At 37.8% G+C, this 72089-nt stretch overlaps 1 long non-coding RNA gene across 1 annotated transcript; it reads right to left on the minus strand.

Moving 5' to 3' along the window:
• Window positions 1-18969: 18969 nt before the first annotated feature.
• On the minus strand, window positions 18970-21274 carry LOC108964906 (uncharacterized). The gene is made up of 2 exons (XR_001993016.3): window positions 21061-21274; window positions 18970-19166 (listed from the first exon to the last, which is right to left on the minus strand). It is a non-coding gene; the product is annotated as an uncharacterized LOC108964906 (long non-coding RNA).
• Window positions 21275-72089: the final 50815 nt, after the last annotated feature.

The raw sequence follows: 72089 nt of genomic DNA on the forward strand, positions 1-72089 counted from the left end.
TCATGGGGAAAGAGGTAAATGTCTGTGAGAAAAAGAAAAAAGAAAAAAAGTGCCTGAGAAAGTGCTTGAGCCAATTTCTGAGAAATGTTTTGCCTTTTTGCCTTTTGGTGACCTGACATAGAAACATCTTTAATTATTTGTTTGATGTGCTGGCACTTTTCTGTCATTTCATTGCTACATGGTAATATAAAAAATTACTTTGAGGAAATAGATAGAGTAAGAAGTTTTCTGAATCTTTTAGCTGAAAGGGAGGTTGAGGAAAAACTGGGGGAGGTGTTCTAATATTCTTGCAGAAATAATTGGTATAGCAAGGAAGTGTAGGAGGGTGAGTTCTTCCACATTTCAATATCATGCAGCCTCAGGAGTACTTAACTGTACCATGCATTATACTTTAGGTATGCTTAATTGCAAAGAGCTAAAAATAGTATATTGGAAATACCAAATTTATAGCAACATTTGCAAGAATATCTCCTTGAAAAGGGACACACTCACTTTACATCTGGATGCCACTACTTCTCTTCAATAACAAACCTATTAAAAATAGAATAAGGGCTAATAACAGCACAGTAAGGTCAAATCAAATTCAAAATAAAAATATCAGAGTAAACTGTGACAAGATTGTAGTGTACAAATTACTGATGACTAACAATTAAAAGATCTGTCATAGACTTGTTATGTCTGTGGTACAAACTTTAGGAGAGACATAGTAGTACTTTTTTGGTTTTGAATATAAAGACATATTAGTGCCTACTTGGAAAATGCAAACACATGTTGACCAGGTAAAGGAATTCTGCTCCTTTTTTTTTTTAATTAGTGGGAAGAAGATAAGATTACTGCTTTTTAGAGATTATTTGCTTCATTGATTTTTTTCTAGTCACAATAAATCTGCTTATAACTGAAAATAACTCTCATAACAGATAACTGCATATTTTCATGGTATCTTGCTGGAAGAATAATTAACTTTTTTAGAAATGCCATTGTGAATCTATCTATAGAGAACAAAATACATTGTAAAAGTTTTCCTTAAAATACTATAGGTACTTAAACATCTGATTATTATTAGCAGCATGGAGTAGAAATATTTTGTTTTAAAGAGTTTCCTTGTCTCTTTAGTATTTCTTCTTGTAGTTGTCCTTCAGTGAATGATGTGTATTTTGTGTCCTACATTTTATAGGATTTTTCTCTTTGATACACATTTTTACATTTACAGCTATGTGAACTGTGTTTGTACCACTTGCAGAAAAACTGTTGTCTGCAAGCTGTGTTGAAATATAAGAAAAATAAAGGCTTCTGTACAGTCTTGGGATTCAAAGGCAACAGGGATGGAGATAATATTGAAGGAGTTAGATGGGGAAAGGCAAGGCTGCTGTGAAAATCTTTCTGTTTTACAATTTATCAGGGGTTAAAGGGCCTAAGAGAGCTGGACAGGACTATGATCAAATGAATATATATCCTGCTACTTCCTGGCTTTTCAGTCAAAAGCATATAGGAGTTACCTCTCTGTGAAAATTTACTGCATTTGACTATGAGAAACAGGGGGAGGAGGGGCTGTGGTTTCTTTGTATACCTGCAGGAGGTCAATGTAAGCAGCAGTGATGAAATTCTCTCCTTGAATTTTCAGGGCTGTTTACAGCTCATGTGGTACAGCACCACAGCATGTGTGGCTGAGAATATGACACGAGACCTCTCTGATGTTCTGGGGTGATATAAAAACGTGTTCAAATGTTTTATATTGCCTAGGCACCAGAAGAGTTCTTGATTTGAGACTATAAATCAAATGCTCTTCCATACTCTAAGCATGTCATTGGCATTCCCTGGAGAGTCAGTTGTGGCTGCTTGGTTTCAGGTTGGAAGAGGCAGTAATATTTTGGGGGACAGTGTGATTACTTCTGCCCTATCCAAAGGGCACAGAGCACGGGCCTGCAAGACTCTGGTGTGTTTTGTGACACATGTTCCCTGCCAGAGGAGAGGTGATTAAACTTGGTCTTGATACATTATTGCTGAGTGGCAGGATAGGATAAAACACTATTTTCTCATTGCTAGGTGTCATGGCCAACACAGGCCAGTGTAAAGCTGTAGATGCAATCACCACCAGAAAAATGTTAAATGGCTGAATTTGTTGAAATATGATGTTTCTTATTGTCATTTCTTATTGTTCATTCTTATTGTATGTTTTGTCTGTTTTTATCTGGATTTATATTTCTTTCAAGTGAGTGAGGGAGCTAAACAATATTGTCATCCTATATAATGTTTGCATTGCCATGAGGTGGGAAAGCACAAGGGTTAAATATCAAATGAGCTGCTTGAAGCTCTAATTTGAAATCCCATCAGGGTCACTTGTTTACTAGCACTAATAGTTAACTAGTGCACAGCCTTTAAATTACTGCTTTTTACAGAGGTGCTGTTCACACCACTGTGCTTAAGGACCTGTCAGCATTTCCAGTGGAAATCTCTGTTAACAAAGGCTTATGGCTTTGTCATGAATATTTGCTTTGAAACTTGGCAAAAGTCATCTCAGGTTAGAACCAGATCATTTCCTTTATTGGAGACTGCTTGGCTGGGGTGGGGAATAAATTAGTTTTCAAATTATTTTGAACTCCAGAAGAGCTGCCTGTAATGTTTCCTACTACCATACTTTACTGTATTGAAAATAATGCAAGTGTGGAGGATTCTGGGACACTGGGATAAGGAAAGTGTAAAACAATTAAAAAATCAACATATAAGTTGTTTTGTTGTAGCTCTGCAGTGAATTCTGTGGTGGCAACAAGGCACATTGACAAATTTTTCTAGCTTTTGCAAAATATTGTTGAAGTTTTGGCTGTTAGAATTTTGGTGCTTTGGTACTTCAGTTTACTTCCTTATATTGGCCTTTCTAATCTCATTTATTTAACCTAGCAACTGTGGGGACTTGGGTTTGATTCTCACCTGTCCATCAATATTTCTGTAGCCCCAGACCTGTAATCTAGACAAACTTGGGTCTCATTGTCCCATCAGAAATGGTTTCCCTCAGCTGCCTATCCATCCCTAGGGTCTGGTCAGATGCTGAGGATGTGAGAGCTATTCCAAGACCTCAGCTTTAGTGCTATAAATGACACCCAGAATTCTCTGACTGAAGCACTGTTATTTTTGGGGAATTTCCTCTTGCTTTTCAGAAAATAGCTGATTTCTTATGCTTTTCTTTGCTGCTGAGCTATATTCAAGGAATACTTTATTTCTCCAAAACACAACTCAGAGCTTTTAATAGTGGATTGTTTTATGAAGGAATGATTTTCATTTTATTGTTGATACACTGGGGGATATTGTTTCCTTTAGTTTTGCTTTTCTTTTTTAATTTTCCTTGAACAATAAATGTACCTAAACTCCAAAGTTTTAAACTTTGTTAAATTTTGTTGACTTTTTTCAGTTGGAGTTACCTGAATACTTCATGAATCAAATTAGGGTCTTCCTTGATGCCATGTGTTATATTGCACTAAAACTGGGCAGATAGCATCTTCAAACTTTCAAAGGTCTTTTGTTTTTTCTTTTTCTCTCTTTTTCTTTTTCTTTTTCTTTTTCTTTTTCTTTTTCTTTTTCTTTTTCTTTTTCTTTTTCTTTTTCTTTTTCTTTTTCTTTTCCTTTTTCTTTTTCTTTTTCTTTCTGTACCGATTTTATATTTTCAGAACTCACTTTGTGCTCAAGCACACATAAAAAGATTACTGTTCTGGAGATTTCAATGCACATTTTTGAGAAATCTGTAAATCTGCATTTTGAGAAATAGTTCAGTATGCTGCAGTTCCATATGGTTATCTTCAGCTCCATAGTTTGAGATGCAATTTTTTTTTTGCTGGAACAGATTCAGGTTTTGAGGTACAATATTTCCACAGCACTATTATTCATGCTTTCTTGTTCACAGCTACACTGTGTCTCATTCAGCAGCCTTATGTCTCTTGCTGTCTGCTTGTAGGTGTCAGCCAGGAAAAAAGATGCGCATGCTAACAGATTTTTTTTTCCTGGAGGAAAATATACAAGCATAAATTTCACCAAATAGTCTTTTATTTATGGAGGGGGAGCATCTATTGCAAGTAAATATAATTTTATCTCTGTATTTTGCAAAGGACTGAAAGAAGTTAATGGAATAAATATGCATGCAAATTCACTAAATAATCACTCAAAAATATGAGTGAAACATCAGTGTGAAAAGAAGGTCTAAATTAAAGTAAATATGACAGCTTTGAAATGAGTTTTGACGTCTGATAGGAATAGATATGTCAGCTGGGGAAAGGCAAGGTCATATTCAAAACTAGGGAGTAAAAAAGTCTGAACGAACAGGCCTATGGCCTTGCATATGCTGGGGATTTTTGACATTAGAAACCTTACAGGGGTAGGAAGATAAAAAGATAATTTCAAGTGTTATTTATTATTTTTTATGTACTAAGATATGCAAGAAATAGAAAGTAAGTTGGAAAAGCACAATTATTCCTCCATGTTATGCATTCGTTAAACCGAACAGGAATGCTTATAGCAAACCAAGCTGATTGTTGATCAGATGTAGATTATTAAAGCTGTAAAGAAGAATAAAAATGAACTGTAGGATGCTGCCATGGAGGGTTAAAAGGAGGTGCAGGACCAATCTAAGGTAAAGATGCTCTGAAGCATCAGGGTTATTGGTGAAGAACCTCATTGTTCACCAATATCATAATCTACAATTTGGGGAATATTATTTTAACCCCTTGCCTTCACCATGCACATCTGTGGAGAATTCTTTCACTGGGCTTCTGAACACATCATGCACACTCCTATTGCCCCCAATGTGAGTGCAAAGCTAACAATGTTGATTCATTGTTGTGCTGATAGTGCTCAATTCAGAACAAAAAATTACCCTGGAAAACCAGTAAATTTATTTTCCTTGGAAATCTTTGTACCACAGGCAGATGTTAATTATTTCCTATACGATTTCTGTCATTTGGGTGAAGAATCCATGTGTGCCTTCCATGACCCCAAGCAGTTGTTAGCTGCAACAGAGAAACAGGACTTCAGAGGGAGTTGCTAACCTTCACTGACTGGCCTGTCAACCCAAGAATGATACAGAGCACCTTCAAAAGGTCCCCTAAGTAATGAGCACTAAGGAGGGTTATAATGGGCCCATCATTAGCTCCAGCTAATATTTTGACCTAATGCCCACATATACTACAGGTGTCATGCAGGGCCACCGAAGGATTAATCTGCAGGATACTTTGTGGCTATATGATGACAACACATTTCTTCAGCACATTTCTTGACTTGTAAACCTTTATATGTGTATTTTATAAAATGCAAGTAAATGATGACCTCTTGAATGTGTTTTTTAATTCTTTCCTCAACCTCAGTCACCTACAGTGACCAACAAAACCAAGTAAATAGCCATATAAATGTGAGAAAATAAATGGCAAGATGTTAAAGGCTTACCCTCTAACAAGGATGTAACAGAATATAAATACAGCAACTAGAAAACGCACCCTTTCTCCTGTTTTGTGTTCTTCCTTTAAAATGCTTTTTTGTTTGTTTGTTTTGACTTTGTTTGTGTGTGTTTTGGGCTTTTTGTGTGTGTTTTGGGCTTTTTCTCCCCAAATCCTGTTACTACTAACAATTTTGAAGAGGATGAGACTTGTGAGCACCACTTCTGCAAGTATTTTTGTGGGTGTCCTGCACACTTATTCCCTGCCTTCCATCGAGAGTTTATTTCATGATAAATAACTTCTATTGCACCTTTCTTTAATGTGTTTGGTTTTTATTCCACTAAACTTATTCACTTGCTCCTTCAAAATGTTGGACATTCTTGCCTTCTCACTTGATAGTTAAGGATCCTACTCATTGTGTTTGCTAAGGATCTACCTTCCCAGAAGTTACAGCTCTGCTTCCTTTTGTTTTGGTAGCCTCTTTACATCATTTCCTAAGGAATAGCAGTCACTTTGAGAGGTGAACTGAGCGAAATTTATATCATTTATGTTCTGAACCAGATTTAGGCTCAAATTCATCTGTTTGCCTGCATTCCTATCAACATGGCAAAGACAGTTACATTTTAAGACATTTTTATATTTTGCTAACCTGTGCAGCTGAGCTGCTGAGTGAATTTCATGTGCCTGTAATTTGAAAGTCAAATTGTAGAATACATATATTAAAAAGACAATTCATACAGTTTTTGCCCAATACTACCAAAGAGACATTGACACTTTAGGATCAGCTCACTTAGTAATTGAATATTAAATATAAGAAAATACAATATTTGACTGATAAGTACTTTTAAATTCCTTGCACAAATACATTCCCCCCACCCTGCCATTCACAGCTCTGTGGTTTTTTATTCTTGAACCACTCATATCAAAAATGCTTGCATCCAAAATGTTGGGTGTTGTCTAATCTTACAAAGATGAAGGAACAAAGATTTTGCATTCATGCTAAAACATCAGTTAATTAAAACATAAAAGTCTAATGAGATGGTAAAAAACACAAGTTATTTAAAAATTACATTAATTGAGTTAACATTTCAACTTAGCTTGATAAAGCTTATTCTCAGATTCACTGAAATACAGACTGCAGGCTATATATTTGTGTGTGTGCTCACACAGATTATTTTTTCTTTACATTATATAACTGTAGATGAATATAAGTTGTTTTTTTCTTTGGGCAGGAACTTGTTAAGAGACACCAGAGACTTCAGAAGGAAATGTTAATATGTTGGTTTAAAATTGAAGAACTAAATCTTACTGTATGACTATCTTTATAATAATTAAAGCTAAGTACGCACATTTGATGCTGAAATACTGCTAGAAATGGATTTTACATCACTATGCCAATTTAGACAACTTATTAAAGGCGCTATTATTTTGGGAAATTGGATAATGTTAAACTCTAAAAGGCCATTGCAAATAATTTCATTCATTGAGAAACAGCACTTAACAGAAAAGAGAAGAGAAAAGAAAGTATTTTGGATGACATTTAACTTGACTTCATTTGGGCAAGAGACCTTGAAATTCTCATATGGGCTTACTGAATACAAATCAATGTTTTGTTTGGGTTTTATTTATTTTTTTCTTCCTTTCTCAATGGGTTATTTTCAGGGACATTCAAGCAATCTCAGCACAGTCTTTTTTTTTTCTTTAAAGAAAAAAAGTGAAAACTTTTGTTGAGACAAAGATATTCAGTCCTTAAAATGATAGAGTCTGGTCAATCCATGTTTGTTGTTTCTTTCTCTATTGCTACTAAAAATAAATCCTTCAGGAGAACATTTCTTTAGCTCACTTTTTCATTATTTCCAGAGGCAAAAGCTGGCAAGGCAATTTATAATTCAATTTTTGCTAAATCCACAACACCTAATATATATGTCAGGCATTTCAACGGCAGGGTACTTTGGGGATAGGTGATAAATTGTGCTGATTATAAGTGCAAGCTGTTCTTCTAAAATATCATATCCAAAAGAAGGCAGGTATTATTAGGAAAATGAAATGTATCTTTAGAATGTCCAGAAACATAAGAGATAATCACTTCACGTGAATATATTTTCCCTTGAGTTTTGCAGCTCAATGTTAAGGTTTTACCATGGTTTTGATAGCTCTCATCTGAATGGAGGGACCATCATAAGCTGGTAGTCTTTCAGCAGCCACATAGCTCTTAGGCCTGCCATAATTCATTTCTCCCAAAAAAGAGCTTTACAATGAAACCTGAAACATGGTCATAATAATTTTCTGATTATGTTGGGGAATGTGAAAAGTCTAAATATTATTCTGTAGTATAATCTGTCCTGATCTGTTAAACAACTTTTCAATATTTCCATGTATTTTCCTGTGGGGTACACATGGTTAATTGTTCATCAATACTGCTGAGCAAAACCAAAAACATTCTTCATAATAATCTTGGTTGTTAAAATAATCTGAAAACGAGGAAAAGGGTACTATGTCCTGGGAACTTTCCTGTCAGTTTCTGCTTTTCTAAACCAAAAATCTCTAGGTGCTGCAAAGATGGGATCAACGTATCAGCTACAAACAGAACAAAAAAACAGGCAAATGTAAATGGGTGGAGACTGATGGAAACCTTTTTAATTTTATGTTCTGGTTATGGTCTGAATCTAGCTTGGCTGATTTTGACTTAGCTGCTCAGCAGATGCTCCTTGTTTGTCGTGCCAACCATAATTTGTATCCTGATCAGACTCTCTGAGGAACAGACTGAATTTGTGACTTTTTGTTTTTAATCAATTTAGTACTCATCCTTTACTATCATCCTGGTTTAGGCATATTTCCTTGTTTCTAACTTTTCACGAAATTGTTTTCTTGCTTTAAAGGCAGGCACTCTTATTATTTTTTATAAAACAGGAAAAATTCACTTTAAAGGAAAGAAAATAAAATTACAAATTTCATATGCATTTAAGAATAAATAAAGGCTTAGAGTAGAAAAAGACAGCTTGAAAAGCTCCCGCTCTTTCAAGTTTCTATTTGGCTGCTACTTTTATTTCTCAGTTTCTTTCAAATTGTGCCCTAAATATTCTCTAGAGGTTCTCCTCATTTTGTATAGTATCAGCAACCTTTTGTGGAATAAAGTGCTTCAATCCTCCTTGCCCTCAAACTCTCAGTTTTTGTATCATCTAAACTCATTTAATGAAGAAGATGAACAAAACTGGAAAACAAATGATTACTCATGAACCAGGCCAGCTTAGTGTGCACACTTGTCTGAAAGACTGATGAGATAATACCTGCAAAAGAATGGTCTGCTCTGACAGGAAAAGGAGAACCAATGTATCCAGAACACCCAATAGCTCATCTGGCAGTAAACGAGAGGTCAAAATGTCACTCTCCCCGTCCTGCCCCTTGTGGTGTTAGAAATCTACGAAAGTCCTAATATCTGCTCAGCAGTATTATAGGCATTCCTTCGGCATGGATGGGAAATTAAAAGTAGATGGAATTATGGATAGAAAAGATATATTCTCAAAGGAAAAATGAAAAAACTTTGGTGAAAGATTGAAGAATGCACTGCAAGGAAGTCAGCGAGAAACAGAGACTCTTTAACAAGAGGCAGGGAGAGATGCTTCAAGAAATTTGAAAAAATAGCAAAGAATAAAATGAGGAAGAAAGTGTTTCCCCTCTTATTTTAGTTTTTCCCTTTGAGATTCAAAAGTAATTCCTTAAAAAGGGGGATGAGAGAACTGTAGTTGAGAATTGCTTGTTCATGATTGATGATAGGAGGCAGGCACGGTTTCTGTTTGGCTACTTTTCTTGGGCAGAGAAGGACACTGTGTTATAATACCCTTCTAGATAAAGACATGCTGAAATTTGTAAGGCTGTTAGTTGAACCTAATCTCGCACTGGTAAAAGCTGTTACTACAGCAAGTCAGATTGAATCAGCTATTAATAATGCAAAGATGTCATTACTTCCCAAAAGATTCTTAACACAGCTTGTAGGAGAGAATAATATTTTTCATGTTATTAGAAGCAGACGTAGAAGGGGACACTGTCTACTGTATGAGTAGTAAGGTTCTTGATTTTTTTTCTGAAGAGAGTTTTAAAGGGCAAGGAAAAGACACAGACTAGAGAAGCTAAATAATTCATTTTTGTTCTCATAATTTTCCATTAGATAAACTAAAATTTCGGCTTCCATTAATACAAAATTCCTATTATGGATACATCCTTGGTTTTGAAGAGCATGGTAGAGAAGAAGGTGTTTTTTTCAGAGGCAATGTTTATTTTTGAACATGTTTTTCTATGCCCTGATGACACATGGAAGGACTTGTTAGAGTCCTTATGACTTTATTGGGACAGAATTGAGGCTGGCCTGTAAATATCCTCAAGCATAGTAAAAGCATGAAGTGTAAGAAGCATAGTTCTCAGCCTTCTGGAATAAGAACAGACCTTTGGTGTAAATGCAGTTCTTGGGGTTTTTTTTAGTGGTTTTTGTAGGTTTTTTCTTTTTTTTTTTTTTTTTTTTTTTGGTGGAGATGGACTCATTAATTAGTTGGTGGATTCTGGGGACTCTTAATCCTGTCTTCTATTCTTGTGTTCGAATTTCTACACAAAAATTTAGAATTTGAATCACTGATGTAGTATTTCCAAAACCTCTCCTGCTGAGAGGGCTGAAGAAGACAGGAAAGTTGTATGCCCTTGTGATTTTCAGGGACCTTGAATACAGGAAAAGCATATATTTTGATATTGAAATACAGATAACTATTTTCAAAAGAAATACAAATACCTGTCCTCTTGAATATTATACTTGTTCAGTGGACTGCTAAAATTGTTACTAATTGAGATTATGTGAGATTTAGAAAGACAACTTCAGATTTCACACAGGGGCCAGCCTTCAGCCAATCCCCTAATTACTAGAGTCTGCTTCTATAGACTCCCTAAAATAAGAAGAATTGAATAAAGGTATTTTCCTCTCTTTTTCATAGCAATCTAAGGAGTTTAGTTTGACTTTCAAAGGATTTTGCAGAAGCATCCTGTTGGGTGCATGTGCTCTTAAAGAGGTGGTAGGTAATACAGTGTAAGGAAGCAATGGGTGAAGATGACAAGACCAGGATCTGAGCAGTGTGATAGGAATGCCAAGGTGCCACTAAAGTAATCCATTGGCCTTTGCATAATTTTCTGGCAGAGAAGAATGGACACAGAGTCTGGATTGACCTTGTGTTCTCTAAATCTGGGCAGATGTAAATCTCATCTCAAAAATTGAGACGAGATTTTAATGAAAGAAAGCTTCCTTCGGGTGAAGTCATAGGCCTGAAAATATATGGTAGGATCAAAAAAGTACAATTAAGGTTTACTTAAATTACTTCAAAGTAAATGTGATTTGTTTTTTAATTAGTTCAAAGGCTTCTGTGAGAGATATTCCTTCTGACTTTCCTATTACAAATAAAAGTTGAAGAAAAACCAGGAGTTGTATCCATTTGAACATGGAAAAACAGGAACTTCCATACAATATGTTGTCCCTGTTTTGTTGCTAAAAACAGGTATTTAGGGTTGAGACTTTTGCATGAAAAATTTCAGAGTCTGCTTTCATTAAGAGGGTGAAAAGAGGGAAAGATACCAAGACCGTAAGTAATTTTATAATGCCGAGGAAATGCTAGCAAAGTTAAAATAAATAGAGACCTTGGGCAAATGGAAATCAAACTACTCTCAAATGGATTCTGGCTCAGTGGATCTAGCTGACACTTTGATGTGTTTAAATCCTTGCAGATGCTATGTAAGAACTGAACCCAGGCCAACTGCACCCCCTGCCCTCGTGAATGCAGAGGCCCTGGTATCTCAATGGCAAGAAAACCAGCTCTTGCAAGAAGGAAATTTGTAGATATAACATGAGCAGCAGCTGTCACTAAAAGTCAAATGACTACTTTTAGATGTTGGTGAAGGTTATCAGAAGGCAAATACAGCACATTAGATTACACAACCCACCTTCAGGATTTTGCTGTGTTTTCCTGTTCAAAACAAAATCCATGTTGGGAAAGAAGTAAAAAGGTAATGAACATAGTATTTATTTTACTGTACTTCAACAGTAATTTCATAATCAGAGGTATCTTTAAAATGATAAAATTTAAAATTTCCCATTCCTACAGTTAATTTCCTAAAACTGCACATCCATAACAGTACTCTTGCATTAAGCAACAAAACAAATAGTTTGTTTATCAAGGTATTTACAAGATACCAGTAACAATAAAGTTTGTGCTCTGAACAATTTTTTTTGCTGTGAACTGGACACAAAAAAGTCAGGAAACATGAGGAAACCCTAAGACAGTATAATTCTAGCACTTGGTTTTAATTAAAAACTTTTTCTAGACCTTAAGCCACATGTTACTTGTATATATTATCAGGATACAGGAAAGAAGAGAAATTTCACTGAGGCTTGTTAACCCAATATTCAAGACAGTTCAGTCAAGAAAAGGAGACCAAACAATAAATGGGGAAGGCTGTGAAATGCAGGTGAAATTCTTTCAGTGAAATCAGAATGATGGCACTTTGTAGCATGGGATTCTGAAAAGTGACTAGGGGCTCTGTAGAGAGAAATTAATTCTTTTTGTTTTCATGACATATTCTCAATAATGTCTAAAACATGTGAAACAGCCACTTATTAGATCTCAGAAGTGATCAACTTCAATTTTTCTTGAAGAAATAAAGGTAACTCTTTCCCAATTGAAGGCCCTGAGTAACATGAGCTTTTTAGCTTTTTGTTTCTATGCAGTCAGTGAAGTTCAGTGTTAGTATCCCAAGCTGAATTTTCTGATTGGAAAGAAAGGAAAAAAAGATTTTAAAATTCTGTGATTCATTCAGAGTATCACAGAACTGTGACTTATTCTATAAATATTCCAGTGTACAATGCAGGATTGTAGCCAAATAAAGTACTCTCTGACTGATTTCAAAGTACATAGGAAGGTGGATCAGCTGAAAAAAAATTGTTATCTGAAAAAGGATTGTGCTGCTTGTGAAATAGCTTTAGCAATGAAATATGTGCTAGAACAAGAAAGGAAAACCACCAGATGACAAAATGGGATGGATAAAGTGCATGACACAACAAAACAAAAAGCTTTCTTTAAAACTCCATTGTCATAACATATTCCTCCACTGGGTCCATGAACAAAACACTTCCCAGGAAGTGCAGTGCAAGAGCAGGAGGTCGATGAAAGTTATAGATGGGGAAGCAAATGCAGCTGAGAGGTTCAGAACGGGGTATATAGCACAGAGCTGTGAGCCAGAGCAGCTCTGAACACTGTGCTGAGCACAGGACAAGAAAGTGCACAGGAACAAGCATATTCTGGGACTGTGCCGAGCTGTGTACAGCTGAAGTGCTCTTACAGACAAGCTACTTTAAGAAAAAAAATGATGTCACTCTTTTTACATTGCAAAAATGTAGGCTAGCATACCCTCCTGATGGGGAGTGCAGATACAGTGATAGGGCCAGGAGAGCTATGCTCGAGGTTAACTGAATGCCTAACATGTGTGTCCAAGTGGGAGGAAACTGTGGTGAGACAAGAAATGAGAGAAATAATTCATTTAGTGTCTGGCTTGATGGCTGTGAATTTCTTTAAAGACGATTTCTTTATATTGTGTAGGTTCATGGGCTTTTGTGTCTTTCTTTATTGCTGCTGGAAAAAAGTACATCTCCTTGCTAGGACTAAATTATGATCACTTCAGTTTTGTGACTATTAATCAAGAGAAGGCATTTGCAAGCCTTTCCCAGCCACATATCCTTTGAGGGTTTTGAAAGCTATAGAATGCAGTTTGTTATCTGTCACTGCGGGGCCGTGCCAAGTTCCATGATGCAGTGAAAGCACAGTCATACGCTGCAGCTGACACTTTCCCACTGACCTCAGCTCATTGCACTGCATAAACAGAAGCTATTACAAGCCAATATGGTTCTTGGAGTGGGGCTATGCTGAAAGGAGTGCAAGAAAGCTTTCCACGTTTCTGCAAGGTTCAAAGCAAACAATGTGCTTTTCCTGTCACATCAGCAGACGAGGCTGTCATATCCTCAGTTCACCTCATAAATAATAGGCATAGAGGACAGTTGTATATGGCTGCAGCTCAAAAGGGTTCTAATCTGACAGCAGACACTGCCTTTCCTTGACATGCTCACCTTTAGCCATGCTTAATGGTTGGTGGGTTTCAATTTAATACTGCCTGCTTGGTGAATCGACACCCAGGCTTGTAGGCAAAGCCTTGCAAGGAGAAGCCACTGGGCAAAGGACAAGGAAAAAAAAATTGAGGCAAACCCTGGGAGCACTATGACAGCTTCTGTGAGAAGACAAAAATTTGAGAGCAGGTCACCAGGTTGGGGACCTGCCACATACCTGTCCTGGTTTGGTGGCAGATGTCAGGGAAGGGGATTGAAAGGAATCGACTGTGGCCTCCGGGAAGCCACCACCAATCAGGAGGTGGTGCTGGGCAGAGGGGTTATTTTGTTTCCTGCCCCATCCCCGGAGGTAAATGTGAAGGATTGGAGAAATAAAGCAGGGATTTATTGGGAGGGAGCAGATTTACTAGGAACTGGTGGGCAGGGAAGCATTAACCTTCTGCTCCCTCTCTGAGCTGATCTACTGGTGGTGGGGCGCACAGCTCCTGTCCCTGCCTGTCTTTCTCTCGGGGTCCTCAAAACAGGCCATGAGGCCATGGCACCCTGGATGGGGGCATTTCATTTCCTCCCTTTCCCCCGTCATCTGCCAACGTAAACAACTGCCTACTTTCACCTAAACTGAAAACCAGATCTGCCTCTAATCACGTTGGGTGACTGTTGACATGTGTAGAGTTTGATATTTTGATAATATTATATGTCTGTGATAATACTTCATTACAGTTATGTCCTTGGCTATAATTCTTTCAACACAGTCACTTTTGTCCTGCCCTTTTGAGTTACAGGAAAGCATTGCAAGGCCACATTTTGCTCTGATGGTCACATTACAATTCAGATGATTTAGAATCAATCAGCATTTGATATACCTTTGAGAAAGAGCAAGCAATGCATTTATTTCTCTTGTTTTTTTTCTTCTAAAGGAAATTGTGCATGTGTTTGGGAGAAAGGGGAGAAGACTTTTTCCCCCTGGTCAGACTTGTAATCCGAAACCATTACTGGTGTGTTGTCATATAATATTATACTCCTCCATTTTACAGACTCTTTACAGTTTGTTCCTGATTGCTTGCCTGCACAGAGGAGATAATTAAATTATAACTTGAAAATTAGCATGTTGATCAGCAGCTTATACAATGAATCTGTGGGGGTTTGTTCTTTTCGTATAGAAAGAAGTGTATGTTAGATTGTGCTTTTAGATCAATCTCTACTAAGTAATATGTCTTGTGATTTGAACAGCAGAAACTTGTTCCTAGGTTTGGAGTGAATAAGGTAAACCATTGATTACCACTTCTTTCACAGATGGTAAATTCTCTACGTATGTTTTATCAATAGTCTGAAATCCCACAAATGTTCTAGTAGAGATAATATAATATTTAAGCATCTGCCAAAATGAAAGCTTAGGCATTGTTTGAAAACAAATTTAGTGACTTTTAAAGTCTTGAAGAATATATCTGATACTTCCTTGAAGTAAAATTTTCCTTTGGATTCATAAAGGAAAACATTTCCATTAGAAAAACATGAAATGCATTGTGTTGCTATTAACCAGTTTTTATTAACCATATAAAGTAAGATTAAATTGGCTCCAGAAGTCAATCTGCCACTTGAAAATAGTTACACTATTTTTGAGACTAAATAATGGTATTTGCAAAGTTGCTCTATGTTTTCTATAAATTTGTTCTGAAGGTCATGGGGGCAGACTGCTAAATGCCTTTGTTTTGTTTCCTGAAACCAGCAAATTAGACCAATAAAAATATATTTCTGCAAGGAAGGTAGGAATCTAGTGCTTTTTAAGTAGATTCTATGCCCAGACTAAAAGGCCATTTTTTGCAGTTGGATACAATTTCTATAAAGTTTTCAGGAAGAAGTGCCCGACATATCTTTAGCACACAGAATGTTGAAGAGATTTTTATTTTGAGTCTGCTAAAGCACACACCTGGTGCATCTTCCTGCCTGTAATCCTGAGCATATAAGATTCTGGCCAGTGTGAATATGCCTCTTTTCCTGTTCCTGATAATGGAAGATGGAGATGAACAAACCTATGCAGGAGCAACTGGGAATATGCTGACTTAATCCTTAATGAGAATTGTAAGAGTGTTTTTCTTGTGCAATCCTTTTAGACTGTCATCAATATTCAAGACAACAATATAATCCTGTTAGAGGTAGTCAAGATTATGGCCTTTCTTGGTTCATTTAGGTTCATACAGACCTTTGGCCTGAAGGCAGGGTTATTTTGATCCCTCCAGATGGCACAGTGTCTGCCAACCTGCAGAACATGCAAGTTCAAGAATCTCCTTGTGCATGACTTTTGACTCTTCATCATGCAAAGAGGATGACTCCATATAATAATTTCGTTACTCACTTTTCCAGCAGAAAGGTGGGAGCTGTTCCCTGACCACAGGCAAGTGTGTCTCTGGTTCAGGTCTGCATCTGGGGTCCCACTGTGGTTGATATGAAGGTATTAATCTCAGATCTAGAGGAGATCTGAAGATGCATGCCCAAATATTACCCACAACTCCACAATATCTCTACAAGTCCTCTGTAAGCTCCTAAATTCAAGTGAGAGGTGTGACTCCTCCCTTACAGCATTTACAATTTTCACTGTGAGAAAGTACCTGTAGGTTTGAGATAAGACTGAAGGCCTCTTATTTCTTATAATAACCTGATCTGTTTCCCCTTTTTATTTTAATTTCTAGTTGTTTTTTTGTGTAGTAGGAAAGAGTTATAAAGACAGGCACTGACTCTGCAGATGTAGGAGCAAGAATGAATATTTTGGACATGGAAGACATGAGGACTGAGAGTGAAACATGAGAAAAACTACTGTTATACTTCCTGCTGGCCTAGTTGTGTTTAACCAGAGGGGAAAAGAATTGGTATAAGAAGCAGTCAGGAACTAGCTCCAGCTGCTGTCTGTCTTTCCCATGAGTACCCAAAACTCCTGAGCTTTTTGTGAAAGTCTACCTCACATTTTTATTTTGTCCAGCCTGAATGATTTTTTCCCAGCAGATATTAAAACCAGCCTTTTGCTTGCAAGAAGTTTTGCTTTGATGAATCATTATAGACCAAAAAACGTTCCAAATCAGCTGCTAGATAAGAAAAGAGTAAAGCAGTATTCAGAGAATATAACTGACAGAATAACAACCTGGTTGATTACAAGGTTAGGTGCTGGTGTTTCACTCAATAAGCTAAATATTCACAATCTCTTTTTGACTTAGGTGTCCAACCTATAGATGTATCTTTTCTTCCTCAATGAACTTTTCATCCTTTTACTGACATTAGTTCTTCTTTTTATTCAATTAGCCCAGAAAGAAAGCTTCTAGCAGGGCGAGTCAGCTGTTGTCTGCTGAAAAGAGACATACAAATCTTGTCACATAGCTTTTATTTCCATGGTCAGGAACCCTCAGGCCTGTTATTAAGGCAACTTAGGCTTGTGTGGAAATTTGCTGTCTCCTGCACACTCTGAAATAGGATTACATGATGGAGAAGATCAATTTACTGAGAACATTTAAGCTCAGAATATTAAGCTTTTTGTGCAATCACATCTCCTCTCTAGCTGTGTGGCAGAAAAGCTAGCCACAAGATCCTTGACAAATTGGATATTACCACATCTAACTGTGTATATTTAAGCTTATCAAACTGAATCGTTGCATTGTGACTGTGCTCTTACACAGACAAGGACTCCATTTAATAAATGCAGTGCCATTTAATAGTAATTAATCACCCAACTAAAATGTCACATTAAGGTCAGAGAGACCAGGAGACAAAAAAGAAGAGAACATTAAATTCAGCTGACAAACATAGGAAAAGAGAATACAGAGCCAAAGAAAGTTCTGGGACATTGGCACTGGTAAAACATTTAATCCAAACTTCTTTACTTTCCGTTCAGTTCAGAAATAATCACATTCACTTGGTTCAAAGCAAGGTCATTTTTGTAACTTTTAAATGAAATTTCCTCATAGCGTGTACAGTGACAGCCCATTGCAAGCTTGGAATTGTTGGTGCATTTTACAGATGTTGTGTTCTCAGTATTTGCTGTTTCCTCCCTCCCTGTTTCTCTCTTTTTTTCTTTGCTATTATGACATTCTTCATTTGTGTGGAATTTTCCTTAATATGTCCTGAATGCGAGCACTCTAGAAAGTCTCGAGTTTTTGGAGCTTAGAATGCAGAATTTGATTTCACAATGCTACTGTGTAATGCTTTAGCTTTTGTCTTGGTTTAATCATCCAACAGCAACAAAACCAAAAAGAAGTCATTCAGCTAAATAAGAGGGTGATTTGTGTTCCATGTTTCTATAAACAGAAACTCTACATAGGAAGCTGTTTCAGAGGAAGTATATTTGCCATCGGCAGAAGCAAATATATATGGAATTCCTTATTCTAAAGGTTGGATATTGCAGAAAAGGAGAAACTTTATTGTTAATTCCACTTCTTCACAATTGTGTTAATCAATTTCAATGTAAGTGTACGAACAGGTTTATACATGCGGCCATATGAGTACATGCTTGCATGATTTCTCAGTGTCTTTTTTCTTTTCCTTTCTTTTATAGAATTTAGAAGCAAGCAATCACTATCCACTTTTAAAACAAGTATTTTCAGAGGCTAAATATACTGGTTTCTGTCCATGAAGAAATGAACTTGTAAAATACAGTCAAGGATAAAAATATGTTATTGTCAGCGGACGTTACAAAATTCAGACAAATGGCTTCTAAATAGACTTGTTTTTCAAAGCATCTATCATTTCTCCTTCCTGTTCCAGAGTTCTCAGTTTGATGTCCAAGGATTTTTGTATTAGCATTGTGAAAAAGAGTAATTCTTCAAAAATTACTCTACATTTGGCAAGATCTGTCTTTATAACTTCTGCGTCAGTCCAAAGAATTTTGGCCTTTCCAAAGGTTAAATATTATCTTTCAAAATTGTGTAATTCTTGCTTTGTCAGGAAATGTCTCCATTTTCTAGAAAAACCTTTTATTTCCTTACCTTTAAAGTCAAAAATTCACATATGAATGCTCAAACTCATGACATTGAAATATTTATCACTAATTTCTCATCCTTAGGTGCATGGTAAATATTAACTTGGTACTGGTCCTAGCTCTGGCACATCTGGAGAGACATTTTCCTGTGTGAAGTGGAATCATAGCTTGCGGGGCTGGTTATCATGCATGAATGCACATTTTAGTTTTTAATGAAGGTTTTGATGATGCAAAATTCCAGACTTCTGATGGTAACATCTGAATTACCTTTGCAGGCTTTGTAGATGAAAAATTACCATTTTCTATCAGTTGTCTACATTTGTGCTGATTTCTGGAAGAACAGAGTTCACTCTATTTCCACAGAGCTTCTGGGACAATCCTATAGACATGACTCCATTTCTGACACAGCCCTGACAGTTCTTCAAGAAAAGCATGTTTGACAGTATAGGTTGAAATATTATCTCATTTATTTCATAAGCCAGTGGTTTCCAAACTGTGGTCTGCATTCCAGCCTAGTGGGTTGTCTTTAGTAGAGCTTGGCTGGTCTGTGGTCTGCAGCAGATCCTGTGGTTGGCTGGGCTTCCATTAGGAGGAAAATTTTCTGGCTAGTAGCACAGCCTCTTCCAAAATGTGTGATCCATAGCTCCTGGAACACAACAGGGTCCTACATTCGAATTTTGATATCATAGGCAGATTTTTTGTTCCAAACCTAGTTTGTGCTGTGTTTGAACGAATGAACAGTTGGCCACACAGCAATTGGTAGCTGTAGTAGTAGGTGATTTGCCTTTTTAAGGCTATTTTCAGCAGCTAGAGGAAAGCCAGTCATTTTTGTAAGTACAATACACAACCTATGGCAGAGGTAGTTTTGGAAATTTTTAACTAAAGTAGAGCATTCAGCAACATTTCCTACTTCCTGTTCTGGTTTCGGTTGTTTTCTTTTCTTTCCTTGGCATCCCTATAATGGCACTCCACCTCCACTTGTGTCTTGCATTCATCCTTTCATACACTCTGGCTTTGGCCCTTCTCCTTTTCTTTGACTTCAGCTCTGGTTTCTGCCTTCAGATCCCTTCTCACCCTCCTTCCTGCCTTTTCTCAACTTTGCAACTCCTATAAACTTGCTGCATTTCCAAATATGCCTTATCCTAGCTGTGCAGGCCACTACTTTTACTCCGTTGCCTCTCTGCCTGGAGTGCACTGAGAGTGGAAGGGCTTTGGTCTCAACTCCGTGCTTTACAGAGACTGCTCTCTTGCTATCTGTTGCTTCAAAAAACTCCTTGTTCAGCTCCTTGTAGCTCTAGATTGAAACATGCTCTTCTGACAGACTTCTTGGGGACAAACTAATTCTTGAATGTACACTCTGAGCATGAGCGGTGTGAGCTTTCGAGAAGACTTTTGGCTAAATATAGGTGCAAAATATGTTGCTGTTGCTTCAGTAACCTTGTCAAAGTACGCTGCTAAACGAACAAGTACACAAAGAAGAGAATATATTTCTTTACATCCCAGGTATTTGAAATACATTTAGAAAATGTTTCTTTGTGAAAAAAGAATCAGTAAGCAAAGCTTTCATTATAAAATGTACATTATTTTTGCCAGAAGGTTTGGCTCCAACATACGTAACATTGCTCAGTGTGTGCATTTGCATTTTTTTGCATAACACTATGGGTGCAACACTGTGTCTTCGCTTCCCACCTGTGATTTGCTTGTGTTCAGCACATTATTTTCCGTAGAGTTATTGCCAGAAGATAGGGCTTTCAAAACCCAAGGAAATATGGAATAGTTTGCTGTCTAAATGGAATGCTGTAGCCTGACCCACTATTGCTAAAGGACAGGGGAAAATGAGCACTTTTAAAGCAAATTCAATCTTAGTTACCAAAAACTCCCACAAGTCTTGTGCTAATGTCTGTCAAACCTACCTGCATTTGACACTTCTTTTAACAGAGACACAAACCAACCATTGCAGTTGCCTCACTTTAAACTCCTAAGAAATTATTTGCTGCAGTAGATCTCAAGGGAGAAATAAATAACTGATCTGAATGCCAATTTCATCTTCACTAAATGTTTGCATGAGGCTGTTTATGTCAGGGTAGTCCCATAACTAGCAAAAACTGGGGGGCTCTCCTGTCCAAACTCATAGCCCCTACATGAGCGAGGCCCAGTTTAAAATGCATTTTGTTTTACGAGCTGAACTTAATGCAAATATAGCTGTGACACAATGAATTGGGATAAATACTTTTAAGTCTCCACACATACAGCAACCTATGAGTAACATAGGGAAAGAAGTCTGCTGGCTTGCATGGGGGGATGAGTATGCCCTCGACAGAGTCCTCTCCTGAGCCTTGGGGGATACTGGTGCCCTTTAAAGGATTGCTCCCATGGTGATGAGGCTCACAGGGAGTCAAAGCAAACACCGCATTATGTATGCATATATATGTAAAGGCTCTGCCTTCTGCTCACAAAACGGAGGAAGCAGGCTGTGCTGGTGAAGTCCCTCTTTTCCAAAATACTTGCCTGCTTCCTGAGCAATGCCATAAGGAGCTTACCTTGCTGAGGATCCCTCAGCCCCTCCAGGGGACAGCATTCCCCAGCCTGTGCCTGCGCTGCGACATGCTGGGTGTCTTTTATTTGTTTTCTTTCCTGGCGGTACTACCCCTCTTGGGGCAGACGCTTTAGTGAGATGGATGGCGCTCAGGTAACTGGCAGTTCAAGGAAGTCCTTCCCCGGGTTGTTTACACCAAGGCGTTTTAGAGCAGCCATTTAGCTCCCACCCTGTCCCACCCCGCTGACCAGCTGTAAGTGTAAAGGCCGCCAGTGGGCCTGCAGGTCGCTGATAAACTAAACCCCCATTTGGCAGGCAAGGAAGCCAGAACGATAAGGATGTTGATTTATGTTTTATCTGTCACTACATTTTCAGTAAAGTTGGGCAGCGAGCCTTAACGAAGCCAGGGCTGTTATCACCTCTCCTTAGCCCTTTAAGTGCAGCAGGCTCTTTGGTGTCTCTCGCTGAATGCCGCTCTGTTAATTGCGACGGTAAACAGGACACAGCGCTGACCATCGCCGCGCTTTGCTCGGCCGGCACTTACCCACAAAACCGCTGGATTTAGGAAAGGAGCCTGAGTCCAGGGGCAGTCACACATGAAGGAGGGTTCGTAGAAGTACTCAGCATTTCCTGGACTTGCTTCTATCATTTAAAATGTATTGCATACCTTGAAGTGAATGTAATGGCTGGCTTAATTGGAGATAACTTCACTGAAGTGGCCGTAGTTACCATTTATGTCAGCAGCGAATGTGCCCTTTAGCGCTGTGCCCTCAGGTACGGCTGTTCAACGTAGGAAAAACCTGACAACACTCATTACCGGTGAAATAAATGTTGTGAATTATATGTATGATTAGGTACCATTTTCCCCTCATTTTGGATATGTGAGCGTTATTTTTCTGAAAGCATCGTAAGATTTTACACATTATATTTAATGGCAAACACATTTTTAGTTTTGTGAAGCACCACATGCTTTTGGGGCCAGTAGAAGTGCCCACAGAGAAGAGGGTGGAAAGAGCTGGGAAAGAAATGCAAGCAATAAAATATTAAAATATTCTGGCAAAAGCAGAACACGGAAAATCTGAAAAAATCTACCCAAAGCAATTCTTGTTACATCCCATGCAGAATAGTAGAAATATAGATTTTTATTCTCCTTTGTCCCCTTTTGATTTCTTCTCCTTTTTTCCTTCTTTCTCTCCCTCCCCCCAAATATTTCATCTTACCTTTCAAGTCTGTCATTATATTTCTTTCTAAACAAATCTAGAAAGAGAAAAAGGAGCTAGTTCCTGCTTGAGGTCAGTGGGAACTTTGCCATTGACTTTAAATAGGTCCAGAAGCAGGCCCAACAGAGCATTTTATAGCTTCCTTTATTTATCTTAGGTTTTTATTTTGAGCAATGTGTCTTTTGTATGACTGCATTATTTCCACAGTGAACACCATAATGATGGACTCATATACATTATTATATACACACATACTGAGCAAAGCATTATTGATAGTTATGCTCTTTTAAACAAGAGAAAAAGACAGCTATGAAACTACATCACAAGGATGCTTTTATGGTGCAGATTCAGTACAGCATTAGTGCTCTCCATAAGTCTGTGCAAGGTGCCACTCCACAACAATTGTCAAGAAATCTGTTGATTACTGAGAAATAGGTGACCAAAAGAAGTAATTAATGCTTTAGTCTAAGAAACCAGGCTTGCAGTTCATTAGGTTTTGTAAATGGTGCCCATAGTTAATCTGTTCTTCCTGAGAGAAATGGTAGAATGAACCAAAGTTCTCCAACTGGAATATGGAGGGAACTTACTGAAATGTTTGAGCTTAATATCTCTAGGCTAATGGGCCAAGGATAACAATACAAAGTTTGGCAGAACTCTGGCTGATAGCTGGGGATATCAGCTATGGAGTGTGGTGGCCATTTGTCACACAAGATTCAGATGAGCAAATGATGCAAGGGACTATTTCTGTGTTTTGCTGATGACAGTTATGAACCTTGGGTTCTTTGCAAAACTGTTCTGAAGAATTCCCAAAGGGCCATCTCATGCATTGAGATAATTTATGACAATTACAAATGCACTGTATTAAAACCGTACCAACAATGTAAATATAAGAAAGAAATTAAGATGGTTTTGCTGTAAAAGTGGCTGCTGCCATGAATTAAAATCACCAGCCTGTCTCTGTCTTGTCAAAAAATAAGGTAAGACTCCCAGCTGGATAAAATCTTCAGCTCACAGAGATCTGGCAATGAGGATGGATCAAAGGCATATTTTTCTCTCACAGTCATGACAGATCCTCTGGATCAGCTGTACTAGGGACAGACTAGCCTGAAAGTGCAGCATCTCTTCCACCAAGTTGTAAGGGCCAGCTGAATGGTGTGGGTGCATTGCAGGAAGGAGAAAATATCATTGTTGGTGTCCATTCCCTTCTGCTAGCTGAAGTTAAAAATCAATTTTCCTCCCAGTTAATGTAGTTATGTTACTTGTAGGGCAGCTTTGATGCTGCTGGGTTTGTACTCCACAATGCGTTGCAGCAGCTGTCTGGAGAACACATAACCTATTTACTTCTGGTTGTCACGGAAAGAGATCTACTACTAGGCAAAACAGAAACATTTATGGAAACCCATGGGTGAGGAGAGACCGCAGAGCTTCCAGCAATTGAAGTCCTGCTCTCTGAACAGAGGCACACAGACAGTGCCCTGCACGCAGGGTGAAATACCAGCTCATGGCAACATACACAGTGGGATTGGTGCTTGCACCCAGAAAACATTTCTGAGGCTGAAATAAACCTGTGGTCATTAGTTACCACACAAATATACTGTTGGCAACCAATTGTCACTCTAGCAACCTCAAGGGAAGAAACAAATGCTAGCTGAATGAGCAGCCCTGGCTGCAGCATAACAGTCTAGCATACTTGTTAGACTGGAGATGAGTAAGAAATTTTATAAATATAGTCTATTTTTTAATTGATAAATTTCCCACAAGCCAACATGGCTAATCTACAGTATTTTTCCTTTCCCAGGTATTTGCTGAAAGCTTTCTGCAAACATATCTTCAGTGCTTATAATAAATTTGCCTGCATGCATAGTTTTTCAGAGTTTTTATTATTCATTTGTGGCAGAATAAGTAAATCTCAAAGGATTTGGATCTTATAAAAATATACAATGTGGAAATATAGATGTTCTTGCACCAGCTCTGGTGTCTGTATTTTCAAGCTTTCCTACAGTTAAACTGAATATTCATGGAAAATAGATTGAGAAAGGGTGTCAATACCACTGTAATAAATCCAGTATTTTATTCAACCGATTATCCAGGAACAGTTTTGGGCCACTTTCCCAATTCTTATTAAAAATAATATAAAAAAGAGAGAAAGAAGTCCTCTCATCCATTTACGAGTTATGCCATTTTAAAAGTCGCTATATTCCATTACACAGTCCCCCACCCACTTGTTTGCCCAAACAGAGTTTGCTACTAGATGGATCCAGAGCAGCTGCCTTGCCCCAGAACAGCTGCTGGTGCTCTATATTTGCAGCTTCCTCTTGCTCTCTGATACTCCATAAAACTGTTTATATTCCCTGTAAAAGTATTTTCACTCTGTTTGCTTAGTGACCGTGCACCACAAATATTCTCTTCACCACTAACAATTATGAAATGAAAATGTTTACAAAACTTTACTTAGTGCCAGTACCTAATAAACTATAGAAATGCTCTGAAGTGAATGTGTGTATGCAATGTGCATATGCGTGTATGAATGAAGTATTTACCTTATTTTTCTGTGCAGCAGAGAGGTGGTGATGTACTTTTACTAGCACTACTCCAAGATTGCATGCATTTGGTGTCTACTGCCTGGTTTTATAGCTCTTTGAAGCTTATTTATGGTCTGTGGAAGAACTGACATGTGAACTAAGTTAACTATTTTTGCAGCTTTTTTTTGGAGCCTTGGCCATATCTATTCAAGATCACATGTTTATGCCACATCAATGCAAACTTGGGTTTTTTTTCCTACCTCAGATCAGGTATTTGAACTAGTTTGTCCTGCACTGCTTTGATACTACCCATCATAAACCATTTGCACTTTTGTTCCTTCATTGCCCTAATCTGATGTGTTCTGAAAGAGGAATTGTCTCACAGCTTTTATTAAGGTGACACAGTGGAAAACATTTGATTCAATATTAGGAGGGCAATTGTTTGCCTTCGAAGGGGCTCTGCTCTGTAAGAGGGAATCACAGCCCATTTCAGTTCATTGAGTTAATTGCTGCTGCCCCAGGAGTCTGAGGTAGGCTTGTTTTCTCTTCTGTTTGCAGCTGGCTTGTCTTTCTCAGATGATACACAGGGTGGCTGAGCAACACTTGGTAGCTTTCATCCATTCCTTTGCTACTTTCATTTGGTATCTCACAGACAGCATGTATCTCCAATGCCAAATCCTCTTTATCAAGCTCACAAAAACAGGCTGTGATGTGTTGCCAGCAGGAACAAAGTGCAATGGGGTAAAGTCTTGGAAGGGAAAGCTTTGCTTCTGCACAGAAACTGTTCATACCCTACAGCAGCAGGATTTGCTCTCTAGCTGGTCTGCTTTCAGTGCAGGGCAGGATTCAGGCAGAACCACCACAGTACCCCATCTCTCTGAACTTCAGGGACTGAGAAATGAATACTTTACCTCTTGTCTTGGGTATTTTTAAAATATGCAGTTTGGCTTAGAATATTTATTGCTTTTCTTGTGATCCTGAAATCCACGACTACTGTCAGCATAGTACCTTTATTTCTTTTTTGCCTAAACTTTGTTCCCAGGGGGTGTGTGTGTTACAGAGATTCTTTGTTCAGTGCTTTTTACTAACATATAAGTGAATAACAATATGATGGATTACATATTCTTATACATTCTGATAATCTTGTAAAAGGGATTTTTTCTTTTATGATGTTTTTCTGCTAAATAATTTGTTTTACACTCTAAACTGAGGATGTAACCCAGAAGCCTTCAGTGAGGTGTAGTGTTTCACTTTTTGCCCTCATCAAGTGCAGGAATCAGCACTAGGATTGGGACTGGGGAAATTTTATTTCAAAAATACATCTCTGTTTCCTCCTGCATTACAAGAGTCTCCCACTCAAACATATAGAGACCTTTACCCTTCACAGCATCCAAGGGTCAGTCTACAGAGGAACCAAAAATGTTGCTTGCCACCTCTAACAGCACTGCCAGAAGCACTGCCAGAGCTTATGCTCTCTTAACTCAATATCACAACACAGTTAACATATAAACTCAGATAACAATCATCTATATTCTGACAGATGGTTTTGGGCTGAAAGAATTTGCAACAGGACAGCACACAGTACACTTGTTTTCCCTGGGGTCTCTGTAGCTGACCTATTCTGAAAATTGAGTTTTGTGGTGTGGAGACTTTTGAACCTTCAAGACAAAAATCTTTCAAAATCTTCATGAAACTTGCCTCTATATGTCTTAGTCTGATGATAAATACCTTCCATGTAAAACTGTATTTGATCTCAGTATCTCTTGACAGTGAAGAGGTTCTTTTTCTTTGGAGGATTAAAGACATTGCACTTGCTCCTTTTCCTCTTTTTATAGTGCATAAACAGATAATATGTAATACTTTTACCTGGTATTCTTCCACAACATTCATGTTACAGCAGGTACTTCAATAATTCAATTAAGATACCACAGACTGGCTTCTGTGCACTGAGGAGCAGGGTTTGTGTTTCTGAGAGTTCCTCTTTGTCTTTGGGAAAGTAGCCAGAGCTACCTCATGTACCCTAAATTTAGAGGGGCCTTTGTCCAAAGCAGTTCAGAATATCTAATACTATAAAATTTGTGGGAGAGATGGTTTTATCTCTTAAGCATCCTTATCCATAGCTTCAGGAATAACTAACTTTTCCTTTAAATCTGTAGGCTGCATATGTTTTAGATTAGTTTCATTTGTGTTTTTGTAGGTTTTATGGGTTTTTTTTAAAATAATTTTCCTGTTTTCTGAGTAAATTATATGAAACATCTGCCCTAAATTTAATCTATCAAGCTCATAAAGGGAAAAGGCAGACGTTTTATGAGTGATATTATAAAATTTAGATAATTATCTTGTTTGTTTTAGCAGTTTCTATTTTGGTATCTGTACAGTATTCTTCCATTAAAAGACAATTTTTATATGGTGTACTGGTCAAGGAGAGCAGCCAGTGATCCCATAAAAGGTACATTTAATAGTGGTCCTGTTAATCAGCAATATTCTGTGTATTTTTAATGGAACTATATTCATTGTGTAAGCATCAACCTAATCTCAAACCTGTCATATGGTTCTCAGATTAAAAAAGGAAGCAAAGTCTTTGTGTAGACAACATATAATTCCTGCAGCCTTCACTAGCTGTGCAACTTATGCAAGTTCAAGTAGGATGTATAAATTATGTCTGGAGCAATGAATGCAAGATGGACTTATGGTACCCTTTTCCTCTGCCATCTGCATCAATTCAGTGAGGTTTTGCCATCCTGTATCTACCATATGTACAAATCTTTTTAATGGAAGGTGGAAAATTATTCTAGGGGGACATCATCATGTGCATGTTTGTTCTTATCTCCTTTACTCGGCATCTGCCACTGTCTGCTGTCAAAGACAGTATCCTGAGCTAGTGTAAACCTCTGGTATGTCCTGATGTCGTTATCCTTGCTGCTCATGTGCTTATTCCTGCCCTTTTTTTGGGGTTTTTTTGGTGGTTTTTGTTTTGCTTTATTCCAAAACAGCTACTTCACTAACTTTGCAGGATAGAACCAAACGTAGGATCAAAACTGGATGACAGAAGTATTTTATTCAAGAGAAGATGCTGATGGTTTAGCTTAAAAAAAAAAAAAAAAACCCAAAAAAGAAAAAAATAAAAAAGCCACTGCAGCTCTCTTCCTTGTAGTCCTCCATGAGAATACTCACCAAGCAAACCTTATTGGAGCTGTAAGTGATCTTCCTTCTCTCAGAACTCGATCACAACCTTTCAAAGCAAATAGTGTTTTGACCATGTTGGTGAGACCTCACCTCTTCTGGGCAGTTTTTGGATGATGCTTGCTCCATCTCATCTTATGCTTTCTTTAAACTCTGCTAAGTGAGGTATAAATTGCTATTGCTCTTCTAGTTCACATATTTTCTTTCCTTATTTCCACCGCACTTTCCTCAGTCAATGCATGCTCAGCTTGCCTCCCAGGACTTTGTGCAGCCCAGGAGGTCCAACATGTCTAGTTAGAGTAGGATTTGTGCTTTCCCAGTGGGAAAGGCTGATCATTTCTGGCTTCAGAAATTTTTGCATGTTCTGTAAAAATAAAAATAGTAATTGAAAATAAAATGCCCTGTAGAAATGTAACAAATTTTTTTTGTTCTTTTTTTTTTCTGAGGGCTATTTGTGCTGCAGAGGAGCTGAGAGGGGAAGGTAAAAGAAGCACACATGTTATTTTTCAGTGTAGAGAGTCTGCATTTTTCTCCCCCCACTATATATCAGTGGATAGAGAATTCATTCATTTGGAACTTACTAAGTGGTGCCAGAAGGCAACAGAAAATAGTAGCAGTGCTAAAGGCTCAGCTGTATGAATGATATGCAGTTTGTGCCCAGAATCTATTGTAGATTGTTGGAACTTCAGGGTTTAAAAGACAGATTTTTTCAGAATTTCTGTTAATCCAAAGTCTATGCCAACAAGGCCAGGGTCACTAGTTAAAATTCAAATTCTCCCTTTTGGGTAGAATATGCTATAGCATGCATTTGCAGTCCCTGTTCTCATACTTGAAGGCAGGAATAGCTTAGTTACTCTCTGAAAATACCTGAATATATTTTCTTGCTTTCTGTTTGAGGATTCTTGATTTCCACACAGTCATCCATGATAGAGTTTTACTGAAAATTTTTTTCAAATTTTTCTGACCACTTATTACCCTGAATTGGGTTTTGTTATCTTGTTTTTGCTGTCTTTGCTGGTATTCGTGCTCCCCGGTTGGTTAAACACGAAAACTTTCCTTCCTGATCAGTAGTTTAAATGGAATAAGCATGGCAGAGCAAATCATGGCAGAGAGATCTGTGATCCCGATGTGGATTTCAGGCTCTCACTGCAGGCCAGCACCTCAGCTTCAGGGGGAATTTAAACCATACAAGCCCAGGATGCTCATGAGAGGCACTGCAGCTCTCCCTGCTTCACCAGCAGCAGGGAGGCTGTGGGCTGAGTAACACGAATGGGAAAATGTAGCTGCCTGCCTTAGGATGTGGCCACTTGCAACTTTAATTGCAATAATTTCTGGTAGCTGGCTTTGAGATTTATCTTCTCTAAGCCAGGGTCTATGACCAGTCATTTAAGCTTTAATTTTTAACCAAGCTGTACCACTGTGTTGGTGTGGCCTGCTTCCAAGAACATCAGAATTCCTGAGAAATCAGTGGGCTTTCCAGTTCTTCCCAATGAAAAAGTTGTTCTTGCCTGTAATCCCATGTTGGGAGTAAGAGCACCAGCTGAAATGCATAGGAGAAATAGCGTTTTTACCTCAGAAGCCAGGGAAGGAAAGGGAGTTTAAGTGACAGGAGACTTCGGGGCTTCTGTTTTGTTGCAATGTGAGTGGAGCCAGAGGGCAAATTCTTCCCTCCTGCTCAGTCTCATTATTCTGCCCTCTGTATATCCCACCAGCCCACTGACATACAGAGCAGAGAAGGGAAAAATACACTTCTGGGACCTAGCAGAAGAGCAGACTGTGTCTCCCTATTCTCTTGTATGTGTGAACCTGGTATGCACCAAATCCAAGTGCAGAATTAAAGTATTTTCTCCTTTATATGTTTTCCATAATACCATTTCTTTGAGGATTCAAAATGCCAGAAGGGATTGCCAGTGTTTCATCTGGTTAGCTCACATGCTGATTGATGATTTTGATAATATGTGTAGTTTAATGATATTTACACCGTTCGTCCAGTTCGGTATATTAAAAGAATGTTGAGAAAACAGTAGACGTGCTAAAATCCTATGGTAACAGCTCATACATTAGTGGTGTTTTGTTGTGAACAAAGTCATTTTTCAGCCCAGTCATAAAGTAGCCCAAAAACAAGTGTGGCACTGTTTGCTTCAAATGAGGCTGTTGCCATGTGACCACCATTCATCTGACATCATTACTGACACAGCTTTCCTTAGTATGATATCTGATTAAGGCTCCCAGCCCTGGTGGAGCCAGACTAAGTAGTCTGAGGGAGGCGGCTGAGGAAAGTTAATGTGTCAATGTTACTACTGGGTGAGAGCCTCTGCTCAAAGTTTCCTTTGGAGGGTGAGGATAGAAATGGCTGGTGATCTTTCTAACGAGAATCTTCCAAAAATATTTGAAGATCTGGTGGCAATTAAAGATGTGCTGAGCTCCAAAGGGAGATGTAGTCAGTTCAGCAAAAGATAAAGATACCCTTTCTGTGTGAGGAAGTGCAAATATGGAGAACAATTTAAAAAAGCAAAAATAAAATATGCTAAGAAATGAAATTAGTCACACATTTGCAGAAACCAATTAATTAACTATCTGTGTAGCATGTGGATATGTTTCTGGTCTATATATGAAAATAAACAAACAGCCTTTTTTTAGGTCTAAATTTCTCTTTTATTTAAAAAAAAAAATATATATATATATATATAAGGCCTCAGTTATTCTTGTAACTGTAAGAAAAGACACTTCTGAACAGGTACAGTGAAAAATAATTTGCAATGTCCATCTGAGATGGGATAAATTCCACTATTTCTGCTTTGGCTTTTGAAGTTCACAATGATTACCACTGTATCTAGTAATTTGGAAATCATACTGACTAGCCTGCTGTTTTTTGAAAGCATATGGACTAGTCTGAAAAAATATCATCATTTTCTTTATGATGGAATGAATGGAAAGATGAAATAATTTTTTTTGGTTATTCCATTTCTTAAGTCTGTTGCTAATCTGTGCCCCAATTTTCATTTTGAATAAGGGACTTCTGCTAATATTCTTCAATTTTTCCTTTTAAGATTAGAATATGGTAGGTTATTTTCCTTGGAAAGATGCCTTAATGCTTGATATATTTATTATACTTTGAAGTGCTGGGGGACTAAGACTCATCTTAGACTGGTACGGGACTCAGATCCACAACTAAGATCTCCAGAGTGCTTGAAGCATTACCTTCTCATACCTGATGCTCAAGTGATTTGGGAACATTTGCATTGTCAGGGGTGACAGGGAAGCATAAACCGAATAAGTTTTAGTGGGAAGTATGATTCCTCGTGCCTAGATCATCTTGGGAAAAGGATTTAGGTCAAAAAGAAGAATTAAGGGTTTGATATTGGAAAGAGGCAACACTCCTCAAGGAGTAGGTTGCATATAGTTTTAACAAGCACTTTTAGGTCATGGAAGTCTTTAACTCCAATGCTAAATGACAGTCTGACCCAGAGTATCTGGGCACTGACTCTGTCTAGATGACCAAAAAGTCAGCAGTTCAGGAGATGTACTGCATTTTCATAACACTTTTCCTTAAAAGCACACTTGTTGGCACCATCAGGTGATACAGGCCATTGCAAATTCAAAAAGGGAAAAAAATCAAGGGATATACCTTCCTGTGAAATTTTTCAGATGAGTACTATTTTTTCTTGTACAAATATACTTGGAGAAAAATAGAGCCTATTTCTAAGAAATACTGAAATATTCTTGGTATGGGTTACTTGCCCACATTCCAAACCTTTAACAGTCTAAATTCTGTATCATTTGCCTTGTGGCCAGCCAATGGGAAATGCTAAGATTTCATGGGGGATTAAATTGGTGCAATTTGAACATTAATTCTCCAATAAAACCAGTGAAATTAATGGATAGACTTAAAGTTTATTTTTTGCAAGAAAAATGTAATAGAGTCTGCCCTATCTACACATAGTTTGCAAAAAATTAATAAAAGGTATTTGTTTCTACTCAAAGGAATAATGATAAAATCACTCTGAAATTGTTAGAAAAATGCTGGCTATTAATCTATGCCAGCCTTTTAAATGACTGGTCATATACATTTAATCTTTTTTTTCTTTAATTAGAAAAGGTTGTAATGTGATAGATCCATTTGACATTAGACTCAGCAACACATTACTTAGATGAAATCACACTTAAGAGTACTGCAGACTGGATCTGAGTAGCTCAGCTGATAAGGCACTGGTTTGTCATCTACGAGACAACAGTTCAAGACTTCTCTGATTTCTTAAGTCAAATTAATTTAGTTATGTCAGCTATGCTGCCATAAGATGATAATCCAAGCTGCATGGATGCCAGGCATACTATTGCCTTCTTTGGCTAGATTGAAACTGTGTCAGAAACCCTGGGGGTAGCTAGAATTCAGTGCAGGTGTAGTGAGAAAAATAGAATGCACGAATTTCAAAAATTCTAAAATAACTGTCAATATACAATTGCTCTTTTGATTCAACTGGACTATGTTTTTTTATCTCCTGTAAGATCCAGAGTGAAACATGTCAAACACACCTGAGCAACGGCTGGACCAAGGATCTATCTATTAAGTTTACTTAAAATAAACCCTCAAGAACCTCACTGGAATGCCCATGTTGCTGCCTTCTCTATGCAGGGCTCTAGCACGCATTTTTATCATGACTCAGCAGAGGAATTGGTCACTCCGTGTGTTTCTACGCTCAACCAACACCTTGCAAACCATTCCTCTGAAGTCACACAGTATCCACTGAAAAACTCTCTTTTCTAGGCTGCCTATTTCCACCATGAATTTCCACTGTGACAGTCAATCTTTACAGGAGAGATACGAGGATAAGAGAGCCTAAATGCTTACAGAGAAAACACAAACATTCTTGGGCAAAAGTGACTCACTCAGTGAGAGATAAAGAGGCTGGAATTTTCCTAAGGAAATGTCTTATTAACTTATGTTTTATGTCTGTATCTCTGTCAGGAAAAAACTGCCTTCCCTCTTCTTCAATAACTTCTATTTCACCCAAAATTTTGCAGAGGGAGAAAAGATGAAAATACCCCCCACCCCCCACCCGTGTTGTCAAAATATGTGGCTGGGTAGGGAGACAAAGTATTTTATCAGTCCCACTGACAAAAAAAAGCCAACTCAGCATGAACCTTCAGAATATCCACTTAGGAAAGTATTGCTACGAAGATTCTGCAACACATATACCCACTGTACTTCTAGCACTGTGCATGGATTTCCATCCCAAAGTAAGTCTTCTGTTTTGTGAATGTCTGTGAGAGAGCGCAGTGACCGAATAAAGCATAAAAGAAGAATGAAATATTCTGATACTGCAATGAACTGTCCAAATTTACGTAACATGGCAGAAATCTGGAAACACTGACACAATTCAGTAATCTTATATCTGAAACTAGTGATGCTAAAATAACATCCCTCTCTATTTTAGTGCCAAGAGAGGGTATTTAAACTTGCTGCAAAAGATTAGGATATCAGAGACAGAAAGAGAGGTGCAAATAAAAGTTTGGAAGTAGTGTTGACTATAGAGATTCCATCAGTTTAGTGTAATTCAAGCAAGGCAACTGATAGCTCAGCTTGAAGATAACTGATCTCCTGAAAGTGTGCCACTGTCGTGCTATTTCAAGGAGACCTTGTTTGCTGTGGAGGTATGTAATGTAAACACATCTCAAACAGTGATGTGTTTGAGAACTTTTTGAATAGAAGCAAAAATGTGACCATAATATCCTTTACATTAGTCTTCTCGTGCAACTTCTACGTCTGTATCTCAATTATTGGATTACTGAGCTGGTAGCATATCTTCAGCTTTTGCAACAGCCTCAGTGATGATCAAACTTCTCAGGAATGATTTTCCACAATCCTTCAGAGCTTGTAAAACTTTTACATTTATCATAGAGCAAATAATCTGGTAAGCAGCCAAGCCTTCATTTTCCATCAAAGAATACTAAAAAGAATCCAATTCCTGGAATCTGATGCAAATGTGTTTTCCGTGAACTGCTGTGTATCCATGCACAGTGTAGAATACTACATCAGAGAAGTTATTTAATGAGTAAAATATTGTTGTTTCTCCCCCTCCCTCCACCAGAATTCTACATATCAAGTTTTCCAAGACACATATGCTCTTTTTAATGACTGGAAATACTTTCCTAGTGATTAAATTCTGCTTAGCTCAAGTGGACTCTTCCAGAACTTTTATAAGCCAACATAACGTATGCATCTGATGATAGGCTATGAACATTCATTTTTAGGTCACTAAAAGCAATGCTTGGAAAACTGAGTGGTCCATAACCAACTTTGTTTAACAGCTTGTGTGATAATCATTCCTAAAATTATATCTTGTGACTCAATAAAGACATTTGGCAGTGCATAAGCCCAGCTGTCCAAGATGTCCAGCTACTTGGAACTGTGATGTCTAAATTTTTCAGTTGCATTTCCACAATACTTCTGAGTCATGAAGGGTATTTTTTGCCTTGAAGTTCAGTAGGTCGCTTGAACTCAAGATGCAACTTCTTGAAGACTTGAAAAGTGATAATCAGCTATGCAATGTGAAGGTAGTGTTTTCATGCTGGTAGGGATTTTTGGTTTCTATACTTTTCAATAACTTCCAGACACAAAAAATTGGGTAATTTTTAGTGTGAAGCAGAAGGCAAGTGTCTGACACTTTACATCTCAGAAGCTTCAGGAGATAACTGGTGTCTGTACATGCAGGTGATTGGATAAAGATCAGCTTGGCCAAAGACAAACAACGATGGAGACAAGGTACCATCTCCAGTGCAACTTCTGTGGTGAGGCAATCTGATTTATTTTATCAATCACACCATTGCTCATTAGCATGTGAAGTTATCAGCTCTGCTGCATGCAGAACATGGAATGTGGTGCTGTTCCTGTCAGCATTGTCTGTCCTCTTCAGTGTCTCACTTCACAGTCAGTACTGAAAAGTTGGGTGCTGCTGGAAAATTAAGCATCTACCCTTCATACCCAGATTGGTAGAGGTTCAACCTTCCTAAGCCATCTTCCCAAGGCTGCTGACAGGGAACAAAAATTTATATGTTGTGTGAGACTTTCTTTCCTGGTCCCCCACAACCTTATTTAACAAGCTGCAGCACTTGCTATAAAATCACCTTATTGTTTGTATAGTTTCCAATTGTCCCTAATGTCAAGAAGACATGACACAAAGCAGTGAAAGACATCTTAGCATGGAGATCATTGGGCTCTGTGTCAACTTCCATCCCTCCCAAAACAATTTACATATTCATCTCTGTAGGGACTAGGAGAAGTTTTCAGGACTTCATGAGACAGGGATGGCACAGGAACTGAGCATTTATTCTGCAGCCTGAGAAGCCAACCTTGCCCAGGTTCCCTGCCATTCATTAGAGCTCACATCTCTGTGCCTGGTGTGTGCCCTTCACCAGCTCTTCCCTTCAGTAACTCCTGCATGTATGCCAAGAGTCCTGTGGAACAATGACACCCCAGTTTCCATCTTTTACAGAAGTAGGATGTTCATCTCCCCCATTTTTTATTCTGGTGGCCAAGTTGCTTGATCTTCTGGCATCTTGACTCTGGATCTCTTTACTTATAAAATTTTTCCTGTTTTCCATTGAGTCTTCCTGCTCTGTTCTCTGGGTTCTTGCATTTTTTCCATGTTTCCAAATCCAGTTTTTCATTGCTTCCTCTTTACCCCACATCCGCTGTTGCTTTGTTGCCTGCTGTTTCTGCCTTCCTGTATTGAAGCTTTTGTTTCTTCCCACAGGCTGATCTGGAAAACTCCTTTTATTTTTTTGGTAGACTCTCAGCCATTATCTCTCACACATAAGGTTAATTTGCTACCTTTGAGGTATGCAGGCAGTAGAAAGTAGCAATAGTAGAATTAAGCAGTCTGGAGGGCATGGCTGTTCCCCAAGCAAGGTTTTTCTTGTGTTTTAAATTGCATGAAAATCAAAGCATCTGTGTCTACAAGTTTCTGGAACACTTTGGCACTTATCAGCTGAGCCACTCCCTGACTGTCATCTTATAAAAAGAGCAGCTGGGGCTGGTGTTGGGTTTTGCTTTACCATGCCACTCAGAAGCTAATGGCATGATCAGGGAGAGAGAAAAAAAAATATTAAACTGCTATGGAAGCATTGTGGAAGTTTCTTGAATGTTGTATAATTTTCTTATATGGTCAGTGGAATTGTTTTTCTGCAGACTTTTACTGATATACACGGACTCCATTCAAATATGCAGTTTCTAAAACTCCAGAATGCTTCATAGTCACTTACTGGCATTTCAAAGTTCTTTAAATCTGGTACTTGGAACCTCCAAAGGAAGGAACCATGCAAAGAAAGCTTTAAAAAAACCCAGCAACAAAGCCCAAAGTGAAAACCTGGAGTTAACGTTTGGTTTTCAACATTACTATTTGTAGTTCTTTGGAATATCTTGGCACTGTAGTATGGTTTCCCATATTTCAGATTCTGCACAGATCATCTCAATCTCTACTTCATTGTACAAGAGTTTAAATCCAGCTGACACCTTGAATGTCAAAACCAAGTAAAGCAGATCTGGAAAATATTCAGAGAAGGGGGGACAGGATTGTATCAGAGCAAAAAAAGACCTGCTTTGAAAAAAATAAAAGTATTTTGGGAGAGAAATAGAATGGGGGAGGCAGAACATGAAAGAGACCAATAAACTTGAAACTAGCATGGAAAAGTTAAAAAGGCATTAATTGTTTGTTATTTCTCTGAGTGTAAGGATCATCAAAGAGAGAAGAGGTTCTTAGTGCAGATGGAGAGATCAGCTGAGAACTCCTTACCAAAGAATGTAACAAATGTCAAAAAAGGTTGTGGGGTGTGGAGAAGTTTGACATGATAATGAAGCAACTATTTGGTGTGACTATACATACAGAAATAATTTCTTAGCCAATCCCTAAATTTAAAAAAAAATAAAAATAGCAGATTCTGAATTTATCTTCATTTTCAGAGGATTTTAAGGTGTTCCACTCTTGGGATCTACATGTCCTAAATGGATTATAAATAGTGTACATAGTACTATTTTCTTGCAATTGCTCACTTCACCAGAATTGTCTGACTGGTAATTTTTACTTGTTCTAACAGCCATATATCTACTTACCAATTAAAAAAAAATTGTATTTCAAATATGTAGTGTGGAAGCTGAAGGCAAGAAAAAAAAGGGGAACAAGAGCACTACATTTTGTACAGATTTAGTACTATGCTTGAATTGATACTTCAAAAGATCTTGTTTTCTACTGGCTGCCCTTTCTTGGCTGTCATATTTTAACAGCCTAGTTGAAATTTTCCATTTTATTGGCTCTTTTGAATGACAGATATTTAACATCCATTGCCAAAGTGATGTGTTTGAGAACTTTTTGAATAGAAGCAAAAATGTGACCATGCCCCAGAAATGCAGAATAGTGTTTGTGTGTAAAAGCCCAAGTTGAGAAATCTACAGATACAGCTGCTGGGAGGGTATTTCCTGTTCTAGTTCTCAAGACAGATTTGGCAAGACACAACAGTGGTAAGGAAAATAGATTGCAGGCTTTTAATCTCTGCAAGCTCTCGAAGAACTCAATCACTCAGAAAAATTGGCCCTAGAACTCAGTGTGTACTTATTAGCTATTTCACTGCTCTGTTCCATTTTGTTTTAATGAGTCCTCTTAGATAACATAAAGCCTGGTAGCAATGTTGGATTTTTTTTGAAGCAAGCTTAATTTTCATCTTGATTTTTTACATTTTGCCTGCCCTTGGCTTTAGATTAATTAGCCAAAATCTTTTTTTCTGTGTCCACTTTCTTAAGAATTTATTTTAAGATATGGAGAAGAAAGCTACTGAAAAAAAAATAATTAAGAGAGCACAATACAGACAGGTATACTGGGATCAAGGGAGATACCTTTCCTAACCTATCACATTTAATAGTCATATAGGTAACAAACCCAACTCCACTAATTTTTTCTTTACTGAAAGATGTGTATGTACAGGTGTTTAACCAATTAGCCATTCTTAATTTAGTTTTTTAATAGCAAGCTAACATAGAACAAAAAACCAGATGAGCTCAAGACAGCTTTATTTCTTGCAATGTTTTTCCTTACACCTGGGGAAGACCAAAAAACCAACAAAATGCTGTGTGTCTTTTCCTCTCTTGCAACCTATTTAGAATTTTTTGAATTTGGGCCAGCATGGGCTTGGAATTTGGGTGCCAGCTCAAAGTTTTGTTAACTGTAGACCCTGTTACTAATCTGTCCTGTGTAATTTGTCACAATCCTGAACTAGGTCTGTGTGTAGATTAGGAAAATGAAGCTGGCAGAAATTTAGGTCAAGGGATGGCAAGAAGCACGTGTAATTGTCTCCAGTGATCTCAATTAATGCTCAGAATGGCACTGAGAAGAAAGTTGCAGTGGCAAGGCCAGCAGGCCCTCAAGGGGTGAACAAAGTCTTAAAATGCCTGTGAGGTTTGGGAGGCAAAGGTCGTAGGAACAATATTGGACCACTCCAAGCCTATGTCATAAACTGTCAATAAAGAGCTCTTGTGCAGGGCAGGCCTCATGTTTTCTCTGCCTATGTTTGTTTTTCCCCAGCACCCCATCAATTCACAGTGCAGGGTTAATAAAAATCCACACAAGTCTCAAGGTGTTTCCTTTAAACTTCTTTGGGGGTTGTGTGGATAGACAATAACACACATCTAACTTCATGCTCAGACCTCTAGTGGTCCATGCTCTTCTTGCAGTGCCTTTTAGCACACACTGCACATATCTGGCATGATTAAAATGTAGGGCTGCGTTTTTTGATTGAGTTTATCTGGACCAAAATTTTCCGTGTAACATAAATCATAGGAATCTGTCACAAGAAGAAGACCTGAATCATCTTGGCCACACTGCCAGCATGTCTAATCAAATTTATCACTGCATGATACAGACTCAGCCCCAAGTCTGGTAAAAGAGGAGGTGGAGCTCTTCTGACTGATCTTCCAGGACCTCAATTCATTTTTATTCAACTTTTTAAAAAGATATCTATGACCTATAATCTCATTTTGTCTTCTTGAACATCTTCATCTGTCTTCAGATTATATAACATTTCACAAAATTATGTTTGGGTTGAAAATTCATATTAATAGCAAGGCTGAAAGAAGGAGAGACTAATACCTTGGAATCACAGAAGCTATTAATCAAGTTTAATTGCCAGCAGGTCTCCTTAAAAGATAACTGATTTACTTACACTGCATTTTACAGTGAAGGAGTATCATATGGAAAATACCAGAAAGAAACAATTATTTTAGCAGGTGCACACTGAATTAGCTAATTTCCAACGTAATGAGATAAGTTCACTTGTTTTGTTATGTTTTTTTTTTTTTTCTCTTAACAATCTGGAAAAAAATACTCTTTTACAGGTCAGTTTTACCATGGATTTCTGTTACCATAAAAAAAAATTGTACATAAATGACAGAAAGCCAGATTGATGCTGTTCAAATGTGGCTGGATTTTGCAACCCACTGCTTTAAGATACAGATAGAGCAACTGAAAATTATTTGATCAGTTGTCTGTCATCTCCAAAGGCTCTGTGATGTTTTATCTCCAGTTCTAGTAATTTAAAAGGTCAAATGATTATTTTAAAGAAAAAGCAGCTAAAGCAGAGTGTCAGGAAGTGAGATAAAGAAAATCCTTTTATGTTTGAAAATATAGCCTTATCTTAAAATTCACTTTTCATGTAAAAATAAGGCCAGCTCTGAAAAGAACAAACAATATTTTATTTTGTAAAGGAAGCAAATACAATTGGTGCATTTTTTCCAGTAGAATTCAAGCATGTTTTTTTCTACAACTGTCAGTCCTGCACCTATAATAACAACTATGGGTATATATATATTTTTTTTTTCTTCCTAAATTTAGTTATTTTTCCCTATTGAACATAATCCCAAACCTCACATCCTGACTAATCAGGAATTATCACAGTAGCACAAAGATTGGCTGAAATAACCAACAAAATACTTTGATACTTTCATGGTTTGGAATTGATCATAAATTTGAAATACACACCTGGTCAACTGAAAAGTAAAATTCATGTTTAAAATTTTTTTTATCTTATGTTTACTGTAATTAAGCTATCTTAAAGCCTATCTTAAAGTAATTTAGTTTACTATATTAAAAAACCCTTATAGATTTTTTTTTATTTATTCAGGGTATTTGTTGGCTACAGAGCTGTTCTTAGATGTTTCTGTGTACTAGTTGCTGAAACCTCCTCTTTACCTTCTTATGCTCTTCATTTCACAGAACTTCTGCAAGAGAGGAATTGGAGTCCTGGCAGAGTGACCAAAGTGTGACAATCAGGAGAGGAAAAGGTATTTCTGTTAACCTCGTGCATGAGGCATTAACAGTAATCACCTTTAAAAAACTTGAGGAGATCTACCTGGGCTGCTTAACAGAAGTCTGGTTTTAGCACAAACAATACATGAATAAGTGTAAGCCAATTAACTCTCAAACAGAACCCCTAAAAACACCTTGCTAGATGAAGACTGACCGATAGGACTCATCTCTGGTGCATCTCAGGACAACACAGCACCTTACTTGCTTTTTAACATATATCCTCATCTGAAAGCAAGGTGGTCATGGAATTTTAATGTCTACTCTAACAGCCCTGCAGTCTTTTCTGATTTAGCCTCGTATATTCAGTCACATTCATGGAATATTCATGGAATTTTAATGTCTGTTCTAACAGCCCTGCAGTCTTTTCTGGTTTGTCCTTGTATATTCAGTCACAACAACCCCGTGCAGCACTGCAGACTGGGTAAGAGCAGCTGGAAAGCTCCCCAGTGGAAAGGGACTTGGGGTGCTGATCAACTGCAGTTGAATATGAGCCAGTGTGTGCCACTGGTGAGGCCACAGCTCTAATCCTGTGTCCAGCTCTGGGCCCCTCCCTGCAAGAAAGACATTGAGGGGCTGGAGTGTGTCCAGAGAAGGGCAAGGAAGCTGGTGAAGGGTCTTGTGAGGAGCAGCTGAGGGAGCTGGGGTTGTTTAGCCTGAGAAAAGGTGGCTCTGAGGAGCCTTATCACCCTCTAATCACCTGGAAGGAGGCTGTAGCCAGGTGGGAGCTGGATCCTTCCCCCATGCAATAAGTGGCAAGATAGGAGAGGGTATAGCTTTGAGCTGCGCCAGAGGAGATACAGGTTAGACATCAAGAAAAATTTCTTCATGCAAAGGATTTTTAAACATTGGAACAAACTTTTCCAGCGGTGGTAGAGGCACCATCCCTGGAAAAGTTCAAGAAATGACTGAAAAGTACACTTAGTGCCATGGTCTAGTTAACAGGGTGATGATCAGTCAGAGGCTGGACACAATGAACTTGGAGGTCTTTTCCAACCTACATAATTCTGTGGCTTGGAAAAGACCCAACTGTGATTCCAACCTACTTCACATTTTTCTTCAATGTTATTGTACTGAATAATGAGAGATATAATACAGCAAATCTGTCAAATGAGAAGAGCCCACAGAATTCTTGTTCATCTATACACAGTCTGAAAGGTGGGAGCATTGAGAACTTTGAGAACTTGTGCAGCCGAATAAAGGCTCTCCAACAATGTGTGTTCATGCCCTACTGTAAAGGTACAAATGTAGTCACAAGTACAGAGAACTGTGCAATTTCTATTTGCACATTTATGTTGTTTACAGATTGTTTTCTTCTAATGACTTCATATCAGTAGAAATCATTTTATTTTTACATATCCCAATCAAACCAATTGATTCATTGGCAGTGGTTGCAGTTTAATTGCTTCCAATCTACAAAAATATTTTGGAAATATTTGGTAGCGTATCACAATAAGTAATTCTGTGAATTAGAATGTTTTTCTGTGAAATTCTCACATATTTTTAACAAATATATATCTTCCATCAGACAAAATTTTTTTATTTATACAAGAAAAATATTTCACAGAAAAATGCTGGACTTTTAAAAGAAGTTACTGAATGACTATTGATGAAGCCATATTATCACCACAGAAATATAAATAATCAATAAGTAGAGAGAATTATTTTGCATCATTTCATTGACTTGAAAATAATTTTCTGTTAATCTTGATAGAAAATTCCATCACCAAGTTTTGCCCCTCTGCAGGGATATTTTTTAGATGAAGAAATAAGCCATACCTCTTTAATAAGTTGTCCATTAATAATTATTCCCTCAAATCCAGTCATCAAGTCAAACTCTTATTATTACCTCTCAAGAGCTTTAAAATGTTTAACATGTGAAGAGGAAGAATCATGTTTATTAGCATCCACCCTTCCAAACTGCCCAAGTATGTCAAATACTTCGTTGCTTTGCATTTTAGGTTAGTTAGTTTTCTACAGCAGAAAAGTGAGGCATTTTATTAAACTCCCCCAAATTACAAATATAATGCTCTCTCACAATGAAAGGAAAAGGTGACTTTTGAACCACTGGTATTGATAACAATATCCTATTTCTCCCATTGAAACATAAAAGGCAAGTAAAGCCTTATTTCTATACAGAGTTTCTGCTTTTTGCAGTAGATATACTTTGTAAGATGCATAGCTCAATGCTTCCTTTTTTTATTCAAAATAATGGGAAATTTTCCACCTATATTATATGGAATGAAATATGGTTCACAAGGTTTTAAATTAGGGACTAGGAAAACAATTTGCCTAAAATAAAACTGACCTGAAGCCTTAGGCAAGACTTAAACAAGACTGTAGTTTGCAAAAATCTGACTTAAAATAATCTGCAAATTTAAAAAGTCATCATGGTGGGGAAATAATACAATTCTTGTCTGTTCTATAAGGCCTCTATTCTTATTTGGGGGATCTTGATTTGGTTCAGATAATCACCCAGGTTTTTAGATGTTTATTTAATTGAACCGCTAAACTTTTTGAGTTTGCCCATCTCCAATTTAAAAATCCTATCTGGGAAAGTTATCCAGATGTAAGTTCTACAAAAGCACACCTGGCAAAACAACATCTGCCTGACAATGACTTAGTGAGCCTCAGTAAAGGCAGACATATGTGCACATGCAATTGGACCTTATACCAACAAAGTGTTTTACATATTAGTGTACACTAGGGAGTCCTGAATCCTGACAGAAAAATATGATGGCTTTTACACTTTAAATTACAGAGAAGCTGTATCCACAGATGGTGCAGGTACAGCATGTGCTCTTATACAGCAGGCAGGTAAGGTGAGGTCATTTCCCTAACAGCCTCTTCCTGATTTCCAGTGTTTGCTAGGATGCAGTTACAATTTGAGATCAGCACTCTGAGTGGAGTTAGTTCCAGCTGCTGATACAATGCTGACTGAAAACTCCAGTACCAGTGAAGAGGCTTCTGTTGATGCATGCAGATGACAAAATATCATTCCCTCTCCTTTATTTAAGGGATCTCCCATCTCTTTCATAAGGTATGTGGGGCACAGTTTGTTGTGGTTTGGTCAGACACAGGTCTTGAGTAAGTTAGCAGAGCTTCTTTGAGATTAGTCAGCTGGAGAACTCACAGAGCCATTCCTATGTGCCAAAAGGCCATGCTTTGAAGATAGGGAAAGTAAATCTTACACAGTCAGGTTCTTGCAAACTAACAAAGGAGCTTTAATTCTGAAGGAAAAAGGACTGATACGTAGTCTGTTCTCTTATGCTGACCTTTGTCTTAAAAGTATAACAAAAATTCCAGTAAATATTTATACTTGGCCAAATTTTGAGAACAGGACATGGCCCAGCTGACCACCAGCATCCAAGTGTGGGATAGAAAAACACTTATGTTCGCAAGTCAGAGCAGCAGTGCTGCACTTGTTGCTTCAGAGCTGCAGAAACTTTCTAAGGCAGGATTTATCAATTTTTTTCCAATGAAAATGCAGCAGATTCCTCTGGATACCCAGCCTGACTCATAGTCCTTCTCCTTCTCAACCTGCCAGTACCTTTATGCTTTTGTAAGAGTTGTGCATTATAGAGTTCAGTCTTAGAAGACCAGACCAGTACTGCTTTTAGAAGGGCAGGCCTGAACTTTTATCAAAGTATCTTCAGAGTATAAATGGGCTGAGATAAAAGTTGTCTATGAGAGCTAGGAAAATCCTCTGCACACTTCTAGTAGGCCTAATATAAGACCAGAGTGCACCCATCCATTTTTTAAGTAACCCTTTCCTGCCTCTTGTTTTGGCATCTGCAGCTCATGGAAATGTTCTTTCATTTCCAGACAGCAAGCAATGACTGTAGCATAGCATAGGATTAGCCAGGAATAGTTCCACAAGCATAGTTGTATGGCCTAGTGACTAGGAAAAAATGAACCAGAAGTGTAAATTTGCAGAATCTGCAGTAGAAGGACACTAGGGTCTGCTGGAAAAATATAACGAAAATCATTCCCCTGGTCCAAGCTGGTTGTTTAATTAATATTGTCTTTAATCTCTTTTACTTGGGCATTAATCTGTTCAGGTCCAAAGCCTGCACTATACAGCTGCCTCTTCCAAACCATTTCCAACCATTTCCTTGTGTCTCAGCGCCATGCTACCTCTCAGCTCACTTGTGTACTATAGACTTTTCCAAAAGCTTGTGTTGGTCAGGTGTATGAGAACATGTGACTCAAGTTTGGGCAGTGCTGTCAGCAGACATAAGGGTTGTCAAGGTGTAAAGCTGTCTCCTTAACAAAGGCACTGCTCCTAATAGTGTGCATCACACTCATCCCCATCTTTGCTGTATTCACAGATGCATTCTTTTTAGATGTTGAAAATTCTGAAATCAGATTTCTTTTCCTGGAAAGGGGTATAAGTAATGAGTAGGTGCAGGTTAGACTACATCTGCATCTGGAATCATATAGCCTCTTGGGACCTGACCTTAGAGACCAAGGCCAAATCTTTTAATGATAACTTAGGCAGTGTCTTATAGCAGCACAACTGAGTTGTTGGGAGGTTTGTATAACACCTACCAAAGTAAATTTCCATCAAGTTGTGGCATTTACACACTTCAGCAGCACACCTTTTATAGTTTTTTTCTTTGAATGGGTAGTTAATTCTTTTTTTTTTTTCACTAATAGAACAAAAGTTCTGTAAATAATTAGGTTTTTATAGGTATTAGAAACAACTGAATAACTTCAGAATAATATCCCAGTGTCAAAGATCAAATAAATTTGACACAAGCCTGGACGAAGGACCCAGCCAAAAGTAAAGCTTCTCCATTTTAACAGAAACCTCCAAATCTGACTCAATAGACTGAGTATAGACTGAAACATTGGTCTCTTCTTTCATGAGTAATGAAGATTTCAATGATTGTCAACTCAGCTTCTGAGAAAATCTAATAATTGTTAAATCACCAGCTTAAGTGAGATAATGAAAAAGCAGTATATATTGAGGAGAAGGTAAGGCTAATAAAATGAGATTGATCATGTAATTCACAGGCTTTATCTTGAATTTGTTCAACCCAGAGAAAGAAAAAGTAGAGAGTGAGAATTTCAGATGTAGACTAGCAAGTCTGAGTTTCTGTGCTGCGGCAAAGCAGGACAGTGTGGCTAAGCTGGCTGAAAAGCAGTTGGGAAGTTGGATAGAGCGATTGCAGAACACAGGGTGAAAGGTTACCAGAGACATCAGGAAAGGACATTTGCCCAGCAGGAAATACCTCAGAGTTAATTATAGTAAGGACAGCATGATTACAAATATAGGTGGACAGAGCTATCAGTTGGCCTTTCTCACCTATCATTGTAGCAGAAGCCTCTGCTGAACAAGGCTCAAAGCAGTATCTTGCAGCACTGATACTGCTGGGGCTACAGAGGTTTGGTCCCACTGGTCACTGACACAGCTATTGGCACAGGGGCTGAAATACTGCTGGCTCTGGTGGTCTCAGCACTTCTGGTTGAATGGGATCAGAAGAATTTGAAAAGGACTGAGAGGCTGCTGTGTTTTTCCAAGCTTGGAGGAAGCCAGATAATGCATGCTGTGGTTGCCAGTGAGGCTGGAGAATGAGAAACCTGAATTGGCTGGACAGGACGATGTCAATTAAGCATATGGGAATGAATTTGTTGTGCTCAATGATGCATTTAATTTTAAATAATTGAACATCAGTACAACATTTTGAAGAAGGGATACTAGTAAATCTAGTCTCCAGAATGTTCTAATTAAAGCTATTTTAAATAGGACTTACAAAGTTTATATTTTAAAATGTTTCCTGTGTTGACTGCAAGATCTTTTTTCAGAGATTTCTTTATGGTAAATTTGAGGTTTAATCCTGTATTTTACCTTTTGAAATACTGTAAAACAGTGGATCCCAGGCTCTGTTTCATCAAAAAATTAAAGTGAGGTGCAGAAAAAAAGAGCTGTAATAATTGTGCATAATATAATCTCAAGACTCCTCCACTGTTTCTGTCATACCACAGATATTTCCGGATACTGTCACAGCATCTGAGGAGCCATGTTCCAGCTGTTCTCAGACTTTCCCATTTCTGGATGCCTGCCCTTCTTTCAGCTCCAACCACAAATGTCCACACAATAGAAATCCAGTCATTCTCCAAAAGGTCAGTCAAAGACTAACTAAAGATTACCCCAGAATGTCTCTGTTATTTTTTCACTCCCATCTAATGACCTTTAGAATCACAAAGTCAGGGATGAACTCATTACCTCAAAGCAAGACACCAACATTTTTGTGAACTTGCCCTGATAGAATTGTGTGTAAAGGTCTTTCCCAAAGTTACTAAGGTCTTTATCTCAGGCATGTTCATGCTGCAAATCAGGATGCCAAAATATGCAAAAAAAAAAAAAGTAATAAATCCCAAACCCCCCAAAATAAAGGAATTAACAGATTTTCTGTTCTCTTTAAAATTTAGGCAACTTGCTTGATGACAATCAGCAGTCCTGCCACTTTCAGATGTGACCAGCTATCTCTTGCTGCTGGTTTACTTCAGATTTGAAGTTCCATCTGCTCTTTGCTCTTTTTTGGTTGAAAAATCCTTCCCACCATGGTGTCCAAATACTTGGGAAAGCATTTTCAAAAGATCAAAAAATGTATGCGGGATGCTTCAGATTTTTTTAAAAAAGAAAAAAAAAGGAATAACCCTTCAGAGTCCTGTGGAAAATTTGTACATCTATGTATATTTGATTCCTCATGTCTTTAACCTCAACACTAGTATACAGAACTCCACTGGATCCTAATTTCCAACAACTTTTAGTAAGTTAATATCCTAGCTCATTTTTGCAATATTACATATTAAACTTACCTTTATGTTGATCACTAGAACACATGTGCTATGTTGCTCAAATATGTACATATAGAATGCTTGTGTGTGTACCCACAAATTAAAAAAAATTGATAAAAAATTAAACTGTTAAACCCAAACTGCATTAAAATAAATAATTTACCCTACTCCCTAGTCTACCCTAGTCTAGTTTTCTTTAGTTGCTTTTTTATGGTAAGAAATCTGCTTTTCCTGCAGGATTTTAAAAAATTTTGCTACAGAATTTAGCTAATTAATACAAAATATTAAAAAACCCTAGTGCAGCCCAAACCAAAACCCAAAAACTCCAAACTGGTTCCTGGAAACATTATTGTGCACTTGTTACCCACAAGAATTTAGGCTTGTTTGCAGCAGGGAGCATTTTAGCTTGCACATCTCACATCTGGACTGTGCCTTTGAAGAAACAGTCTACATTTGCTTATTTTCTAAACTTATGGTTCGAATAGTTTTGATTCTTATCCATGTAAATCGATTTCTGTTTCTGTTCAGAAGGATGACTATTATCCATCTGAAAAGAAAATTTTTCACAGACTGGTAAGCTCATCATTATATGCTCTTGGATAAAATAGAGGGGTTATCACAAGGGTTTAAAGCAAATTATTATAATTGTCATTCTTATAGAAATATAAAAACTAGGTAGATTTCATTATGGAAGGCACAGGAAATCAATCAATTTCTCCATTATCATGTTGCTGAGAAGTATACTAAATGCAGCTTATTAGGAAGTGTTATTCTCATCTCTAAACCAAAAAGACAAGAATAGAACCAAAAGGGGTTACTGATAAGGGGAATTATTTTCCTATGCAATTAGCAGTGTTATTCCCTTTTGCAAGATGACTTTGTAGCCAGGAGTTCATGAAGAGTTTTTTTCCCTAAGAGATTTTTTGGCCATAGAAAACATCCTGTGTGGTTAGGGCTAAAATAACAAAAAATTCACAGCTCTTTGACTGCTGATTTTTAGCTCACTTCTGAAAACAACATAGATTTCAAAATCCCTTTTCTTCTAGATTTCTTACTCTACAGCAGGCTTCTTACATCAAAATTTTTTCCTCTTTCTTCCAAGCATGAATACTGACCTTTAAAAGGAAAGTATTTCTAAACCAGTTAATCTAGGGAAGAGAGGTTCAACATGACAAGCTCCTTACAATATGATCAATAGCTTAGTGTAGAAAAAGGGAAGACTGCATAAGCAAAGTCTAGGATAAGGAGTAATATTACAGGGAGGATTGCTAAAATGACCATGATATTTAGAGGTTTAATTTTGCTGCTTTTTGGGCCAAAAATTAATCTTTGTCCAAAGAGCTTGACAAATGATACTGGGGTGATGAACAGACAAGCAGATATGTGAGTAATTATGGTTACTTGCAGAAGGTGCTTTGATTTTTTATTTGCTGTGGCGGTGTTTTTCTTTGTTTCTATGAAAATAAAAAAGAAGACAGTATCTAAAAACTTGCTTTAAAATTTTTTCATTGTTTTTCCTTAACTTGAACTAAATCATCAATGAAGAAGAGTAATGGTTATTTTCCACATGGATAATCCAGGATTAGAAAAGGTGCAGGAATACTGGCCTATTGTTCATTCATTTCAAATAAATTAACTTTTTTGTACAGTTCCTTATTTATTTTCATGTCTCAACTCTTTGTTACATTTTACTGCTAAAACAAAATCAGTACAAGGTGTTTGTGACAGAGTGCATTTGGCAGGGTCTCAGTAATACCTATCTAGAGAGGGATGAACACAACTCCAGTCTCCATAGGTGAAGGGGAGTCCATATGTTCATGCCTGAGTTGCACAAAGGATGAGCTGGATCATACAGCTCTAACAGGGAAAGAACTCTCTTTATAGTAAGTCTGGGAAAGCAGTGCCTAATTTATATAAAAATAAATGGAAGTGGGATATTGGTGATGGTGAGTTGCGTTGAAGTCTCTCCTCACAAACCATTCTCGCCTTGGTAGCACGTGAGCCAGCCCATTTGTTCCAGTCCACACTGAAGGTTTTTGAGTATGAGAGCTTCCCGATTTGTCTCCCAGGTTAGCCCTTGTAAAAGGCAGATCCTGTGAGGTCATACAATCCTTGGGATGTGGGGCTTTAAAACCATTGCCAAAGTTATGTTTGGATCAGTCAAAATAAAAATAACCGCTCCAAACCCGCTCTTGTGGACTGGGAAAATTGCTACACTGCACATGGTAGGGAGAATGTCTTGAAAGAAGAAGACATAGAATGCAGAATCATGTGTTGCTTTCATCAGCAAGCAACCTTTGATGCATATTTCTCCTACATCCAGCCCTTCAGTAACAGATAATTGTAGAATGTATTTAATTTTGGACACATTCCATATTTACTTGCAATAAATGCCCTGTGAGACTCATTAATGTTTTAAAGCTTCCTATTAAATGGAAACCTCACAGTACTTTCTTTCTAATAAAATAAACTGAAAGGTGAAAATATTTTCTGTTTGCTTTTAATAATGAATGTGTGTCTCAAAAAATTACTCTTAATTTGTTGGATTATTTTAGTTTTATGTCCTTTCAGAGACACGTAGATGAATAATGAAAGAAAGTGCAATAAAAGCAAACAATAATTATTCATGCTGACCTGAGGCATTTAAAGAAATAGAAGAAAGTCTAAAGAAACAGATTTCCTATAGTGCTACTTTCTTAAGTATACCAAGGTAATTAGCTTTAAGAGGAGATAATTTCAGTTCACTGAGGGTGCTCTTTTAAGTCTTTCTGGGAAATTTGGATTTTCCATTGATAGTCGTTTTAACATGTCACACTGGAGCCAGAGCGAATTAAAGTGAAGACCTACACAGTCTAAACAAATAGCCCTTCCCATGATCAGAAGCCTGACAACATAACAGCATAAATTATGTCACATGCCCACAAGTAATGCAGGAACAATTAAAAAAATAATTACAAAACCTCGCTGCAATCCATAAACAATATGTGATGTCCTTTATTGAGTTAACATTTTAAGCAGTCCAATTTTCCTATTTATCATGTAGCATTCCTACCGGTTTTAAGGAAATAAACAACAAACGTTGCCTGTCCTGTGATCTCTTATTTGTTCTAATTAAATGGTGACACAGCAATTCTCCATGAAAATAACTGGCTAAATCTTCAAAACCATCAATAAAAACAGAAGTTCAGTTCTTATCTTACTTGAAAGCAGAGTTAGGATGAATACAACATATTTTTTTGTGGGTAGGAATATTTTAACAATATATTTTGCATATTGAAAATTTCTATTTCAATCTCATTTATGCCTCCTTTGCATCTCTCCTTCACAACCATTTTAAAATTTCTTTTCATTCCACTTTCTGACTGAATAAGAAATTAAAGCCTCTTACTACTGCTTGCTGTAAGAATTTCTTCCTCTTCAACGTGGATAGTCTCATGATTGAATGTCCTAGTTTTGGGCAGTTTAAGAGAATTAAGGCACAAACTGGTTGAGGGCTCTGACTCTGCAAACAAATAATCTGACAGTGTATTGGGCATTGCTACTTCCCTCACTCTACACAGGTGTTTGCTGCTGTCCTTCTGTGAGACCCTTGTGCTCCACTAGGAAGGTTACATTTGACTGCTTTTAGTTCAAAATCTTCAGTGGCAGCTGGAAATAACATCTGGAAGGTGAGGCTTAGGTGCAGGCACCATGTGGCAGCACACCCCAGCTGATATCCCTGCAAGAAGATGCCATTCCTCCCGCTGTGCTTTTGTTAGCTCACCAGCAGAGGTTTCTACTCAACATCACCTACAACAGGAATGGAAAAAAGACTTCACCAGTGGTAAAGTTGATGGCAGTGCCTCTCATCTTCTGTCCCACTCTTTGTACCTACGGAGAAGAGGCACTTGATAATGACAGTGCCTTGATGACTGCCCAGCTGGATGGTGAGATGAAGGATAGGTTTTCCCCTACCTGAGTAGAATTTAAGGATTACTGTTTAGCACTCATGCTTCTCAACATGAAATCCTCCAACCGGATGATGCAGATAAGAAAAGGTATTAGATAATTTCACATATCACTCTGTCCTTTCCCAGCCTTAGTTTTCAGACACTGGTTTCTTAGATATTGTTGATCACATATTCATGGTCAACTACAGTTCTGGAAAGTTCTTTGAGAATTTTGACCAAAGGCTGCAGAAGCATCATTAGAAACTACATAAAGAAAGAGAAATCATAGCATATGAATTTCTTGTTGAGGATGTAGATACTGTCCTCAAAATTGCCTGGCCTGGTACACAACTGAAAAGCTTTAATACTCAGGTTTTCCAATACAGTGGCAAAGTTTAGAGCCTTCTGTTAATCTGGTTTTTGTAATTATTTTTAATATGTAAATGTTAAGAATGTAATTCACTGTTTTTGTGACTCAAAATTCTTTTATTTTTCTTATTACATTGCAAGAAGTTATTATTAATCTCTTCCTATAAAAATTGCATTTGAAAAGGATAAATGAGAGGTGAAGATCCTTACAATACTAAAGAAACAGTAAACTCTTCAGTAGGTCCATGTCATTTTCCCTCTCTACAGAAATCGTTGTGAGCAACATTAGGCAAGAAGTTAGTTGTATGTTGGTATGGGTCCATACCAGTCATGGCAGGCATTTTTCAAAGGGAGAACTAAAATATTAAATGTCTAAGTGAATTAGGTGCCCATCCCATTTTAGAGTGACCTGCGCGTTAGAAGCAAACAGTTTGCCCGGACTCCTAAAATCAAGACCAGATGCCTTTCTAAACACTATGCTGTAATTCAACCATATTTTTATTGGACACAGTACAGGAACTACAGGGTGAAATTCCATGGTTTCTGTTATGTAAGAAGTCAGACTACATGATGGCACAATCCCTTATGTCATTAAAATCTCTGAACAATGGAAGATGAAATCACATCTGATTTGATCAAATTTCACTTCCTGGGTTCTTGAGTTGTCACAGTTTCCCTTAGTCTCCAGCCACTGAAGCAAGCTTTGGGGTAAACAATGTAGGCAAGATCTGTGTTTTTAATGTAACGAGGAAAATCCTCAGAACTTTGGGAAAACTTTCCTGTGAAATTACCACCATCTTTAATCTGCTCATTCCACTTGAGGATTGAGCTGAAGGGAATGCATGTCTGTGTTTTTCCATTCACACTAATGCTGTTATCACCAGGAAATAAATCAAGGAATTTATGCTGGATTGGTATATTAAGCATCAGCTTTATCAGCAAAATCAAAATGCTGATGAAATAGAATCTATTTCTGGAATAGGATTTCTATGAATCTACAAATGATAATGCCTACCAAAAAACAGAGGCCTTTCTCTTATTCTCAGCTTCATATATGATGGAATTCACAAATTTTCTTTTGAGTGTGAAAAATACATTCTTATTTTCAGCACTCTAGAAGCCAAGTATTTAAAAGAGTCTGAGTGTGTTGAAGCTTTTGAAAGAACTCTAATGTTAAGAAAACCTCTGCATGTTAAACCATGCTCAACTATAAAACCAATTTTAAATGTCTTTTCTGTTAGGCAGGGTCACTTGAATGAAAGAAAACTGGAGATCAGTCCTGTCTAATGTAAGATTCAAGAACCAAAAAACTCCCACCACCTTATCAAAAAACAACCCAGAGTAATCAGCTTCGGTGGGAAATGGAAGAAAACAATAGGTGTGCTTTGACCTCAGCATTGTTTTTTCCTTCGGGTCTGTGAAGTCATTAGAAAACTCTGGTACCCTCTGCTGGCCAAGCAATAAATCTGTAGCCCCGGAGCCAAGATGACATTCCCACGGATGCTGACATGCAAGCACGTGAGCAGCTCGGAAGCAAGAGCCACGTTAACTTGAATCCTCTTAAAGAGCAAAACAAAAATACCATGGAACAACATCTGAAAAAGTGTTTGTCAGGAAAAAGTTTCAGGCTACCAAGAGAGTGCTATAAGAAAAGGATCTAACTAAGATGTTTAACACCAGGTTTTTATTAAAGCATTTGAAAAATACTAAGCCTCTACCTAAGGATGCTTGTTAGATTTCCAGAGTCTGTTGTAGCAGTGCTATATAATGACTGCAAGCGTGCTTGTGTTGTATTCCTCTTTTCTTTCAGATCCCAACTCACATGCCAAGGAGAATGGCACATCTGGTACAGTCCTTAAACATCTAAAATGTGCATATGCATATTTCTTTGAAATAGAGTGATACCCTTTGTTACATGAGCTCACCTCTAAGCAGATATCAGTGAAGTTAGAACTTTGTTTTATCCATTTAAAATAATGCCTATTTGGTGCCTTACAGTTCAGGAGGTTAAAAAGGTAAATGGTTTCATGTATACCATAGGCCTCTGCTAAAAAGAGGACAATAATGATGAGCCAGACACTTTTTCAGAGGTGGAAAGTAACTAGTTAGAATAGTTAATCTTTTGAGATGCATCCCTGGCATTAAGTGGATTCTTCTCATTCGGCTGAAGGCGCAACAGCTGGATTCTGTCATCCCTGACTGGGGCGGCCTTGTTAGTGTAGGATGACCTCTGGAGCACTAACACAGATAATACTGGCACCTCTCTCCACTCTAATCAACTACCAGTCTGAGCAATTCTACAGGAGATGGGGGCACTAAGGCCATATTATTCTAAACAAAATTCATTGATGGTAGCAGAGTATTGTGACAGCAAAAGACAGATTTTACCTTTCTCACCAAAGGTTTTTAGGGCTAAATTTGTGGAATGGTCTGTAAAAACAGCACAGCTCCATATTTTGTCCCTTTTCTGAAAGTCATATTTTTGCAAAACTAGACTGTTTGTCAAGTATGTCTAAGCTAAGACTCTCACAGTTTTACTGCCACATATAAAACTGTTCATTGCAACCACATATAGTTAATGTGCTCTCTCTTAGTCTCTTTCCACATAGATTAGAGCTGGCAGGAAATTTTTGGGCATTTAGCTGGAATGTGAAAGGCTCAGGTTCAAATTACTGTTTTGTCGTGCCCTCTTTCAGAGTAAGGCATTGAAAAAAGATCTTCTAGATCTGAGCTGACTACTCTTGTGGCTCAACCAGTGCTGTTTTGGTGACGGAGCTCTTGTATTTTGACCATTCTTAAAGAAGCTTCATTAAAAACTGACATCTTCTCATGATGCACATTACCTTTCACTGAAAATATTTCTGTCTGTAAAGTTTTCAGTCATAGCTAATACAGCTAGCTATGCATGAAAAAAAAAAAAAAAAAGAAAGGCAACAAGACTATCAGTAGTTATAAAAAAGCAAAATGAAGCTGGCTAGCTTTGTTGAAAGGGATTCATCTGCCACGCAGGCATTTGGTATCACACTACTTGCAGAACACAGGCATGCTGTAGATAGAAATGCACCAGTGAACCACATGCAAAGTACAATATGCTGATTTTATAGGCAGCAACAATTCTGCTTATGCTTAGCATTTATTAGAAAATTACCAATACCCACACTAAGTTGAGCCTTCTGCTGCACTTGTACTTTTATAGTAATAACATCTGCCCTCTGAATCCTTGGGATAATGGAATGCTGCTGCCTTGTGCCTGGGTAATATAGAGGTGTTGGAATTGGTTGTGTTTGAGAGTGGCTTCAGTTGTGTTTAGGAGTGTTCACCTCTGAAATTCAAAAAGCACAATAGAAATGAATGCCTGCATCTGAATTAAGAGTTTTTACATTTACTTTACTGTCAGTGGAGATAAATAGAGTGCTATTTACCCCCCAAAATAAATATTAATTAATTGAAAAATGATGCCTTTGATTTTTCCTGTCAAATAAGAAAAGAGCAGAGATCAGCTATGAACAATTTGGGGTGCTTACTTGCCCACAGTCCTTCACGTCAAAGATGGGAATAAGACCCAAATCTCCAGGGTAGATTTGCTTAATTGGAGTAAGCATTGTGTTGCACTCTCTGTTGACAATTTTATTCCAACAACACCAGGGTTTATCTGTCATACAGTTGCAGCTCTCTGTTGGGAGGTAAATGAATTACTCAGTGTTTGAGACAGGAGTACAAAGCGTCTGTGCAGGGCTGTGCCATGACAAATACAGCCATGGATGTCAAATGCAGTGGTTCTTTGGAGTGGGTGGAATGCTGTAGGATAAGTGGTAGGGTTGTATAATTTCTTAAGCTTTTAAAACATCATGGAAAATGAAAGCCTGATCCTTTAGAAATTCATCAATACTACTGAACTTCTTTAACAACAGACCATAGTCCTTCACCTGTTGAACTAATGAGAGCAGATGAAGGGGAGGTGCCATCCTGTTTGTGAATCACTAAAAAAGGCTTCTTAAAGTTTTAATTTTCATAGGTTTTTGTAGAAACTAAAAGAATTTTAAAATTCAAGTACTCATAGAGTACTTGGAGTTCACTTAGAGCGAAACTTTGTTGGGAGGTGGGAGGGGAGTCAAGACAGGAAGAGAGCATGATTTTGACAAAACTTTCATCAGAGAACACAAATGCTAACAGAATCTGAGAGCTTTTTATTTCAATTTAAAAATTAAAAAAAAAAAAAAAAAAAGGAAGAAAATATAATCATCATGGAAATGATCACTAACTTGGTCCTTAGGACACTTATCAGGCCCTCAGTTTCAGTCCCTTATCTGCCTGACGCATACCTGGCCTATAATGCTGATGTCCCGTATCACATAGAAGTTTGTCTGCTGGAAAGAAATTCTTGCTCTTCTTGTAAATTCTTTCAAACCCATCTCAGCTTTTGCAGCCTTCCTACTCTGCTGCTTAGAAAGATCATGCTTTGATTGCAGATTGCTTGGAGCATGTAGGTGATTTGGTGATTTTGGATCTTCTGGCCAAAGAAGGTTTTACCTCTTTCCTTTGTGTCTGATTTTGCCCATCTCCTTCTCTCTGATTTCCTCTACTGTTTCTATTTCTTATATTAACCCCATCCAAGTGATTGCTCTTCCCTGAAACCATTGCAATGCATCTTCCTGATTGAACTCTGTCAGAAGGGGGGAGCATCAACAGCACAGGAGACTTTCACCAGGGCTACTGGGTCTTCATGGAGGAGTGGAGACTTGCAGAGTCCTAAAGACAGAAGTTTGGCCGTCATCATATACATCAATGGAAGTTTCATGACCAGAAATGTTGACTCATATGTAAAAGATAATGAGCTTTTTATATTTAAATGGAAAGAAAAAGTGCCAGCCTAAATACAAGCCAGAGTTGCCATAGAAAAACCCAAAAAAACCAACACGGGAAAAATAAGATTGTGTTTGAGATCTTTCTCCAATTATTTATAACTTTCTTTTTTTTTTAGATATCTGCTTTTTTGTTGCATTCCTTATACAGTGTCTCTCTAGAGAATAAGTTAGTTCTTTGCTGGTGAATTTCAAGGCTAATAAATTATGTTGATACTGACCAAATGAAAAATAACCCAATTTTGATTACACTGGCACTGAAAGAAAACCACTTGGGCAATCTTTACTGTCTGGACATGCTGTACACTTGGCTGATTCTTTCCTTTAGTGAGTCATTGTTTTCTGGTAAATGCTGATTACCACTCCATGTGCATTTGTGAAAATCTCATCAGGCTAGGCTGCTGTAATCAGTGCAAACATCAATATGCTATCACCATACGCTAAAATAAAAATGGTGCATTCTAGATTCTATATTAAGAATCCAGAGTTAATGTATATAACACAATGTATGAATACTCTTATAAAACTATCGTGAAATATTTTAACACAAAAAATTACAGTAGCTAGACCTAGAGAATTCACTGTAAGGGTGTTACAAGGATATATGTGTTTGAACAACTTATGTACTCTGAGAGTGGAATGAAAAAGTAAGTTTTAAAACTAAGTTAGCTCTGACTGTTCACTAAACAGAATACAAAAGTAAAATTTTAAGACTAACCACAGTGGAGTAGAGAAACCTCAAGTTTTCTGGAGTGATGCTACTTGGGCATAAAAGATTGTGGTAGGATTTGCCCCTCTGTTGTCTGAAGTATGCAGCTTGTCTTTCACTTCATGCTTATAGTTATTTCTGAACTATTTATGGGCAACCCAAATGTCCCTGTGATGGAATTCTCTGGGGAGCCTGATGAGGTAGGTATCTTTTGAATGTATTTAACTCATGCCAGTTATACTGCATTCAATCACAGCAAATTTTTTTCAAGGTAGATATAGTGCTGGCAAATATGGCTATGGTGTTGGTGTACATTTTTTATTATTGCCTTGTTGGGAGAGTATTCTTCTACATTTAATTTCTCCCTAAACTTGTGGGACTTTCAGATTATCACCCCCCAGAAGAGGGTCTGTCCTGGCTAAGGAAACTCAGTGATTCTCTTGTCTCAGACCAGCAGTGAATGTTCAGCACCAAGACCAGGGGCAGATGAGAAGAGACATGGCATTAGGTCTTACAGCTGGTACCAGCCCTATTGCTTCTCAGAAGAGATGGCAAGATCCCTTCCTCCTCACCACTATTGTTTTCTGATCCCCAAAGCTAGAACCACACAAGGCTTCCAGAGCTTTGGCATTAGCAAAGCAGACTGTGGGACTGTGATTGTTTTGGTACCAGCAGAAGATGTAGGTAGGTACCAGCTGACTAAGTAAGTAGATGTAAGTAGAGACCTTCTTTGCCTATGTATGGGTCCCACCCTGAGTGTTTCTTGCTACACATTAGAACATGCTAGAGTCTTTAAAAATACTTATCTATTTGGTTTATATGCAGAGAAGTACTGTTGTTTCCTACAGAAGAACAGAAGCAGATAAAGTACTATATGATCACATAGGAAGACTCCAGCATTGCAAAGTCTTGAATTTTTGTCTTCTGAGTCCCAAGGCACACCCTAAACAAATAGATCATCTTTCTGCTCTGCATGTGCTTGATGTTTTGCTAGCAAATATTGTAAAGTTGTGATTTTCTTTTCTCCTGGGCTGTTTTTCTTCAACATATGTATGTCTTTGGTTCTGCAAGTTAAGTAGGTACAGTAAACCAATTGGTATATATAGTATTCCTATGTTTAAAATGCCTTTGAAGACTCGTCCAAAGCTCACTGAAGCCAATGACATCTTTGTTTAATTTTAATGGAATATGAATCAGGATGTGGATTGAAAGAGAAAATGTGGTCCTGCTTCTGCACTGAGAATTGATGCAGACATCCTTGAAAGTATAGGATGTTATTTGGCTGTAGAAATAATGAGATCACATGGGATCATGAACTTAACAGAAATGGCTGTTTCACACTTTCTGAAGTGTGCACTATAGTCTGAAGCAGTACCTGTCTTAACAAAACTTCAGCATACATATATCTTCTCTGAGAAAAAAGATTTTTTTTTATCAAATTTCCTTCTATTTTGAATTTAGCAAAACTGAAGAGAAAATATGTATTTCTATTTAAATAGATTTAGAAGAATATAGTAGTCCACAAAAGTATTGTAAATCAAAAAAACAGCCTGAGTTTTGCTTAACATAGCAATATTTTCATTTGTCCAAGAGCTGTTATGCATGGAATCATAGGATAATTTGGGTTGAAAGACACATTTCAAGATCTTCTAATCCAATCCCCCTGCAATAAGCAGGGAATTTTTCAACCAGATCAGGCTGCTCAGAGCCCCATCCAACCTGACCTTGAATGTTTTCAGTGATGGAGCACCCACCACCTTTGGACAACATGTTCCAGTGTTTAATCACTCTTATTTTCAAAAATTAGTTCAATTTTTTTTTTTTTTTTGTCTGAATCTCCCCTCTTTTTATTTGAAACCATTATCCCCAGTCCTACTTCAACAGACCTCGCTAAAAGGTTTTTTAATTACTGAAAAGCCATAATAAGGCCTCCCTGGAGCCTTCTCTTCTCCAGGCTAGGAAGTCCTTATTCCATTGCCCTGCCTTCAGAGGAGAGGTGCTCTCTTGATTAAATTTGTGACCTCTGGATTTGCTCCAATAGGTCCATATTCTTCTAATGCTGGATCCCAGAGAGCTGGATGAATGCTTCAGGTAGGGTCTCATGAGAGTGGAGGAGAGGGGCAGAATCATCTCCCTCACCCTGCTGGCCGCGCTGCTTTGGATGCAGCCCGGCTCTGTTTCTGGGCTGTGAGTGCGCATGGCCAGCTCACGTCCAGCCTCTCACCCAGCAGCACACCCCAGTCCTTCTTGGCAGGGCTGCCCTCCATGCCCCAGCCTGTGTTGATACCAGGGGTTGCCCTGAGCCTGGTGCAGCCCCTTGCACTTAGTTTTGTTGAGCCTTTCATGGAGCCACTCCCCAGATGAGCTCAGCTGACCGACTGGAGCATGGTGCTAACAATGTCAGTGTTGTGGGTTTGATCCCCATAGGGGACCCTCAACAGCTGGACTCAGTGATCCGTGGGAATCACTTCCAACTCAGAATATTTTGTGATCCTCAAGTTTGTCCAGGTCCCTCCAAATGGTATCACAATAATTTTTGAGAATTGTTTTCAAGTTTAACAGAGCTACAGCAAACTGAAAATTTTGTTGAGCACACACATTCAAAAACATTTGGAAGTCTCCTGTACAGTTTTGGAACTAACTGTAGCAGCCCTGTGCCCTCTTAAACAGAATGATTCAACAATTAGAAAGTTTTCGTGGGTCAATTTCTGGATGATTTTAGAACAAAAGTGGAGGAAAACCCCATGTGCTTTAAAGTAATAGAGGCATGAAAAATCTCCACAATTTGTCAGTGCATTGTTATTATTAACAGGATTGTTTATTTTTTTTAAAATCCCACCTTTCAGAGATGGTTATTTCCTCATTTTTTTTTAATCTGTTAAAATGGGTTGTTTTTGAAAAAGAATTTATAAGTGAAAAGAAAAACTACAGCTTCCATTTCACCTTCATCAAAATCTCTGGGGATTTAAATTTAAAATATCTGTTTTTTTCAATATTTATTTACTGTAAACTGTAATACAGGAAATCAGATTTGACACAAATTGTTTTGTTTTGACCTTAAACAATTTTTCTAGAGAAGAGAAGAAAGTGTTCACCACTCTGGAGAGTGAATACACGACGGGCTACATTGAAGTGGACTCACTAAAACCACAAAGCTTTCAGCTGCTGGCAGTAGTTCTCCCCTGATAAATCCAAGATGAGCCCATTGCACTGTGAGTGCAATAGTGCTGTGAGACTGAGAGCCAGCTTTGAATTGAAAAACACTTGAGTGTAAGCGAGACATTTGCTGGTGAGATGGGATCAGACAGAACTATTCTTTTCCTTGTAAGCCTTCAGAATCATCTGATGCTGGTACTGTTGCAGACTTACCTCTGGCAGGACGGCACTCTGTTTTCACTGTTCATCTGCTCATGGAGACAACAAAAATTGCTACAAACGGAAAGAAAATGTATTTCTGATAAACTATAGCCTTCTCTCAAACATTTCCTGTTGTCTTCAGAGCAAACCCAAAATTTCATCATTTTTCTTGGCCATTAAGTCTTTTGAGCATTTTTCAGCTTTCTCAATTACCCATCTAACTCAGTAATCAGCCTATTGTTGCTGAGGAAATACCCTTCAAGAAGCATATTAGGGACGTCATTTCAGTGATTATTTTCTATGGAATAATGACCATTTTGTTTCATTAGTGTCTTTCTGGTTCTAATCAGACATTTATTTTTCACATTCCCCAAACAAGGTTGCCCAGCATATGTTAAGGGAGCTGTGTGTGTACCATATGGCTAAGAATAATAAATGCTGTATAAAATGGGGAGAGTGAAAGGGAAGAGTAATGTAATATAATAGATAATGAATTCAGCTACATTATATGAGTTTAGCTTTGTGAGGTTGCAAAGATGAAGGAGCACACATGGACTTCAAACCCCAGCAATTTTCACTTTCAGTATTCTAAACTGAAATTTCTTTTGCCCTGTCTTGATCAGATGTCTCTGTAGTCATGAAATGACAAAGAAGGAAGGCTGAATTCTTGTATAGAAGTGTACTGTTTAACTCTAGTTTCAAGAGAGGTAAAGAACGCTAAGTCCAAATATGTGGAAATGGAATCACCTTGTAGACAGGCCTGTGATGTGTGGGCATTGGGGCACATTTTCTGTATTTCAAAACAGCATTCAAAACAGTTTCTAAGCAGCAAGACCACGTACTCTGACTTATGCTAAAAAAAAAAAAATGCTAACATTCCTTTTAGAACTTGGCTGGACTTCAGGAAGTGAATTTTCACATTGCTCTAATCATCTGCTAGTGATGTTTGAAGTCCGTAAGAATCATCAGCTCAAATCACTAGAATGAAGAGCCAAAATAAAAGTGTTTTGATTTCCTAACCAACATCCACTATTTTAAAAATGTGTTCTGGAAAATAAAATGCTTGTTAAATGATAGCATGAGATGTAAAAGGGACATTTCAAGCCCTAATTTAACACAAATTGTTATCTGATATTAGACCTATTATTTGGAGATTGGCCGATCCTGTGATCAAAACCCCACATAATACCGAAGTTTTCAGACTACATGTTAATAGTGAAGTGTGCGTTTGGCCGGGCAGCTCTCTGACTTGCTATCAGACAGAAATCTGAACAAACTATCTGAATGAAAGCTGGCTCAGAGCTAACTACCTTGATCCACACACAGCCTTATCCTAACAGTGCCACGTTTCATAGGTGCATTAATGTTGAAAGTTAAACACACAGAATGCTCACCCCTTCTACTTCTGCCACATGTATTACAGTCAGGGCTGTACATCATATACTGTCTGTAACCTTGCTTACAAGGATTATAACTTATGACTGTTACAGCTGCAACTTATTTAATACCAGTATCTAAAAGCTGTGCTCATTAGGCTCCTAACCATGTCTCTCCCTGAAAAGCGTATTATCATAGTTGGCAATATCAATAATTTTACTCTAAGTAAGTAATAGAGCCCTGCCTCGATTTTGTGATTTAAAGGTAGTTACTGAGAACCCTTGAGTTCTTTACATATAATTTAGGATCAGCTAAATGTACACAAGACCTTACTTATTGGAGAATCAGAGGTGTATATATACACATATTCATTTTTCTTTCCAACTTTTGTTTCAAGTGTACCTGGTAGATTTATTACTTGACTGTGCTTCGGTAGTCTGACTCCCTGTGGTGATTTCCAAAGGTCTGCAAGCAGGAATATACCCTTACTGTTGCAAAAGATTATGACATCATGGATGTTAAAAAGAGAATGAATGATGTGGTTAGTCATGCATTCAATATATTACTAGAGAGGGGGTTATAGGGAAACATGGCCTTTCTGTCAGGTAGAATAAATGACATATATAATTTGTTTTGTCTTTCTAGGAGATAATCTGTCTTAATAAGGGCATGCTTAGACTATCAACCAACAAGAAAGTAATATAATCTTAAACATCCATATGTGATCTCCTTATTAAATTAGGATGTTGAGCTAAATTTAAAGTATCAATATATAAATCAGTCAGTCAGTTAAATTAGCCAGTTTTATACTGATAAATGGGAGTTAATAAAGCAATTACTTCTTTCTGAACCATAAGGCTCTGGTTTCCAAATCAGTTGTATGAGTTATGGATTACTGACATAATTTACAAGTTTTCATTTACCTGACTTACAACCTTGATTTCTAAGGAATTAGTCCTTTATTGTATTAAAGGCACAACAAAACAGCATTTGCGTAACATTACGGTTGGAGCAAAGCAACAAAACTCTCTGACTTCTCAATTTATTGTGACAGTGTCCCTTAGTCTAGCTGCTGTTGTTCATAACATATAGAGAGTTAAGGACAGAATTGTTGCCTTAATATTGTAGGTCATGACTTCTCAATGTGTGTGTCATGACCTGTGTTCTATACTTGTTGAGTTTTGCCTTTTCTTTGCCTCAATTCTGTGACTACACACCACTAGCAGGCAGTTCTGCCCCTATGCTGGCCATTTGCTATGAAAGAGGTGGCATTAAAACTTGTCAGTGTATTGCCACATAACCTTCACGTTTTCTATTTTTATGAGGCTCAGCTTTGTATAGGTTGACGTCATTGAAGGATTGGAAATGATTACAATGTGAACAAGGTCAAGCTTATATAAGGTGTGCCTTAAATCAATTTTCATTTTAATTTTTCACACACTTTTCTCCTTTTAATGCTTACTGCCTGGTATTTATCGTGTTATTCAATTCAGATAGAGGTAACCTGTGTCTTGGGCCACACAAGTCTTGAAGAGTTGCACAATCTAGCCAAAGTCTGGCAGAATTTTGCTGGAGTCCAATCAGTTCTTTAAACAGCAGTTCTAAAATTCAAGAAAGGTAATGGTTTCAGAGTAAGCCATTTATATCCTCTACCATGTTACTCATTGGGAGTACAGTAACAGCAATGGCAATAGCTGCTATGAGAGAGAGCAATAAGATTTAAGGAAGACTTGATGATGCATGCTGACAATGTCTGTGTAGCTCAGTTCATTCAGTGTTTCAAAAGTAACCCCTCAAAACCACCCAATCAACTAAAAAAAAAAAGAAATCCAAAAAATCCCAAACGAAGCCCTAAATCAGTAAAATCATATTCTGATGGAAAATATAATTTTTGTCATGAAAAATTGGTGGTGATGGAACAAGCTGAAAAATCAAACCTGGGTAGGTAGTACCTCGACAACCCACATAAAAGTAAGGAATGAATAAAAAGGTAGGCAAAAAAATCAGGTAGAAGCAAAAAACAGCCCATTGCAGCAGAATTCTCAGAAGAAAAAAACCCCTGAACAATAGAAGAATTCTATGGCTAAGAGTAGGATTGCCCTGAGACCTGGCCTAAATGGCAGATTCCATTTTACAGGCTAGCAGAATTAACAAGGGTCTGGTAAAAGAGTAACTCTAGTCTTCTTATTTACTTTGTTATATTTACCTCACAGGCAATCCAGAAACTGGACTAGCACTAAGTGTGGAATGAACAATTTAAGAGATTTTTCTCTCATCTCCCCAGTGTATCTCCATTCAAATATCAACAGCTAATAGATAGGCAAGGCTCACAGCTTATGTCTTTCCTAATGGCATGATCAGTGCTGCTGTGTAATGTGGAGCCAGTAAACTTACTCACTCAGTGTAAAGGAACTATTTTAATTAATAAAAGGAATCTTCCTATGGCAAGAATTTTATTTTCTCCTCACTGAAATGTATTGAAGCACATAAAAGTTTACTCCCATAGTTATTATTGACCAGCATCTGCCCAGAACACCATGTATTTTAAAGCTCAGTCCAAGCTCCAAACACTAATGATGCAAACGATAACTCATGACAGAGACAGTCAGGTGGTCATCTCCCACCTGCTATGGGAGATATGTGGTATGTGTTGGAGACGATTGTTTTCAGGTGTCAGACTGTATAAAAATGCTTCTAAGGAGATATCATAAAGGGTTTCTTTAATTTTACCAGCATTTACCCTCAAGCCTTATGTAATTGGCTAATACCTATCATGTTAAACAGCTTCGACCAGAGCAATTTGGCCTGCACTACTGGCATTAATATTATTGCAAGGCATCAATAGGAATCCAGTTATAAGCAGATAGGTGTTACCTATCCCATGCCTGGCTAACAGAGAGATAAATGGATTTACTCTCAAATACAATATATTCGTAATAAAATACCAAATCATCTTAATAAATCTAACGAAAGAGGCCTATTTTTGATAGACCCAACAGAAACTGGTTAGATTGACTAAACTAATCCACTGTTGACTCAGGAGCAGCCAAATGGCTTTCATTTATACACCTTTCTTTTTGGCCTCAATGAAAATGAGTTATTTAATTATTTAAAAGAAGTGGCATTTTGGCAGGGCTTCATGTTTCCTTTCAGTCATCTATAAATTTGTGAGATTTTAGATAGCAGAGCTTCCCTTAATATACTTTCCAGGATGTTAAAGAAATGCTATTTGTTTACGGTATACGGAACGATGCCAGATCTGGCTAGTCTGGAGGCAAGATTTTTCAAGCTTTTGATCTTCAGGCTCTGGTTTCCAGAATGTTGAGATCCATGTTAAAAAGGAATCTGGTGTACAGAGTCTGTTCATTGCATTCTCACAATTATAGAACAGAACCAGATAAAAAGACTGATAAGGGTGGATTAAAAATATGGAACAATGACTGCAAGAACAGTGACCAAAAGGACAGTGGTCTATAAAAAGGAGGTATTACAAAATCAAGAAGCATGTGGAAGAGGTGAATATAAGATCTTTATTTTCTTTCTCTTTACACAAGAACTCAATACATGAAAACATAATTCTCTCCCCACATAACATTTTTCTCTCCCCACATAAGTAAATGGTAGTCACAGAGTACTGTGGTACAGAGTTGATAGCCACAGAGTGTTAATGGAAAGCAAAATAAAAAAGTATTTGGAATCAAACAGTACTAAACTCATTTCTGGAAGATGGATCCATCAGTGACTCTTAAACTTGTAGGAAACTGCTCCATGATTGCTAGAAGTGGAGAGATTGTATCCAATTGTTCTGTGCATGTTTTTAATTTCCCTATGTGACCTCTGTTGGGGGTGGAATACTGGGCTATACAAACCATTGAGTCCATGACACTTTTGTCATGCTTAATTTTCAAGGATTTAAGGAAAGGAAAATTCTCCTTGGTTATTACTATTACCTCATCTCCCTAAGCTGTCCTCCAGACCAGCTCTCCTTCTTGCTCCTCTGGGCTTCCTTTTTTCTCCATCTTCTTCTTGTCACTGACACTCCTTTTAGCACTCTTATTAGGAGGACATTGCAGATGGAAAGAACCTAATTAGTGTATTGAATATTGATATTCTGTACACCCACACCTGGACTCCAAAGACAGAAATTTTTCCTTCAGCATAACTGTTTAACATGATTATATTGCTGTCATGTCCATTTTGCTGACCAAATAAGAGATAGATTTTCCATACCTGATTGTTCTGGGTTAGACTAATTGCTTGTATGTAACTTTTGGTTACATGAGTTATAAGTTTGTATGTAACTTTTGGTTCTATTTAGTATAGAGGATAATGGTTCTAAATTCTAAACCATGTGACCATGACATTTATTGTAAGCAAAAACCAAAACACTTTTGGTTTTGAAAAACAGAGAAAGGCAGATCAAATTCAGTCTACGTGTACTTAATATTCTCCAAAATGCTGCAGGTTGAACAGAAGGCTGATTTAAATAAATAATTCCAGCTCTGAAGCCATGATGCAGCACTTGTAAATTCCTTTGAGATTATTTGCTTGGCAGTTTAGCATCTATCATTCAAGATAGACTAACATAATAATGATCACAAATAACTCATCACACTTCACTGGTTTAGCTCTTTGTACAGTATGGTTCATATTGCTGCTATTCAGCTCCTACAGGTGAATTTGATGAAATAAATATCAGGGAATAAGTACTTAATTCTCTTATTTGTGTTAAAGAAAACAGTCAGATGGGTTTTATTTTTGTTGGGTGTTTTTAGTTTGCATTTCTCCCTCTGCCTCTGAGGTGGTATTATTAGACCTCGTGCATTAAACTGGAGAAACTGCAGAAAAACTTCCTAGGCTGCAAAGATGTAATGGAAAACAAGCTTATATGCTCATCCTTTGTTTGGATTATCATGAGACATTATGTCACGGCACAACCAGTATAATCCGGTTTGGATGATTTCAGCCACCTGGACTAGAGCAAGCCACCCCTGCCCATCGCAGAAGGGATGGACCTCAATCATCTTCAAGGTCTATTTTAACCCAAGACATTTTAATATTCTATGATCCCCTTCCATTTCCCTGGAGAGCTTTGGGTGCCTCTCTTTTTGGCTGTGCTGCATTTTTCCCTCCGTGGAAGTCATTGGCCAGTGCAGGCAGGCACACTTCCCTCTGGAGGTAGCACTTCACGGCATGGCTGTACAGGCCATGCAGGTGCCAGGAAGGAGCAAGATCCCAGAGGGATTTTCCTTCTGCATGCCAAAAGTGGACCCTCAAATCCCATTCTTGTCACCTTTACTGAATCTCCACTTTCCAGGGAAGATTTATATTCTTCTGACATTGAAGAGTTAAGCAAGGGGTGCAGGGAAGGGAAGACTATTATGCTGCCCTGTAAAAGTCATGTTTTGCTGGCAAACAGCAGCAAACTTGCTAGGCTTTCTTCATTAGAGCCTTGCCATTTAAGCCATCAGCGTCATTTTGTGAGGACATCAAACATGTGTACACCAGATGCCGGCAACACAGAGCAGCTCTAAGGACCTGACTCAACTTAACAATAATCTGCGGACAGCGGGTGTGAACCTGAGCTGGGCCAACACCTCATCAGACTGCATGGCTAATTGATTTCAAAATTAGAGTTGGTATTTCTGAACAATAATCTTAAAAGGCAGCAATAAAATACATCAGAATCCTTTGAGCTAGCCAAGCTTTCATCCAAATGGCTTATTACAAAGAGCTGGCACACCTGAACTTTGGCATGGACAAATAAATCCCAAAACAGTAAATGGAAACCACATTTGGCACTGGAGGTTTGTCAAGAGAAGTTTGTAGTCATCAGGAAACAAGATTTTGGATTTTTTTTCCTTAGTGGCAGGAAGCAATTCACTGGATGTATTTTATTCCAACTGCTCTGATTTATGCAATGAAAATATACATAGTGTTGGGGAGAATGCTCTTTTTAAATTTTGTTTTTCTAAAATTTCACAGTCTTCAGGATCCCAGAAGCTCTAAAAGCACAGGAAGGGTTACAGTTATCCCAACAGTGATAACTTAATTGCATCTGTCGGCCTCCCTCTTTGAACTTTGAACTGCTGTTTTGTGGCATCATGATCCAAAAGGATTTAGATCTGACTTTTGTGTGGCTACAATAAATTATACCCAAGTATCTGAGCAATGCCTGGAATCTTATCTTCAAGGCAGGATGAGGCATCTCACTTAAGGGACGGTATAAATTTGGAATACAAATCTCTTTCGGTACTAGCATTTCAGATGAGGTAGAAAAGATTGCTTTTTCCTTTCCGATAGATTGGATTATAAGAAAATCAAGGATATATAAATAAAACCAATAATTTCCTTAAACATTTCCTAGAAAAATGGCTCATCAGAACTGCTTCAGAATGGGACTAAACAAATCTTTGCAGTCAGAAGCTGATCTGTGCAGTACCTGAAATCCATTTGCATCCAACATCTCCATTGTTTATAAACAATTTTACACATTTGAATTTGATAACTAATGACGTAGCAGTCTAGAGGCATTTACAGCTTTCATCATTAATTGGCCTGGGTGAAATGTTACTCACTGCTTGATTACTAGCTTTGTGTTTAACTTCTAGTGGTGAAGTTTTACCGTTCCGACAGTCTCGGGTTGAGTTTGTGATAACTGGTATAGTTCTCGTTGTGGTTTTGAGTAATTCTGTTCTGTACCATTATTATTCATGTTAGCATGGTCTCAAACTTAGCTCAGAATGTGAGTCTTGATGGTATATGTTACATCTTCATAAACAGTCTTAAGACAAGTGCAACAACAGAGTTACTACACATTGCTATGCCAAGGGATGCAAGCAGTCATTTCACTATGCATCTGACAGATGTAGCTAGCTCAGTTAGTTGACTCAGAAGATTGTCTTTTCTTTTGGTTTATGTCAAATTACAGTTTTCAGTGATGGCCTGATTCTCATCTCACTTACAATGTGGGTTTCCAGATGTATCCCTGTATTTCCACAGGGTTATTCATAACGAGAAATTGGTCTGTGATATGCCAACTTTCTGATTAGCCAGGGCCCAATTCAGTTATACATGTTTAAAACAAGCCTAATTCTATTAGCTGCCAATCTGTAGTGCTGTAAGAGGATAATCAGACCTTGTAGATTCATCTTACCCTTATGAAAAATTTTGCTATGCACATTATTTTCAATCTTGCCAATATATAATTGTGTCTCCCATGGGCCAGGCATGTGAGAACACTTTTTAGTCATGTACTATACTTTAGCCATGTTTAATTTTAGAAACATTTCCAGTTGCACAGGTTTGGGATGTGGGGCAATTCACATTTTTACCCATTAATTAACTACAAAAGTTATTCTCCTCCCTATTTCGGACTAGTAAAGTGAGCTGAAAGAATGGAATTTTTAAAATAAAATACCTCATTTTATATTGTGGGCATCTTGGCCTTCTCACATCCATACACATGTTGATTTAGCATCCAATTACTTAGCCATTAATGCTCATTTAATTGTTTGGTGTTAAAAGAAAATATAGATTAAACAAATTTATTACATGCAAATAAATACTAATGGGAGAGATTCAGACTTCTCTTACTTCTGCTCAAACAGCCTTACTTCAGCAAGTGTTGCAGAGGTGCAAATGAGGACAGATTTACCTCCAAATTTTTGCTTTGCTCATAATGACACTTCCCTTTGCAAGTGCAACATAAAATCAAGGAGTCATTTTTGTGAAGTCAAATAAGGGATTGGCATTTGTAACTTAACTCCAGCACATGGCTCTTCATGTTTTCCTCCTACTTCTACAAGCATTCATATGTAAAGCAAAAGAATACATCAAAGTGACACAAACAGCATAACAAGAGTCTGTCTACAAAGTCCTGAGCCAGCTGGGACTCTTACATGGTTTAGATTAGAGTCCAGAGAGCACTAAGGCTGGACCACCGCAGGAGAGAGAGCTAGGGGACACTGCAAGTGTTCCCATGCACAGCAATAGACAAACACCTGGGTCAAATTAATCTAGGTTTATCCACTGTGAAAATTCACAGGGTTTAATGGCTTTCCTTACCTGTGAAGGGGTGGTCTACTTATAGGACTTCTGCACAGAGGCTGATGCAGAGGGGCAGATTGTAGATTTTTGTGTGTTAAAGGTCAAAATCTATAGTAAGAGGCAAACAGGTGGGAGTTACCACACAACAAACAGAAAAATACAGCAAATATATGAATTCCTCATTTTACATAATTTTTTTTTAGTTTTGAAAAGCAACTGAGATGCTATTAAATCAAGTTCCAAGAGAAAACTATATTTAATGGTTATCAGAAAATATAGTAAACTGCATTCCTGCTGTATGCTTCAGGATTATTTTATTCCAGAGAAAGATAATGGAACCTGTGATGTTTGTATTTCTGTGGAATCACTTGAAAGGCTTTTCCCCTGTTAATCTCTTAGGCTATTCTATGCAGACACTTCATTACAAGAAATTTTTCTATTTTCTTGAAGTTTGCTCACTCTCTATCTTCCTTTCATGTCAAAATATGGAACAGGATTTTGCTGTACTTAAATCTTCTTCATCTAGGTGGCAAGAGAACCAATGGAGAGGGGATATGGACCCACTCATTTGCAAAAAGAAGCTTGGCTGTATCACACATTTTTAAGAATATGCTTCAAATATATCATTAGTCCCATTACCTGTCATGCATAGCAAGAAGTAATCAGCAGGTTTCCTAGCTCTAATTCTGCAGTAAAAATAGCTTTGGATTAAGGTTTGTTTGTTTACTTTATCCATGCATTACTCTTTGATAACAATGCTGCAAACACAACTGTGCTTGTCTTCTATATGGAGATGGATGAACTGGCTTTCTCCGAAACAAGGCCAGGAATTCAACAAGATAACATGAGCGAAATCAGAAAGTAACTGGAATTTTTACAGGACTTCTTCTACCCTCTTAGTATCTCCTAAGTTTTTTATGCTTTTTTGTACTGCTAGCTGGAGCAGCTTCCTGGCTTGGTACTTACATTTTTGAAAGACCAGGGGGTATCTCTGGCTCAGCTGGGTCCCCCAACAAAATAAAATGTTTTAATGTGGCCCACCACAAGTAACAGAAAGTTGTGTTGTGTAGTGCTATTGCTTTATCTGTAGTGATAAAGCCACAATTTTGTTGCTGGAGGAAGCCAGTTGCCTTATCATTATAGGCAAAGCAAAAGCCTTTGCAGAAAGTTTTAATGCCAAATAAATATTACATTTACTCTGACATTGGAAAAACCTATTTCTCTGTGAGTAATTAAAACACATGATTTGCTTTTTGATTTTAGTTTTAAATAAGTCCATTAATCTATCAATACAAAAAGTGGAAATGAAGCAAAGGGACAGAGCAATTCTGAAAAACAGTAATTCCACTGTCAATCTGGAGGATAGGCCGAAATGGCTAAACAAATGTGTTATGCTTTGGAATTACAACTATTTGTGGATTGTAAAATATTATAAATTAATAAAAACAAACCCCACCTTGAATATTTAAATCTTTAATTGCATGTAGAAACACACAATATTTTATGAATGTATATTTGTCCAAAACTGACTCCTAAGGAGAGCACTAAAGGACCAGGATGCCATGGCTGGTGTATAGGAAATTTGGGAGGAAGGATAGTTTCACAATTCCTAGCCAGGGGAGAAGAGAACACTTAGAAAGTCCCACAACCTGACAAGCCCTGCAGACCAATATTGACTACTTGCCCATGGCAGTCAGTTCAGGTGATGTGATGGCCCTCTGGGAATAGAATGGAAGAGCTCTGCAGATGTATAGCTAAAAACATCAGTATGTTGGTTTTCTGCTCGATTTCTAGGCCTTGAGCCTTGCAAAGTTACAAATAAAAATCCCAAGAGAATAGGATGAAGCAGACATGACAACAGTTGTGGAGAAAATAATTTGTAATACTCGAAATAACATTAAGGAATATGATGTATGGGTACACCACATGAATAAAATATTACATTGGCCTGGAGTCCTTCCCTTTTTTTTCCTACCAGATGTTGCTTTGCTAAATCATATGGGTATTTTCAGAATACATAATACACAAGGCAATGATGATATAATATTAATCCTTCTGGTGCTCCTCCAGTGTGTCTGTTTGGCTCTACTCGCCTTGAGTTCACTCTGATGGGAGTCTAAGGGACATTGAGGGAAGTGAAAGCTGCTCCTCTCCCCATCAAAAACTACCTGTGACACAGTGTGCCCTGACCTCTCAAAGCAATGTCAGCAAGCTGCTGCTCCAAGGGAAAGCATCTCACAGAAAGACAGTGCATTAACAAGCGTGCTAATGACTTTTTACTAAGATCAGAAAGGCAAAATTG

This window comes from Serinus canaria, chromosome 4 (assembly GCF_022539315.1).
Source record: "Serinus canaria isolate serCan28SL12 chromosome 4, serCan2020, whole genome shotgun sequence".
Classification (NCBI taxonomy): domain Eukaryota; kingdom Metazoa; phylum Chordata; class Aves; order Passeriformes; family Fringillidae; genus Serinus; species Serinus canaria.